The 60311-nt window shown below is 36.8% G+C and overlaps 6 protein-coding genes across 7 annotated transcripts in view; 4 read left to right on the top strand and 2 right to left on the bottom strand.

Moving 5' to 3' along the window:
* Window positions 1–2629: 2629 nt before the first annotated feature.
* Window positions 2630–8838, top strand: LOC107048946. The gene is made up of 5 exons (XM_015272401.1): window positions 2630–2777; window positions 3836–4080; window positions 5673–5867; window positions 6901–7170; window positions 8236–8838. Exons 1-5 carry the CDS (start codon window positions 2630–2632, stop codon window positions 8836–8838), a joined length of 1461 nt encoding a protein of 486 aa, XP_015127887.1.
* A 5860-nt stretch (window positions 8839–14698) lies between these two features.
* On the bottom strand, window positions 14699–17141 carry LOC107048831. Its single transcript, XM_015272260.1, has 3 exons — window positions 17069–17141; window positions 15867–16093; window positions 14699–14845 (listed from the first exon to the last, which is right to left on the bottom strand). Exons 1-3 carry the CDS (start codon window positions 17139–17141, stop codon window positions 14699–14701), a joined length of 447 nt encoding a protein of 148 aa, XP_015127746.1.
* Window positions 17142–24929: 7788 nt separating this feature from the next.
* On the top strand, window positions 24930–31935 carry LOC107048907 (nascent polypeptide-associated complex subunit alpha, muscle-specific form). Of its 2 annotated transcripts, XM_015272354.1 has the most exons (7): window positions 24930–25043; window positions 25633–25716; window positions 26222–26857; window positions 27825–28519; window positions 29755–30204; window positions 31129–31167; window positions 31684–31935. In XM_015272354.1, the coding sequence occupies exons 1-7, from the start codon at window positions 24998–25000 to the stop codon at window positions 31792–31794; spliced, it is 2061 nt and encodes a 686-aa protein (XP_015127840.1). In that variant the 5' UTR covers window positions 24930–24997; the 3' UTR covers window positions 31795–31935. The 2 variants fall into 2 exon arrangements, with proteins under 2 accessions (XP_015127840.1, XP_015127841.1); XM_015272355.1 differs by lacking the exon at window positions 31129–31167.
* A 298-nt stretch (window positions 31936–32233) lies between these two features.
* Window positions 32234–40136, bottom strand: LOC107035532 (GPI ethanolamine phosphate transferase 3). Its single transcript, XM_015253001.1, has 6 exons — window positions 39926–40136; window positions 36796–37939; window positions 34668–36118; window positions 34313–34483; window positions 33484–33898; window positions 32234–32481 (listed from the first exon to the last, which is right to left on the bottom strand). Exons 2-6 carry the CDS (start codon window positions 37902–37904, stop codon window positions 32418–32420), a joined length of 3210 nt encoding a protein of 1069 aa, XP_015108487.1. The 5' UTR covers window positions 37905–37939; window positions 39926–40136; the 3' UTR covers window positions 32234–32417.
* An 801-nt stretch (window positions 40137–40937) lies between these two features.
* On the top strand, window positions 40938–44538 carry LOC107048830 (collagen and calcium-binding EGF domain-containing protein 1). The gene is made up of 6 exons (XM_029126849.1): window positions 40938–40969; window positions 41418–41759; window positions 42140–42398; window positions 42709–42936; window positions 43361–43527; window positions 44489–44538. The coding sequence occupies exons 1-6, from the start codon at window positions 40938–40940 to the stop codon at window positions 44493–44495; spliced, it is 1035 nt and encodes a 344-aa protein (XP_028982682.1). The 3' UTR covers window positions 44496–44538.
* A 6224-nt stretch (window positions 44539–50762) lies between these two features.
* The window catches only part of LOC107048948 (doublesex- and mab-3-related transcription factor A2), a 22373-nt gene continuing 12824 nt past the window's right edge, over window positions 50763–60311 (top strand). Inside the window, exons 1-2 of the mRNA XM_015272404.1 lie at window positions 50763–51032; window positions 53495–53795. Of these exons, the coding sequence (XP_015127890.1) occupies window positions 50763–51032; window positions 53495–53795 (571 nt within the window). The remainder of the gene's footprint in view (window positions 51033–53494; window positions 53796–60311) is intronic.

The raw sequence follows: 60311 nt of genomic DNA, 5'->3' as shown, positions 1-60311 counted from the left end.
GGGGGGGGGGGAACTTGCGAGAGATATAAGACACTCTCTTTCAAAAACTTTTCCTTTGAACTTAAAGTCCAGTGATCACTCGCCAGTCACTTCGCCTCGTAGTCTGGTGGTCATGATGGGAAACTACCAATATCATTACTATTTGGAGGTCGTCCTGCCCCCATAGCCACCCACCCCTCGATTTGTACGTGATTCGAGTGTCCAATTTTAGCAACTATGCGCCCCACGAGTAATTCCACACTTCCCAAAGATCGATTTCCGTTGCATCCAGCCACCAAACCTTAATCTTGGAATCCTTCAATTTTTTTTCCCTGTGCGGAAGCGTCTGGCATTCTTAATGCACGAGGGGCTCTTCGAGTCTGATGGTGGCACCCTTGACCTCATCGTCAGACTGTCGAATTGTTGAGGATCTGTTTCTTCGAGGGTTGGAATTATTTTCGGGAATCCTGACACCCCACGGAGAGAAAAGTACGAGACAAATTACCGTGCTCGCAGAGTTAAGTGGGTTCGGATGGTCTTTCCAGGCGAAATGTACCGCAAAGAGCAAGAAAAATTACTGTTGCACTACACGGATAGAAATATTCAGTAAAAATTACGGAACAGCTCACGTAACCCGCAATGGGGAATCGTCTTCCGGCAATTTTTATCGGAATGGAAGAGAAGAAATCGAAAACGTTCAATGATTTCTCAGGTTTATCATCGAACAAAGTACGAAATTCTCACGTAATTTTTCCCGAAGAGGTAAAATCTAACAGAAACTTCCCGAGTTATTATGACTTCAAAATCAAAAATTCTTGAACGTTCAACAATTTTTATGAAGCTGGTGAGTTATTTCTACGTTCCGTTCCGTAAAATTCCTCAATCGATAGGGAAAAATTACGGAACGACCTGTTGTCCCCAAAGCAGTGAGTCATCAGACGGGTGGTTAATTTTTACGGAATTAATCGTAGAACTTACGCGGCAATTTGTACCATTTCGCTCGCGGATTACGTTTTGAAACGTAATTTTTACGTTTTTTTTTCTGGTAATTTTTATCGATTTTTTCTCTCCGTGTAGTAATTTTTTTTTTATAAATGCGGGGAAAAACTCTTGTGCAGCACGGTGAAATGGAAGAGACAGTGAATTTTTACGAGAAATACAAGAAGAATTATCACACTAGTATCTAACATGACATTCATACATATCAGCAATATATTCGAGAACCCCAATAAAACACCCACACGCCATCCCAAATGATCTCATTAATACGATTCAAATGAATCATCCCCCAAGTGCGCCCCTCATAAAATCGTCTGAACATCAATTGACGGAGGCTTGATGAAAGATTAATTACACTCGCTGCAAAAATCAACATCAATCACGGGAATCAGTGCAGACATTAATGAATTCTCAATAAACCTTTGATGACTCGTTTTCACTGATTACTAAATCATCAGATGAACGTAGAATTCAATAGTAATTAGCATTCAATGTCCCGCGGTTCCGATTGCATTTAAAATCCCTGTTGATGCGTTCTTGGCGACGAAAAGCCGTAACCCGAGGGTTACTGACCATCAGATGGTACAAGAACCCACAGGTATCAACTGTCAGTAATCCATCAACATTCGGTACGTTATTCACCACCAATAAAAATCGTTAATGACCTTGAGATCTCGACAGGTGAAAGCTCCACCCTTCATTACCCCCCGAAAGCTCCAGGCGCGCCGCAGAGCGGGAAATTCAAGGAACTATCATCCCCTGTTGTGCGTAAACTCACCATTGGCTGACACGTTAGACTACCCTCGCATCAGCCCGACTTTCCCCTTTAATTCCATCGATCCACCAATGAAGTTTCGCTCCATGAGCCTGCGGATAACCCAATTGGCCCTCGCGATGCCACCGTCAACCCCTAAAAACATCCCTCCACCGATGCACATCTCTCGAAACTTTTACATTCTCACGGGACAATGTGAAAAAAGGGGGTTTACGAGTTGATTGAAGAGCGGTAATGGCGACAGTCCAGAGGTTCATAGGCTCACGAGGACAATATATTTAAACGAAAAAAGATGTGATAAACGATACTTCAATGTTCACAATTTATCTGGGTAATTAAACGACTCCAAATAAATATTCGTAGCCATTACTCTCTCGTTATTGTTGACGTATTTAATATGATTCGGGCAAGTATGTCAAAGTGGGAATAACTTGACTGACAATTGATGATTTAAGGACAATTGTCGTATTGCATGTTTTTTTAAACAATGCCGAGGAACATTTTGTATTTGTTATTCCTGCACGAGACAATGTTCCTCATTCGAGAAGCAAATGCACTAATTTTAATCTCTCATTGTGAAATACTTTTTTCATCACCACTTGTTTGTTTATGTAATGGTAAATTGTGCTGATGACAGACGAGAAATGGTTTTTCAAATATTTTGCAGAGGGTGTTGCCAGGATAAAATGAATTATCGGACAATTGGATTTGATGATATTTGAAATGGGCTTCAATGTCAAGTGGAAAGGGATGAATTTGTGACAGGTCCAGTCCCGAGGATTTTCAATCGTAAAATCATTGGGTGGACCCGTTATCAGTGTTTGGGGGGGTGGGGGGGAGGGGGAATATTAATTTCACACATTTAACCCCCGAGTGATGAGCGAGTCTCGGCATCATCTTCGCTCCGTCTCGGATTTGTACGCTGCAGACGAAATTGAAGTATTGTTGTTGGAAGAAATAAGAGATCTGGAGCCACCGCCAACGGCGTATTCAAGGCCCGAGGACATACAGGACTTCGAAATTGGTATTATTTACATTTTCAATTGTCGATTTAATTACTCCATTCAACACGTTTATGACAATGTTAATAACACGCAGGAAAAAAATTTACTAGGGATGCCTCAGGAGGACGAAACTAAAAAATTGAATAGAAAATCCTAGCGGTTATTCTGAGAAATTCTATTGATATTAAAATTGGATATTGTATATTTTTATTTGTTCGAGATCATCCGGGAAAAAGCTCCGCATATTTATCCTGTTTCTCATGACAAGATTAAGGGGAGACTACTAGGATTTTTAAAAGTCGTGCACAGAGAAATATTCAATAAAAATTATTATTATTATTATATTATTAAATTATTTATTAATTGTCTTGCTGCTTATTTATAAGAGAATGATGTTCTTTTGTCTTGTCTTGTTTCTCTTGCTCCCTTGCGGCATCACCAAATTTTATTCGAAAAATCTAGGGAAATTGCACAGACATTCGAGTAGATTTCTATTCGATTTTTAATTTATCCCCTTGAGATTTTTCGTACAGAAGTTTTTGGGAAAATCTCCTCATATTTATTCTGTTTCTCTTGACAAGATTAATCAGGAAAAAAAATCAGAATTCAGGTCCCAAAATTGCAACAGAATAATTTGTATTGTTAAATGATAAAAAAATAACAATAATTTCTCGTCAAAGAAACCGAGAATTGTAAATTGTAAATTCAAGTGGATTTCTAATTTATTTCCTTGAGTTTTTTCTTACAGAAATTCTTAGGAAAAAATCACTCGTTTTTTTATTTCTGATGCCACAATAAATCAACAAGAGAAAAATCAGAGTTCATGCAAAACAAAATTGAAAAAAAAGTTGCAGCAAAATATTTCCTGCGCATTAAATCCGATAAAAAATAATTTCTAGTAAAAAAAACTGAGAATTGTGAACAAAATTTATTAATACGATCAATTTTTCGTAGATTTTTTGTTAAATTTTATACGATGGTTGACGATCTAGGGAATTCCAACCTTTAGTGAAATGATAATTCACTAATTCACTTCATTCATAATGAAATTGAATTAATGTTTGTATTTTGATAATAGCAGGGAGTCGAACTGGGGGAGCTATAAGCTCCCACTCGTCGGAGCTGGATTCACCAGGGGTACACTCAACCGTCCACTCGTGGGACTCACATGAGAATTACCATGGTCCTTATGGCCACGGTAATCATCGGCATGGCTCTTCCGGAAATGCACTGCCATGGCCACGTGCCAGCCACTTGGTACTTGTCTGTGACATACAGGGTCATCTTAAAACCACCACGGGTGTCGTCAGAATTCTCTTGCTCGTGAGTTCCTCCGGATAAATACAATACTCCATGTTTCAGTGCATGAAGTCACGATAAATCACATGTACGAAAAGATTTCTCTACGGAATTCTGTTGAAAATTCTATTAGTCTAGTTTTTCGCCGATTCCATCGAAAAATTCCGCAGCTGTTCTATGTGGTTTCTCATAGAAATGTTCAATTGAAAATATTGTATAGAGAAAATGAATGGAAACTCTTTCTATGGAAATTCGTCGACTTAAATTTTCAAGGTTTGTTTTGAAATTCTATTGAATTTTTACTAGAACTCCATAAAAATTCTGAATTCTGTAAAAAAATTCTGTCATTTCAAAACTAGTGCAGGTATTGTCAGAATTCTTTTTCTCCCGAGTTTCTCCAGAAAAATATAATATTCCATATTTAAATGCATGAATTTACGGAAGTGATACACGATAAATCATACGTACGAAACGATTTCTCTACGGAATTCCATTAAAAATTCTATGAGTTCCACTAGTTTTTCACCGATTCCATTGAAAAGTTACACAGCTTTTTCATGTGTTTTTTTATAGAAATGTTCAATAGAAAATATTGTATAGAAAATCTTTCTATGGAAATTCGTCGACTTAAATTTTCAAAGTTTGTTTTGAAATTCTATTGAATTTCTACTAGAACTCCAAAAAATTCTGTTGGAGTTCTGAAATTGGAAATTCTGTAAAAAAATTCTGTCACGGAAGTGATAGACGATAAATCACACGTACGAAGAGATTTTTTCTATAGAATTCTATTAAAAATTTTGTTACTTTCATTAGCTTTTCGCCGATTCCATCGAAAACTTCCGCAGCTGTTTCATATGTTTTCTCATAGAAAAAGTTCAATAACAAATATTGTATGGAAAAAATCAACGTAAAATCTTTCTATAGAAATTCGTCGACTTAAATTGTCAAAGTTTATTCTGAAATTCTATTGAATTTCTACTGGAACTCCAAAAAATTCTATTGGAGTTCTATTGAAATTCTGAAAAAAATTCTATCATTTCAAAACTTTTGCAGGTGTCGTCAGAATTCTTTTTCTCCTGAGTTTCGCCAGAAAAATACAATATTTCATATTTCAATGCATGAATTCACGGAAATGATACACGATAAATCACACGTACGAGAAGATTTCTCTACGGAATTCCATTGAAAATTCTATTAGTTCCATTGATTTTTCGCCGATTCCTTTGAAAAATTCTGCAGTTTTTTCATGTGTTTTCTTATAGAAATGTTCAATAGAAGATATTGTACAGAAAATCTTCCTATAGAAATTCACCGACTTAAATTTTCAAAGTTCTGTTTTGAAATTCTATCGCATTTCTACTAGAACTCCCTAAGAAGTCTATTATTAGAGTTCTATTAGAGTTCTGTAAAAATATGAACAAATATCTGCTGCAAAATGCACGTGAAAGTTATACAATTTTTCGTAGAATTGGCGCAAAAAATAAATAGAATTTTCCCGTAGAAATCCAATAGATTTTTTTGGATAAAGCGCTAGGATTTTCTTCTAAATTTTTTCATACGTGACATCAAAGAGCGTATGATTAAAATCCATTTATTATTGTTTTTTCATCTTTCAGATAACATCGGCAGCATGTTTGGCCACATTATGCAGTTCTGGCACAGCAAGTGTCAATCTCTTCATGCTGCCACTCGTCGGACGCTTAAGATTCATGATATTTGTCACTGTATTTTGTCTCCTAGTCACAATTCTACTTCTCTTCCTCGATATTACACACGTTGTTTACATGTTCCCCCTCAATTGGGATAAAGTGGTGAATATAATAATTCAAAGTCGAACTTTAGCGATCACTTGATCAATTCATTTGTCCATTGAGCGATTAATTAATTCCTCAAATGATTAATTTGTTGATTAATTAAGTAAATAATTGATCGATTAATTCATTAAAAGACGTATGAAAAAGATTAATAAAAAATCTGGCGTTTTCTCTGAGAAAATCCATTCAATTTCTTAAACGAATTCTATTATATTTTTTCTGATAGAGAAAAGTCAATAGATTTGGATTTTTTGAAATTCTTGCGCATAAATTGTACGTGTTTGTTTCGCCATCGTTTTTTGTTTTACATTCCGAAATCCCAAAAAGAGAAAAATTCATTCCCAAAAATTATTATTGAGAAAATGCAAACAAAATAAGTTACTTGGAAAAATCAGTATCTGTAAACTTTGTTTTGCTATAAAGAAGTATCTCTGAAAAAAACGCACAGCAAAGTTGCGTTATTTTCAATAGAATTGTCGAAAAACAGATTTTTCATAAAATTCTAATTGAAATACAATAAAATTGCCATAGTTTCAATAAAAATATAAATAGAATTTCCTAGCGAATTCGTTAGAAAATCGATCGGATTTCGACTGAACTTCTATTGAAAATTCTACTAGTTTTTCACTGATTCTACTAAAAAATTCTGCAGGATTAGAACAATCGAAATGATTTTGATTTTTCTATATAAAAATAATTTATTGTATTGAGATATTTTTCAACTGTGTTGTTTGATGTTTTTAATCAGACAAAAAAAATTACGTGGAAAAAACTTGAAAAATTTATATTGAGGAATTCCATAGAACGTGTCTCACTACAAACAATTATATAAAAAGATCAACTTTATTAATTTTTCAATTTATCAATAACATCAGCGAAAAACTAATAGAATTTTCAATAAGAGTTCAATAAAATTTTCCAGCAAATTCGCTCCGTTTATGTATTAAATTTTTCATACGTATCGTGAAAACGTGATTTTTAAATGAATAAATAAATTCTCTTGTAAATGAGAAATAAATTTTTTGCACAGAATTTTTGGGTATTCACTGGCATCGGAGTGTCGTACACAGCTGGCAGTGGCTTGCTAGGGCTCTCGATATGGGAGTACCACGGTACTGGATGGGTGCCACGTCGCACCCGTTCACAACTCACTGTGGCGGCTGGCATAGCCGTATCCTGTGCACTTTTCGCATTTTTACTCTCCTGGATACATGGAAGAACTGGGGTGAATTGCAAATCACAGTCCCATGATCATTCGCAGAGTCAGCTTTACAAGCCAGTGGATTCCACGTCGTCCGGGGTAATTTTATTCTATTCAACCCCGAAATCTTCCCATAATTTATCCAACCGTTTGTGTTTATCAATTTAGAACAACTCCTTTGAGCCATTTTACGGTCATGAACAGACAAGAATAAAAAAAAATCGAAATAAAAAAAATCCTTTCATTTTTTCAATTTTGTCAACGTTACGAGTGCCATGCGCCCTCCTCTTCAGGACAGTTTATTAATCTGTGACAACAAAATATTTGAATATATACGAACTTTAACAAGTGCCCCATTGCACAGGTCTAAATCAAGTATATTTTTTTTTTTGTAAAAATTAGCAATTCGCCATCAAACCTTAATATGATCTCTAAATGTCCCGAATGTCTAACGTGAGCTCCATATGCCCTTGTTAATCATCTAACAGACGTCGACTAAATTAAAATTAAACTGGTTTAAATTTCCACTGAACATTGATTAAACCTTGACGAAACCTTGGTTAAACCCTGATTTAGCTCTGACTAAAATGCCGGCTAAACCCTGACTAAACTCCGACTAAACCCTGACACAACCACGATTAAATCCTGACTAAACTCGGACTAAACCCTGACTAAACCCCGACTAAACCTTGGCTAAACTCCGACTAAATCTCGACTACACCATGATTAAACGCTTTTTAAGGCTATAATTTCAAAGCAAATGATGCGATCGCCACTATCTTTGAATTCGACCGAGATGTTGCATAGAATGAAAATACTATATTTCGATACGAAAGCGTAATGTTATATTTCTGATTTGAGGAGGTGAAATAAAGGAGTTGTGCGCATGTGCCGAATTACCACCAGAGCGAAGGCGATGGTGGTAAGCACGTGGGTAAGGTCCCTCTATTTTACCTCCCGCGGGTGAAAAATCTATTTTCGTCACTAGGTCGAAAAAAACTTTTTGAGGCTGCTGCTATGTTCACCCCGTGCTGAAAAGGGCCTTTTCGCTTACCCGTAAACGAAAAATCTTGTTGTTTCTAGAATTATGGGCTTTTCAAGACGAAATTTCCTATCGAAAGGTATTCTAATCATTTTTCAAAAGCGACATTCATGAAATTCCAGATGACCCTGAAAGACAAGAGTCCGAAGCCGGCGTCAGGCTGGGTGGTGAAAAGCCAAAAAACGAAGAAGAGCGTTGACACTGAGTCAAACACAACGAGTAAAGGGAACGGTAACTGCGAAAAATACAAATCGAGAAAGGACCACTGGGCATCAGCGAGAGACGCCTTCCTCCCGCAGGAGGACGAAGAGGTCCAGACGATGCAGAGGGACGAGAGTGATCTCGAGAAGAAGAGACGAAGAAGAAGACGAGACGGAAGTGGTTCGAGTGGGAATGGTGTTGCTGGGAAGAAAGTGGAGCCACCGACTGGGAGACGAGTGCCACAGAAGTTGCCCCTCAAGCAGATTGAGAGGCCACAGCCACGAAGAGCTAATGCTGGCAAAGGACCGACAGTAAAAACATCGAGGACTAGCACTAACAGCGATTTCCAGAGCTGTTTAGCAGCCACTGTCAAGGAGTGGGAGATGCAGGGAGCCACTGAGGCTGAACGAGTTGACGCTGCCAAGGCCATTGAAGTCGCCATGTGGTCCAGTCAGTGGCGACAACCACCTGACGATGTTCAACCGTGCTCCAGCAAAACTGTTGATCCTTATCCATTCCCATGAACCCTCAATCCTTCCAGCGAATTAAGCATGTTATGAACGATTTGAAAAGAAATTAATCCAAGGACATCTTGTACAAAGTATATCAATGCCTTGTAAATTGTGCTGCCGTCTACGTATTTATCGAGTTTTGTTCAGTCGTAGGTATGTTTTGTTCAATTCACGCACGAAAAAATTTCATCATTTTGAAATTCTATTGAATTTTTACTGGACATTCGAGTAATTTTGCATTTACTTTGAGAGACGTCGGAAGTAAAACAAAGTCACCGAAATGCAGGGAAAATTTGGCGCCATGAATTTTCAACCAAAAGAGGATGAAAAAATCTAGAGGATGGCATGTAAAATTTGTTCCGTTTCGAGGAAGTGGATGAAACCAGTTGAAGATGAGCTGAAAAGGATTAATCATTTTGAGAAGTGTTTAAAAGTGCGAGGTGGTTGAAAGGTATGGGTGCCGCCATCTTGCTTGGGTACCCTCTCCCTCTACCCGAAAGGGCTTTAAAGATGGCGGTGACCTCACCTTCTATTTTTAACTAATCCTCAAAATTATTTATCCTCGCGGATGAAAATATTTGGTAAAAAAATGCTGGCGAAGTCGTTAGAAAATTCTATTGGATTTCTACTGAACTTTCTATTAGTTTTTGGCCGATTCTATTGAAATGTTCTTAAGTCAACAAATTTTTCAAGTTCCCTCCGATAATTGAATAAATAAATAAAAAATTGTATCGAGGAGTTTTGATAGAAAATATTTCAGTAGAATAAATTGCGTGGAAAAATTGCATTCTGATGATTTTCTCTGTAAAATTTTTTCCATATTCTCTATGAAATTTTTTCGTACGTGCTGTGGTACTTATATGGGTGGTTTTATTATTATTGTGTGTGTGGATGTGTTTATCGTGAGTTTGATGGTGGATATAGTATTAATGGGGGCGAGGGTGGATTTGGTCAGTGAATAGGTGATTAATCAGTATTAATTTTGGTGGTGAAGTGGGGGGTAAGGGGAGTTCGATGTTCAGATACAGATTCTTATGGATATCTTGGGAACTTGGAATTGGTGAATTTTTACGGGAGACTTCTTCTGAACGTCCGTAAAAAAATTTCCAAGCGATTATTCTAAGCATATTCAGCGAATAATGAAGTCGGGGGTAATTGAATTGTTGATAAACTACATATGAAAAAATTCATTTTCACAAAGAGATCCTATTGAAAATGTACTACTTTTTCGCAGATTTTTATTGACAAAAACATGATATTTAATTGACAATTTTTTTTCATTTTTATGCTATTTTTTTTATTTTTTATTATATCCCTTTTTTTCGTTTCACATCACTAAATGGCACAAAAAAAAGAAACTCATTTTTTATTGCGAATTTTTATTGGAAAAGTGACAACCGAATGAATTGTCTAGAGAAATCAACATCGTGGAATGAATAATAAATCATTTTACAACGTAAAATTACATGATTTTCAATAAAAACCAGTGAAAAATCCACTACAATTGCTACAAAAATCAAAGGCGAAAGAAGATTTTTAAATTTTTTTCATATGTCATATCTCGAAAGATAGCACTTCACCACCGATTTATTTTCCTAGTCAGTAACATATCGTGTGAACATTCCAAGGCTTAATTCCGCCGAAGGTGAAATCGATTTTTTTTCGTCGATTATTTCGCATAGTCATTTTGTTTCATTAATGTTCAAGTAATTTTCGGTAGGTATGATTTTCATCTCGTCCATATGATGAATTTCTCGTCCTTTTTATACGAATATTTAGGGATTTTTGGATTTTTCAATAATGAGTGAATTTAATTACACCGATTGAATTTTAGAGGTAAGAATTGAGAAAATTGAGATGAAATATCGTGAGTGTTCACTTAGTCTTATTAAACAAGAGAATTTGTTTAAATTCATCATTGCACCGGTGAAAAAAATTGATAGGAAAACCTAGCTTTCCTTGAGAAATTCTGAATTCTGAAATTAAATTTCGATTGAAAATGTATAAGAATTGGAGTTCTATCAGAATTCTATTGAAAAAATTTATTTGTTCTTTGCGTCGCTTCTATTGGAGATTGTGCAAATTTATCGTGGTACTTTATTACCAGATATTTTATGGGAAAAAGTCAATAGATTTTTATTCTTCTATAAAAACTCTTGAGCCTAAATTTTTAGATTCATGATAAAATAAAATAAATACAAAATTCATGCCCACAAATTCTCATAGAAGTCTCAACAGAATGAATTATAGCGAAAAATCAATATCTACAGACGTCTTTCTGCGAACAAATATCTATTTAACGTTCGATCACTCGCGCTCGGCCGCCACCTTTCATCCGTCGCACAGTTGGCGCAGCGCCGCTGGGTTGAACCGAGCGCACTGTTGCCACCTTGGCTCTTACCGCTATGCGCGCATTTCACGGGTGGCAGTGAATGTAGCAATGCTGCCGCTCGAGGCGTCGGCAGAGACTCACTCGCACTAGGCGGCACGGCGCCGCTTTTCTGTCCGTTCGACGGTTCCGTTCTTCTCTTCGCTAAACAAATTTCCCGAAAAAAAAACGGACAACGCCAACTATTAATAAAAAGATTGAACTAGGAACTCTAATTTTTTCAGAATTTTTAAGCGTCGGGAAATACGTTACAATATAAAAAACGCAAACCGGCGGCGCCGTGCTCGTTCAGCAAGTGGTCGAGGGTTAAGAACGCACAAGCCAGTTTCATAATTTTTAATAGAATTGACGCAAAAAAATGAGTTTTCAATAGAATTTTTATAGACATCTAACAGAAATTCAATCGAATTCCTTGGAGTAAACGCTGGGTTTTTCTATTAAATTCTTTCTCACGTGTGTAGATTCGAGGAGTTTCATTTTTTTGTCAAACGATCATTTCAGGGGTGAAATGATGAAATGGAATTAATTAGTCCCTTGCAGATTGGAGTTTTTGTAGATACATTGTTATTAATGGATAACAGTGAATGGAGATTTTATATATGTAATACATGCAGATTTAAGTATATGTGATACATTAGAAAAAATGTTTTTGAATGATGAAATTTCACCGAAAGCTCAATTCAATCGCAAAGTTTTGAGCAGCGGGAAGACGAGAATTCCCCATCTTACTTAAATTTTCCAAGTTCTTTTCCTTGAATTTTATTATGAGAACAAAATTAAAATACAGCGAAAAGGAATTAGGAAATTTCGAAACGGTAAAACGGTTCAAGTCGACTTAGCTCTCAGCTGAGTTTTTGAGGAATATCTCTGAATCTAAGGGAGATAGCGAAATTTTCATTATAATCTTTTTGATAGCTCTCAAATTGCTCTACAAAAAAAGATATAACAAATATTTTACTATCTGCCTTAGATTCCGAGACATTTATTGAAAACTGACCAATAGTCAAAAGCGACTTAAATCGTTCATCTGAGTTTTTGCGCAATATCTCCGAATCTAAGACAAATGTCGAAATTTTCGTTAAACTCTTTTTGGTAGCTCTCCATTCACTCTACAAAAAAGATCATAACAAAAATTGTGCCATCTGCCGTAGATTTCGAGATATGCATTGAAGACTGTCCAAAAGTCAAAATCTACTTAAACCGTTTTGCTGTTTCGCTACTGAATTGAGATTAAATGATTGTAATTTCTCTGGAGCTGTCACTTGATAGAATGTTTCTATAGTGCAGGCATTTTTTTCTCAGTAAAATGACTCGTATGAAAGAAAATAAACATAAAAATTCTGAGATTCTATCAGAAATTCTATTGATTTTTAACTTCAATTATAATTAAAAAATACACAACCTTAACAAATTAAATCTGCAACTGAATCGATTTATCACGTTTCATCATTCCACATCTGATTATCAATAATAATTCATAAAATTCATAAATTCAATCCTCACATTATTTGGTGGCGAGCTTTAACATAAAATATGTTTAAAATAATGATTCACTGCCAAATGAATAAATCATACGAATAAAATGATTTTAAATGAAAAGTGAAAAAATCTCATCGCTACGAAAATCGAATAAAAACTAGTTACCAAAGTTTCCACGAATACTTTGTATTTTTCACAATTAGTTTATTCACATTCTACACTATTCAGTGAGTGATATTTAAACTTCAACAACTTATTTCATCAGCGAGCAGAACTTGTATAAAAATTGAGAGAGAAAATAAAGAGGACGAAATAATGGAAATTGTAAAATTGAAAGAGTTTACGGAATTTTTGCTGTTTGAATGGAGAGTGAATAAATAGCTGGGGGTGACTTCGAAATTAACAAATATAATATATATTTTGTAACTGAAGTCCTCAGATATTGCCGATTGATGATGTAGGATAATAATTGATGCGATTCGTGTTTGAATTTTTTTTAGAGTTGTTGGACTGAAGAAATCATTGGGCATTGAAAAAAATCAGTAGGAATTTCTGGAGCTGGAATTCTCTCTAGATTTTTCGAAGGAATGATTTATTGTTAATTAATTATTTGTTCATTGAAAAAGGGATTTAATCAATTGGAAAATCGAAAAACGAACGGTAAATGTTTGAATAATTTTTATAAACTTTGTCAATGATTTCTTCAATCTTTCAATTCGGAAGGGAAAAAGCAAATGGAGATAAAAACTCGTCATACGTACTTTAGGAATGCAAAACGATCTCTCAACGCACAACAATTAAATTGTATGTGTGATAAAGAAGGGAAAAAAATTGATGAGAATTCAGTCGTCAAGTGATGGAGTAGAAGAAGTCAATTTCTCTTGAATAGTTCAATTTTCTGGAGATAGTGAAATTTTAAAGGGAATTACGCGCGAAGAAATTTAATAGAAAAACCTAGCGAATTCGTTAGATAATTCTATTGTAATAGAATGTAATATATAATATATATTATATATATATTTTTTCCAAAAAAAAATCCAATCCAATTCGTTTTTTGCGACAATTCTACTAAAAATTATACGTCTCCCCGTGTTTTTAAATATACATTCGTCTGATGAAAAATTTCTATAGATGTTTATTTTCCTGAATTAGTTTTTCCCTTAGGATTGCTTTCTGTAAAAATTCTTGGACGGAATTTTTCCTTATTTTCTGAATTTTACTATGAGAAAAACTTATGAAATTTATGCCACCGAAATTCTATAGAAAAATGGAAATCTCTCGGTACAAAACGGCTCAAATAGAAATAGCGCAAAAAATGAATAGAATTTTTCAATAGAATTCTAATAAAACTCCAAGAGAATTCTCATAGAGTGCCGATAAGAATTCAATAGAATTTCTTAGAGAACGCACTAGGTTTCTCTATTGAATGTTTTATGCCTCAGACCTAGTCTGACTTGACGAATTCTGTTTCAAGACTTCACGACTGAATAAACGACCCTTTGTCGTCGCGTAAAAAAACGCCAAAATGAATAATCAGCATCGACTAAATACTCATTTCATTGATTAATTTCCTAGGTAGGAGAATAAACCCAAGAAAATACACGCGCACGTTTTACTCGCCAATTTTACGAAAAAAAGCCAAGAAGGTACTAAGACATTGCGACAATCCGATTATAATCTGTAATAAATCACTGTACATTGAAATAACTAATGAGGATTGACTAAATTGCGAGCAATTGTCGATATGAATTTCATTCGGTAATTCGACTCAGTCTCAATGAATAAAATGTACTCAGTTCAGCAGGATAAAAATATTAAGAAAAATTTACGATGAAATCCATTCGAATTATTAAATTATTAACATTAATTATTTTAATATATTTATGTACACTGAAAAATGGATAAATGCAGGTACCTCTTTTGTGAAATGGGAAGATCAATACAGATGAAATGAAAATGTAATATCGAGGCTTTGGAATTCATTACAGTTCCCTGTTCTTTTTTTTACTTTGGGTTCTGGTGTTGCAGAAGATTACTTTTCAATTCTTGTTGGGCCTTCGAGGACTCGGGATTATTAGTCTGACTCATTCCTTCGTAATCTGGGTGATAATTTGTGTCGTAGTAGCCAACATTAGAGGGTATTCCGTACGCCTGAAAAAATTATTTATTCTGAGTGCGAAAAAATTTAATGGAAAAATTTAGTGAATTCTCTGGACAAATCTATTGGATTTCTACTGAATTTTCTATTAGTGTTTGGCTGATTCTATTGAAATGTTTAATAGAAATTTACTTATTTATTTATGTATTTATTTATTTAATGCACTTTTGTGGACTTGGTCACAGTTCATGTTGGGGGGGGGAGGCTACAAATCCATGAAAATTGATCCATAATTATTCAAGCCATAAAGCCAAGGATATATAGTACAACTTTCTTTAAAAAACTGAAATAAAATAAAGGAAAGAAAAAGGTAAAGGCAGGGCCCTAGGTAGAGTAGCGTTAGAAGTATTCAAAATAAAATATTATAAATCGATGAGAAAATAGTAGAGTAATAGCAAATATTCTGTAGAAAAAGTTAACAGAATTCGATTTTTCTATACAACTTAATCTATTGAGATATTTTTTATAGAATTGTCTAGGCTGGAATTTTCGAAGTTTTTTCATTCCATTTTTATTTTCTTATCATCAAGAATCTGACTATCCAAATAATCATCAATCTTCCTAACTCAATTACTGATTAATGAATAATTCGAAATTTGACTATTTAGGCTCGGTTGCACCAGTTCCGGGTAACGAAAACGTCTGATAAGAAAAAAACAAATTTGGATGTGCGGTGGATTATTTTACCCGGGAGAGTATCATAAATTTATTCCAGGGACAAAAAAAAATTTAATCCCAAGATTAAATTAGTGTTAATTCAAATCGGGCTACAGGATAAATAAAAATTTATTCTTCGGGTCGAATATTCAAAATAAATTGAAGATTACTTCAATAATTAAAATTTAAGAGTGATATTAACTAATTGACTATCTGATTATTTAACAGTAATTATAATTTATGGAGATGGCTATCGCTGAGTCCATCGGAATTTTTTCTGTAGTGAATATTAACAAAGGTTTCAAGTTTTTATTCTTGAATTTTTAACTCAATAATTCAAATATTTTTGCTGTCTACCTCTTGCGAGTGTCTGGATGTTGTGCAATGGGACATCCACTCGGTGGATCGACCGTAGGGATTACGAGGGGCTGAGAACTCGGTTTGTACTAATCTCTGTGCATACTGATGCCCCATGATTAAACGCTGCTGGTGCTGATAGATCCACTGCTGCTGCTGCAGGTATTCATAATAGGAAGAATCGTATGTGCTTGTCGATGGCATTGGGGCCAATGGATTTGTAACAGCTATTGCGGGAGAGACGAATGTTTAATCCATGTTGAGGAGACGCATAATTTTTTAAACATTTCTTTTACAAAAATTGGAAATAATTGAAAAGTGAGAAATTAGAAATAATTGAGAAGTGAATTCTCAGATGTTGAATCTTCGTCGTAAGACATTTCTTATTGGAAATTTTGTCAGCTGCAAAAGAATTCCTTTAACATTTTATCCTAAACCACTTGTTTTTTTAATAAATCCAGAATAAATAAAAATGTAACTCAGAGTCAATTCAACAATTCTTATCAAATATCACGATATCTAGATAATGAGTGGTTTGAGAAGGAAATGTCATAAAACGTTTTTTGTCGGGAATTTTGTCAGCTTTAAAAAATATCTTCTGCTATTTTTTCATAGGACTATTCGTTTTCGAGATAAATGCAGGGAAAATCAGAGATTTCGAATTTAACTCGTTATAATTCACCATTTCGTAACAGAATTCAGTATATTGAGCAATAATTGTATGAAATTCATCATAGTAATTGGTAAAAATTCATAATATGCGTGGAAAAACTCAGGAAGGATTTCCGCGAAAATTTGTATCGGAAATGCCTGAAAATTCGATTAATTTTAGAAACATTCATAACAAAATATTTAATCAATACATTTTTAATTTTTCTCTATCATCTGTTTTGTTGGTATTTTGTCAGCAAAAATCCCCGACTATAAATTTCTCAAGTATTGGTTCTTGAATTTAAATAAAAAATACAGGGAAAAACAAATTGTTTAAATTAAATTTCCAGGAACTTTTGTGGCCAAAAAATATTTAAAAAATAGATCGAAAGGCCCAATCACTTGTATTTTATGTGAATATTCCAACAAAAGAAAAAACTGAATTTTTCAGAAAACTGAGAGAATTTCCAACAGACGTCCGATAGAATTCACCAAAATTCAACAGAAATCTTCAAGTTTTCCGTTTAATTTTCTCATATATGAATAATTACCCTTCGCACGTTGAAAATTGAGAACTGAATCGTAATACTGCCTCTTTTGCACTGCCATGTCGCAGTTTTTCATATAATAATTCTTCCCCCAATCATTAGCATCATTCTGAGAGTAATTAATGCCCCTGGGATGAGAGAATTCTCTCCTCTCGTTAGAACACACTCCAGCTCTTTTCAACGTCGGATTGATCCTCTTAGTGTTCAAATCCACGTTATTTTTAACTCTAGTTAAAAATCGTTCGATGCTAGTTTCAAGTCTCTTGCTGACTGTCAAATTATCGAGCAGGAAAATTTCGTTATTCTCGTCATTGGATTGCGTTTTTGGCCCTTTGGATTCCATATTTACGGATGGGGGATTTTTTTCGGAGGCCGGGGCATTCTGAGAGGATGTGGATGTACTCGATACGTCATTTTTTTCGCATAAGTAACTTGAACGATTAGTTGGGATTAGCTAAGAACAAAAATGAAATCATTTGAATTTTTTTTATTTTCACATTTTTGATATTTGAGTTTTGATTTCCTAAACGAGTGATTTTTGAGGGAAATACTAAGAGACTTTTCTCAGAGGATTCAATTTTCTGGGGAAAAGCTCTCATATTTTATCCTGAAATCGATAATTACCGAGATAATTTTATCATTAATAAAGTAGAATAGATTTTATATAACGAGATTCAAATCAATTTTGTCTGGATGTTGGTTTTTAATGAATATCTCGAAATTGAAGGGTGATAGAAGAAATTCTCTGAGAAGATTTTTTGTAGAACAAAATGAGAGCTACAAAAAAGGTTGAGACAAAAATTTCGCTTAGATTTTGAGAAATAATATAAAACAATAAATGAAGAAAATTATGTGCAAAATGAACATTCGAAGCTAAATTGCTAATTTATGCATTAAAAATATGCATTAAAATACCTAGCCAATTCGCTAGACAATTCTATTGTATTTCTATTGAACATTCTATTAGTTTTTTTACCGATTCGATTGAAATGTGTAATAGAAAATATTCTATAGAAAACGTCAATGAAATTCGATTTTTCAATATAAATTATTCGTTTGAGATATTTTTTTATAGAATTTCCTCGGCGTAAATTTTCCAAGCTTTCTTCATCCTATTTCTCTTTTCTGTTCATCAAGAAAATTAAACAACAAAACAACATAACTAGAAAATATCTGAATAGAATAAGTTAGGTAGAACAATCGAGTTTTATTGGATTTTTGTATAGAATATGTTCTATTGAATATTTCAATAGTATCACCCAAAAACTAATAGTATATTCAATAGAAATCCAATGGAATTGTCAGCGAATTCGCCAGATTTTTCTATTAAATTTCTTCGTGCGTGTGCTGAAGACAAAAGCGACTTCCCCCTTGTTCCAGGGATCACCATTAATATTAAATTTCTGTAATATTACAAGGATTTGACCCTCACATTAATAAAGATTTAAAATATGCTGATCAAATTTTATAAATGGTACAATATTAATCATCTATTTCTTTTCGATTAATGATGAATTAAAAATTTGATAATATGGAACTGTAAATTTACCACCAAGTGAATAATTCAAATTTCTTAAAAGGGGGATTTTCAATTACACTAATAATCCTCAATCTTCCTACCTCAATTACTGATTAATAAAATAGTTGAAAATTTGAATATTTAAGGGGAGACACTGTGAGTTTTCAAAGTCGTGGGTTATTGGAGTGAGACTTCATACGTTGAAGATCGATTATATAGATCTGAAAACGCGTAATTAGTGCAAAAAAAATTTTTTTATTGTTCGTTTGCCCGAAAACGCTTAAAATGCTAAAAAACTGTCCAGAGCCTCGAATTTTTAAGGTACAAAAGATTTTTTTTCCAAAATTTTCGGAAAAATGTGTGGAACAACAATTACGAGCCAGTTTTTTGGAATTCGACTTCTACACAGCTGATTTAGGTTTTTTTCATATAAAAAAATTTACTATTGGTGTAAAAAAAATACAAAAAAAGCAAATTTAGCCATGTAAGAGGCGAATTAAAAAAAAATAGCCCGTAATTGTTATTCCACATATTTTTCCGAAAATTTTGAGAAAAAAAAATCATTCGTAGCTCAAACATTGGAGGCCCTGGACTGTTTTTGGCATTTTAAGCATTTTCGGGCAAACGAACAATGAAAAAAATTTGTTTTTGCACTAATTATTTGTTTTCAGATCTATATAATCGATTTTCAACGCATGAAAAGTCTCACTCCAATAACCCACGATTTTTAAAACTCACAGTGGTCTCCCCTTAAATTGATGATACTTAAATAATCAAAAAATTTAAGAGTGATGTTAACTAATTGACGGATAAAATAATTAATTTAATTTTTAATTTTTAACGAAATTTATTATAAGAAAGATACACAAAAAACAACTCTCTTACAATAGGCCATCGCCCGAGGGCCTTCAACCAAACGGCTAAAATATTTAACGGTAATTTTATATTATGGATTTGGGTATCCCTGCTTGTCTCACCCTTTTATTAATAGAATATGCTTCAGTACCTGATATGGATGATAACCCTGCATATTCTGGGAATTGCAAGACATCAAAACCCCAACATTAGCCATTGGAACTCTTAAAAACTTATTATTCTCAGTCTTAACGAGGAAATCTCCAAAGGAATTAGATAAACCGGAATTCCCGTTCTGTACCACGAAGGGAGTGGGCACCCAGTTCATCTTGTACCCCTGGGGTACACTCCCAGGGTCCACGACCACGTGACCACTGTTTGAGGGGTAACAATTCAGCTTTTGGCTGTTCTGATTGATCATGAAATCGGTTTCTGCTGCGGAAAATCCACGTGGAGGGTAAAATTCTTGGGATATCGCCTGCAATGTAAAAAACATCTTCAATTCTGAAATTAAAAAATTTTATGAAGAAACCAAGAGAAAACGCTGCGAAATTGTACTGAATTTCTGCTAAAGATATTTAATAATTTTTGCCGATTCTATTGAAAAATTATTTGTAACTTATTTGCGCGTTTTTTCTGAATAGAAATGTTCAATGGAAAATATTCTATCGGAAAAAAATCAATAGAAGTTTATTTTTCTATACAGTTTAGTCTATTGAAATATTTTCTATAGAAATTCCTCGGCCCAAATTTTTAAACTTTTAGCAAATTCGCTAGGAAATTCTATTGGTTTTTTTTGAAAATAATTAATGATTTTTAGCCGATTCTATCACAAAATTATTTGTAACTGATTTGCGCGTATTTTCTGAATAGAAATGTTCAATGGAAAATATTCTATAGGAGAAAAATCAACAGAAGTTTATTTTTCTATACAGTTTATTCTATTAAAATATTTTCTATAGAAATTTCTCGGCTCAAATTTTTAAACTTTTTGTTTGATTTTTCAAATAGAAAAAAAAGATAAATAGAATGGAAAAAATGTCAGAAATTTATTCTTTTCGACCGAAGAGTGCAATTACAAGAAAATTGAGGAATTAAATTCTTTCACAAAACTCATTCTGCCAAGATTTTCTCTGTGAAAATTCCTAGAGATAACTATTCGTAGCGTTTTCTCTCTATTTTTTCATGACGAACCAAGATATACTGAGTAAAACCATGCGAAATTTTGGCAGAAAAAAATTTAAAGTAAAAGACCTATTGATTTTTTTCTGTTGAGATGTACTACGCAACAATTTCAATCATAAATTATTGAAAATAATTGTTGATATTTCAGTGGAAAATAGCTGAGGACAATTAGTCACCGTTTTATCCCCAGGAATATTTATCGATGCTGTTGTACTCATGTGCTCTCTCCCCTCGTCTTTTCCTACGTCATCAGTTGGATTTACCACACCTGGGATTAGAGACTGGCTGGAATAATGAAAATAGGAGCAGAAATAAAGACCCCTCGCAAAAACATCCTCGCAAAAAACCTCTGAGTACCAATTAACCAAGGCCTGGTTTCAAAAAAATTAAAATTTAGTAGAGAAAAGCGAGTGTTCCCGAGTGATCCCTAAGAACTTTTAGTGAATTTTTATTGAAAGTCTACACAAAAAAATTACTCTTGATCAGTAGAAACGGGTACTTGTACCCAGTGCCAATAGGTTTCTGGGGAAAAGGCACATTTTTGTACTTTCTCGAAGTCACAAAACAACTTGTTGCAAGTATCCACGGACGAAAAAATTTAATAGAAAAACCTATCGAATTCGTTAGAAAATTCTACTGAATTTCTATTGAACTGTTCTATTAGTTTTTGGCCGATTCTGTTGAAATGTTCAATAGAAAATATTCAGTAGAAAAAGTCAATAGAATTCTATTTTTCTATATAACTTATTCTATTGAGATATTTTCTATAGAATTTCCTCGGCCCAAATTTTCAAAGTTTTTTTTTTGATTTTTTTTATGAAAAGAAAAGAAAAATAGAATGAAAAAAACTTGGAAAATTTGAGTCGAGCAAATTCTATAGAAAATATATGAAAAGAATAAATTGTATAGAAGAATCGAATTCTGTTAACTTTTTTATTGATTTTTTTCTGTTGAACATGTCAATAGAATCAGTCAAAGCGAATAGAAAGTTTAATAAAAATTGAATAGAATTTTCTAACGAATTCGATAGGTTTTTCTATTAAATTTTTATTACTTGTACTGAGTACCTGGCTGGTTCTCTTGAAAAGTACCAAATAAACTCAATATAAGTTGAGTATAAGAACTCAAAAATAAAAAATGTTTTTCTACCTCTTCTAAAAACTAAATTTCGTCAAAAATTCAAAAATCCAAATAATTCCCTTTTTGTGAGTAATAAAATTGGAAAGAAATTAAAAACGGTTTTACGAATCCTTTTAAATGTCGATAACAACACAAAACTTGAAAAAAGCNGTATAGAAGAATCGAATTCTGTTAACTTTTTTATTGATTTTTTTCTGTTGAACATGTCAATAGAATCAGTCAAAGCGAATAGAAAGTTTAATAAAAATTGAATAGAATTTTCTAACGAATTCGATAGGTTTTTCTATTAAATTTTTATTACTTGTACTGAGTACCTGGCTGGTTCTCTTGAAAAGTACCAAATAAACTCAATATAAGTTGAGTATAAGAACTCAAAAATAAAAAATGTTTTTCTACCTCTTCTAAAAACTAAATTTCGTCAAAAATTCAAAAATCCAAATAATTCCCTTTTTGTGAGTAATAAAATTGGAAAGAAATTAAAAACGGTTTTACGAATCCTTTTAAATGTCGATAACAACACAAAACTTGAAAAAAGCTACTTTAAATCCCATGCTTTCTCGAGTTTCAACACGCGGCGCAGAGCATTTTCCGTATGGATTAATGCATTTTCCTCTATTAGTGAAGGAGTAAAACTTTTTTTTCATCAAATGCCATTGGCACCTTTAAAAGTTTCCTTCACGTCCTTGAGAAATGACATTTTTCAATGTTCACTAAAAGAGTTAGTTTTTTTAGTGAACAAGCAGAAAATTAAAAAAGTTTTGTTTTTATAAAACCCGCGTGACACCCTTGAACAAACGAAATGAAAAATATTTTTTTTACTTTTGATGGAACATCGGGGCTTCAAGTCTAGCGAATCCAGTGGCCTTGAAGAATATGTCTTTGACAATCTCTGCAGACACATCTTTGGGGGGAGGTACCATGGACACCAGGAGCCTCAGGCCATTCACATCGAAATCCTCCAGCAACACGAAAACGGTTTTCAGGAGTCTTTCATACGCGTGAATGCCGTCCTCTGGTTGGTACATGTGGAGAAGTCTCGCGATTGTTTTCGTGATGTTTGTCCCCTCATATCTAGCTCGCATGGATGACCACAGGGAGGCAAAGGCATGTAGGTCCTCCTGAATCTCATTGGTTTTATTATCCACTGCTGATAAAAAATTAATTTAATTTTTTTCAGATATTATAAATTAAATCGAGTCATTTAAATGGCATCTGGTTATTTATGGAATAAATTTAATGACATTTCCTTCATTATTTTTTTTACTATCTTTTTGGTCGAAAAATTTATTCTGAGATGAACAAAAACAAAATTAAAGGGGAGAGTTGCATTTCAATAGAAGACAATTGAATCATTTTGCTTATTTATTAAGTAAATTTAATACGATGTCTTTCATTATTTATTTTTATTAGCATTTTTTTGTTCGAAGAATTTTTTCCTGAATGGAAAAAAAATAGATCGGAAGAATCGTAATTTAATTGAACGTAATTGAATTCAGTAGCGAAGGGGTAAAACGGTTTCAGTCGACTTCTCTCCCAGTTGAGTTTTTCAGAAATATATCCCAATCTAAGGGAGGTGGCGAAATTTTTGTGATTACATTTATTGCAGCTCTCAATCAGCTCCACAAGAAAGGTTATAACAAAAATTTTGCGATCTCCTTTAGATTCCGCGATATTCATTGAAAACTGGTCAATAGTCAAAATTGACTTGTACGGTTTTACCACTTCGCTACTAAATTAATTAGGTACCTTTGTAATTTATTCATATCTCGTTACCAAATCATGGAATTCGAATAAATTAGGTCTCATTTTTAAACTTCAAAAAACATCTTCAAAATGAAAAAAAAAATTCTTGAGTTTCACTCTGCAGATCTTGAATTATTGATGATTTCAATGGGTCATTTTACCCCTTTCCCCCTACCGCTAATCTAAAGTAATATCGCGAGACATTTTTCACTAAAAATTCAATTGCCTAGAGAAAAATTCTTCGACTTTTACCCAAAATTCAAGCCCTTCCGAGGTGATTTGATTACCCAATCCAATGAACCGTTTTTAGTCATCAATAACTCAATATCGGTAGAGTGAAATTCAATACCTTTTTTTTCATTTTGAAGATATTTTTTCAGGCGTGAAAATGAGACCTGATTTACTCTAATAGTCGTTTATTAGCCCCAATCCCTCAATTGACTACTAAATTATTTTTTATCGATTCAAGTAATTGTTCTATTGAGATTTTTCAGGAAAAAATTGTTTACTCACGATTAGTTGTGCTTGCCATGGCTTGACAGTGACGACTAACTCGATTGTCTTCTTTTATCCCCGAAATAAAGGACTTAACAATGAAAACATCTGAGGGTAGAATATCAAACGCGAAAAAAAAACACGAGAGCATTTTTGTTTTTGTTCCGAGAATTTGAATTTTTGAAAAGTCGATTCGGAATATCCATGCGGATACGATTTATTTCTATTTCCCCATTTAGTAATGAAAATGAAAATACATGAATGAAAAAGGTAAATGGCAGTGTATTCACTCGCTACCTCGGTAATTTTTACCGTGGATACACGGGACGTTTTCCCGTCGATTCAAGGTAATTTCTACCGTGGATATAAGGGACTTTTACTTCTCAAATTGAATCGAGACAATAAACTAGACATATCGAATCAATTGATAAGTGATATGCAGATAGTAGACTAGTAAATAATTTTCTCAAAATATTAATTCGTTGAATACGAGTATCAGTCAGTTAGATTAACGCAAATAAAAAATTAAATAAATAGTTTCTTACATTTTATGTGAACGTTTTCTCAAAACAAAAAAATATATTTTTATGCATAAAACAATTATTAAAGTTCATGAATTATTTGAAAAATCATTAATGACAAAAAACGAATGGATGATGATTTCCAAAAAATTCCAATCACGATATGAGAGACCCAATACGTAATTTCTCCTCTCGTAATAAGAAACTTAATCCCCAAGTGTTTGTGCCCAGCGGTATAGAAATGTATTGGATTATTTTAATGAGCTGAAATTGTTTCGATGAGAGAGTACGTCACGTAAAATAATCCCCGACGAGTCGTTTGGGGGTGGGGGCCAGGTGAAGAGAAAAGAATGGAGTATAAAAGGTGAGGGGTTTGATGATGGCAGATCAGTGAAGAGTGATAAGATGATTCGCCAACGATTTTGCCTAGCGCTCCTCGCTATCGTGGCGGTAGCGGCCGCTAAACCCCCGCCGATGAAGGGGGGTCCACCCCCGTGGGCTGGCTTTACTGGGGCAGGAGGTAATTTATTTATTTTTTAAATTATCGAGACGATTCTTCACCTCCAACTAAAGATTAACAAATACCTTTGCCGTTTTTGGAATTTTAATAAATTTGATTTTCCATCTTAACCCCTCACCCATAAACTTGTCATATCGGCCGGGGTCAATGCATGGTATCGACCTATTCCGTCAACAGTAAAAAATCATTTTCTCGAATTCCAAGAGACATATTGACATTTAGAAAACATATTTGGAAAGTCAATGGAATTGTCTCTGCAGTGAACTATTTTATTCTATTGGTTTTTTTAAAGTTAACAAACCTCGTTAACAATAAATAAATTCATCTATCAGTGTGAGGGTCAAACAGAAGTGACGGGCGAAACAATCCTGAGAGTCAAACTGTCATAGTGGCTCAAACGGAAGAGACCCTTATGCCCCTTTGACCCCCCGACTGTTTTGCTCGTCTCTCCCCTTCGACCCTTGTCATCGTTAGACTCCAGTCAAAATCTACAATTGATCTTTAGAATTGAACGTTCACTCCTGACACCAATAATTTCAGAAGAGATCCAGGAATACATCAAAGATGATAAATATTCTTTCCCTTCCAGCATCACCCTGGGCTGCTTACGGCCCACCATTACCCTGGGCTGCAAACGCACCACCATACGCCCCATTTGGAGTTGGAAAATCAGGTAGACCCATTGCATCAAATTATCGAAACGAAACTGAGGAGCTCCAAATGCAATAATAACACTAATAATAGATTATATTTCATCACGCTGTGTGTAAAGTGCCATTTTACGCACGCACCGTATGCGCCAAACCGCACTTCACGCGCATTGTGATGAAAAAAATGGGGGACACTCGGGGAAAAAGTGTCCGTAAAACGAGGTTTTACGGCAGTGTAGTGAAAAATAGAATGTGTTGCACGTGCGTGCGAAAAAGTGGATCTTTACGCACTAGTAACACAATAGACTATTCTGCACGGAGTGCGTAAAGTTTAAGGTCATGCAAAAAAGTGAACTGAAAGTGGGTGAAGCAAAGCTCTACGCACGACAATTTACTTTATGCACGACCTCTGAGTTTTACGCACGCCGTGCGCGACACCGGCGTTTGAGGCACATTAAGCCATTCCAAAAAATGAACTTTACTGACAAACATGTCAAAAAAAAAAAATTCGTAATTTTTTGCTCTCAGCATACGCCAGATCATTGGGACCAGCAGTGGCCCCAGGAATGAGCACGATCACGGTCCCCTACGTTCCCAAAGCCTCTCCCTTCTTCCCGAAATTTGTGGACCCTCAAGCGATGATCGCCAAAAAAACCGACATGCTGGCGAACTTATTCGGAGGTCTTGGACCAGTGAAGTATCCGATTGGAGAAGTCCCCCTCGCCCCGGTAGGGCCATCCCCCGCAGTGGCCTTCGGTCCCGCCAAGCCCTTCCTCTACGCCACTAACGACGCCGCGTCCTCGAAGGACCCCTCTGACCCTCAGGAGATCCTCGGAGAGGACAAGACCACCAACGAAGTGAAGCGCGGCGTCTTCGGACCCAAATTCGGCCCCCCGGGGGCTGCCTTCAGCCCGTTCGCCTCGAAATTTGGCCCAGTGCCCCCCAAGTTCGGCCCCTTCGGCCCATTCTCCGGATTCAATGCCGTGGGCAGCTCCGATGCTGACTTCACTGAAGACTCTTCGTCTCGGAGAAAACGCGCGATTGTTGGAGTTGCTCCAGAGACACCGAAGAATCTTGGCCCACCACCTCCATACCCCGGACTCAGCTCCATCCCCGAAGAACCCGAGACAGATGCTTCAGGAGTCCCGAAACAGTACCTTCCAGGTATTTATTATTCTAATAATTCCGGTCGGTGTCTCGTATTAAAAAAAAATGTTGTTAAGTATTAAAAATTTTTTCATCTCGTATTAAAAACAAATTTCCTTCTTCGAAAAATTCTCGTAAACTTCTATTACACGTCTGTAAAAATTCTATCGGAATTCTATTAGAATTCTCATGGAATCCTATTAAGAATTTATTTATGGATAAAAATACTCTCTTGACATTTATTTCTTTTTTTTAATGGAAAGAAAAAAATAAAAGGGAAAAAGTTGGATAGTTTATACTCTAAATTTTTTTTTACGTGGATACGTCTATGGTTTCAATATGGCGGGTCAGTTTTGGGAAACGGTCCTTATGCGCCGCGCCATCTATCGGAATTCTAGAAAATTCTAGACATTTCGAGGTACTTCGAGAAATTTCGAAAAACATTCAAGGAGTTTCTAGAAATTTCGAGGAAATTCAGGGAGTTTTTGGAAAGGTCGAGGGAACTTAAGGAGTTTCTAGAAAATTCGAGAGAATTCAAGGAGTTTCCAGAAAATTCGAAGGAATGCAAGGAGTTCCTAGGAAATTCGAGAAAGAAGGAAAGACCATGGACGTATCCACATAAAATTACAGCTGTATACAGCCACCTGGAATTTTTATAGAACAAATCTCAATCCAAATCTATTGAATAACTTTTTTTTCTATGGTATATGAAGGCCGGCGGGGATTCATAGTTCTGAATAGAAATTTCGTAGAAAAACCTAGCGAATCCGCTAGAAAATTCTATTAGTTCTCGGCTGATTGTATTGAAAAATGAGAAATGTTCAATGGAAAATATTCTACAGAAAAAATCAATAGAACTCGATTTTCTGGATCTTTGTTCTTGAGATATTTTCTATAGAAATTTGTCGCGTCAAATTGTCAGAATTTTGTCGCTGCAGAATGCCAGGAACATATGAACCAATTACTGAATACCATTCCATTCCAGGAATATTCGGTCCATTCGGCCCGTTCGGTCCAGGTCCCTTGGTCGATCCCAGCATCTACATGACCAAGAAAACCGCCTTCCTGAGCACCCTCTTTAGCAACCTGGCGACCAGTACCCCAGCCCCCCCGGGAACTGTGCCAGATCCCACAGCCCCCAAGAGCACAATCGTTCCCCCCAGCTTCTGGCTGCCCTTCGCCGTCCCAACGGAGTCCGCCCCAGCCCCCGAGGTCACCGACATGCCCGTCCCCAAGAGCACCATCGTCCCAGCGGACTTCTGGCTCCCCAGCTCCGTCATCCCAGGACCGACCGAGTACACAGACAAGGTGTCTCAATTCTTGGACAAACTCTTCGAGAGTCTCAAGCTGAACAAGACCCTGTCCTCTTCATCAGGGACAACTGACGACTCCACGATGCCGAAGACTGTGGTCGCCAGGTCTGTGGACGAACTCCAGACAGCTAAAGACGCCATTGTTGACTCCATAATGGGAGAGCTTGGCTCCATCAAGACTGACATGTTGAGCACTTTGGATGACATGATTGTGGCGCAGAAGGCGGCAGCTGCTGCTGCCCCATTCGCCAAGGCCACCAAGCCTGGTAAGGCTGGCAAGCCCTTGTCTCCATGGGCCGCTTTGTTCGCTCCGCCAACCGTCGACCCGATGCTCCCCTTCAAGCAGAAGATGATGATGCTCAGCCAGGTCTTTATTTATTCGCTAATTTATTGATCTTTTTTGACGTGAATACGTCTGTGGCTTCAATATGGGGGTCATTTTGGGAAACGGTCCTTGTGCGCAGCGCCATCTATCGGAATTCCACAAAATTCTAGACATTTCGAGGTAATTCGAGAATTTTCTTGAAATTTTGGAAGAATTTAAGGAGTTTTCAGAAATTTCGAGGAAATTCAAGGAGTTTCCAGAAAATTTGAGGGAATACAAGGAATTCCTAGGAAATTCGAGAAAGAAGGAAAGATCATAGACGTATCCACGTACAATTACGGGTGTATCTTTGATACGCCTGCATTTTATTCTCGAGTAATTTGTGTATGAAGACCCGAGGACTCGGGGCTGCACACATGAAAAAATTCAACAGAAAACCTAACGAATTCGCCAGAAAATTCTATTGGAATTCTATAGGCATTCTATGAGATTTCTATAGGATTTCTATTGGAATTCTATTGAAAAATTCTATTTGTTTTTTGCGCTGATTATACTGGATATTCAATAAGAAACAGTCAATAGATTTCGAATTTCTGTTTAAATTTTTCTCTTAGATTTTTCATATTAGAATTATTGAGCATAAATTTTCCAAGTTTTTTCCGCTGGATTTTGTTTTGTTTTGCATTGCAGAATCCGAGTGGAAAAAACTTGGAAAATTGATGCCCAAGCATTCCTATAGAAGAAATCTCAAGAGAACAATTCAAACAGAAATTCGAAATCTATTGACTTTTTCGTATGGAATATCCAATCAGCGCCAAAAACGAATAGAATTTTTCAATCAAATTCCAATAGAAATCCTGTAGAAACCGCATAGAATTCCTATAGAATTCCAATAGAATTTTCTAGTGAATTCGCTAGATTTTCAAGGAATGGCCAGCCCCTCGCCCGAGAATGAAAATACATATGAAAAAATTTTGTAGAAAAACGTAGCGAATTCGATAGACAATTCTATTGGATTTCTCAAATTAACTTCTGGTGATAAAAAATTGGTACTCGAAATTGAGGGTCACAACGATCATGAGGGGCAGAATGAGAGATAAGGGTCATTAGGGTGAGATTAAGGGTCACAAGAGTCATGAGGGTCAGAATAAGAGTTATAAATGCGAAATAAGGGCCATTAGGGTCAGATTAAGGGTCCAAATAAGGGCCCTTTATTTTTTCTGTTTTACCCACGAGAGAAACCTGAGAAATTTACGATGCAACTGTTCAATCTTCAGCTCTTCGATATGTTAACGGGAATGCAGAAGAACATAACTCAAGCGATCGAGGAGACCGTCAAATCTGCTTCAGTTACTGAAGCACCAGCTGCAGCCCCCGCTCCATTTTCTTCAGGCGCTGTCATGACTTTCAACACAACTCTTCTGGACGCCATCAAGGCCAAGTTGGACAGCTTGGACAAGGCACCCGTCGCACCGGTTGTTTATCCTTACCCGGGGCTCTGGGGTGCCTACCCTGGGGGCTACTCTCCCTCCAGTGCTGCCAAGAGGAACGTCGAGGATGAGGATTACTATGATAAGGATCGCGAGGATGGGAGCAAGCACGAGAAGAGGGGAGTCAAGATGGCGATGCACCAGGGGTACCAGAGCATGCCTCCTGGAGCTATTGAGACTGTTCAGGCTGGTGGGGGGTCTGTTCCCGGACACCAGGGGGGCGGTATCAAACTTTTCGTAAGTTTTTTTCTCATGATTGTCGGGGTTAAGGGGAATATTATGACGGGAATAGTGATTTTGCTTCTGAATGGGAGCATTGTATTCGTCAAATCCGAAATTTCTAATTTTTCGTGTGAGGATAACTTATTTTGGCCTCAGGAGGAAATAAATAGGATGTAATTTAAAGTCGATATTCTTCCCAATGTCATTTTGATCGAGTTCGATCATGAGATCGATTGAATCATCTGTTGTTTAAAACTTATTTTGAAACCAATATTTAGGGAAAGTCCAAAAATTTTAACCTTGGGGCAATGTTGGCTGCCAACGGTGGGGCATTGCGGCAAACAAGGTCGGTACAGTGTTGGCTACCAATATTGGGGTATTGCTGCCAACGTTGAGGCAATGTTGGCAGCCAACGTCGGGACAATGTTGGCTACCGACATTGGGGTAATGCCAATGTTGGAGTAATGTTGGCTGCCAACGTTGGGACAATGTCGGATATCAACAGTGGGGTAATACCAACGTCGGGGCAATGTTGGCAACCAACGTTGGGACAATGTTGGCTACCGACATTGAGGCAATGTTGGCAACCGACATCGGGACGATGTTGGCTACCGACATTGGGGTAATGCCAATGTTGGAGTAATGTCGGCTATCAACATTGGAGTAATACCAACGTCGGGACAATGTTGGCTAGCGACATTGTGGTAATGCCAATGTTGAAGTAATGTCGGCTGCCAACGTTGGGGTAATGTTGGCCGCCAACATTGAAGCAATGTTGAATTCAATGAATCGTTGAATTCAATTTAAAATTCATCACCATAGAAATTCCATCCGGAAGCAAATGCCCAACTTATTAGCAAAAATATATTGACTATATCCTGATGAGAGAAATTTCCCATTTGTTTTAATTGTGACTTGAAACTGGGAATATGATTTCAGATACAAATGCCTCCAGCAGATTCATCGGGATATGAAAATGTTAGTCTCTTGGTTATTCTCGAAAATTCTGATGATTCAATTTGGATTGAAGTGGTATAGTTCTGGTGATCTCAGTACTGATTGATTTTGGAGGATAGCATGAAGATTTCACTTTCCTCACAGAATTTCCGATTAATTCTTTCATGACTGTTACTCAAGTGTGCGATTTTTATGAATATCTTCGTAAAAAGTTCAACTTTCTCGCGCATTCCGACATTTTTCATGGAATGTTGTACCACTTCAGTACAGAAATCAGTCTTCCTAATTAACAAAATCCCTCCCTCCACGTAAAAAAAATCATAGAAAATCCTAGCGCTTTCTGTATTAAATCCTATTAGAAAATTCGATTTTTTGTGCGCATTCTATCGAACACATGTAATTTTCACGTGTATGAATATTGATCTTTCCATAGAACTCATTCTATCGGGATTATTTCTTATCATATTACCTATCTTTTTTTTACACCCCATTGTCCCCATTATTTTCCTGATGACGATCCTCTTTATTTTACTCCAGGAATCTCAGCAGAATGACTACGAGGACTGGGGCAAGCAGTGGGCAACCGAGTGGGCAGAGAGCCTCAAGAGCCAGAACGATGGTCACAGACATCATCACAACCATCATTAGGAGAGATTCCACGTCATAGGTCACACAAATGGATAAACCGTAAACTAGCAAAGTACAGAGTAATTTCGAGTTAGATTAATTGATATCATGTAAAATTCATGAGTTATTATCGATAATAAAAGTCGTTAGCATTTGAAGTCATTCTTTTTGTTTTAATCAGCTGATTTTTCTTTTTCCATTATTAATTCAACAACTGGGATCTTCGGGTCAACAATAGCATACTGACGCAATCCTGCATCAAGTGCGTTGCGAGTGTCAATACAAGCTGCAATGCATTGCACGCAGGGTAGCGTTCGTGTGTTCACACGCAACGATTTGGGGATTAAAATTAATACAAAAACTTTGCGAATTCGATAGCAAATTCTATTAGACAAATTATTAGATTCTGGAACTATTATTATTATTTTATTATTATTATTTATTTCGAGAAAGACAGCATAGCTGGTACAAATCTCATGCAAAGTAGAGTGACGTGGAAAACGGCGTGGCGACTTATATAAACTTTGAATGTAAATAACAACTTATGTATATATATGCGTATGTACACAATGCCCTCGCAAAACTATCTTTAGCTGGAAATCCCCCAAACATCAATCAAACAACCCCCTCCGGCTCTATACGAGTCAGTGAGGCCTTGAGTGGCTAGTAGCCCCTAGCCCGTGGAAACCCCATCGGTCACCTGCAACACTGACAAAAAAAAAATAAAATAAAATAGAATAGAAGAGGAGAAACAGCAAATGAAAAGAAAGAAATATCAGCGCCCCTTGACTCAGGGCCTTATCACGCCAGTGCCCCGTATCTGCAAAGCCGCCCTCAACTTCAACAAATTAGGAAAATTTCATTTTTTTTTCTTATTGAACATGTCCGATAGAAACTATTCCATAGAATAATCAGTAGAGTTTCGTCTTTCTAGATAATTTACGCTATTGAAATGTTTTTCAGAGAAATTTTTCGCATCAAATTTTCTAAGTTTTTTGTTTGATTCTGTTCAATGAGAGAAAAACTAAAATTGAGTGAGCAAAACTCAGAATATTTGTGTCAAGGAATTCATGTGGAAAATTTCTCAATGGAAAAAGTTGTGAAGAAACTTTCGTCACAAGATTTGTTTTTATTTAAAAACAGAAACATTTTGTATATTATTGAATATTCTATTTCACCGATGCTTCCGGTTTAATAGGAAATATTTTACAGAAAAAATCAACAGACTTTGATTTTTCTATAAAACGTATTCTATTCAAACATTTTTCTCAGAAATTTCTCAGATTAAATTTTTCAAGTTTTTTCGTTCGATTTTTTTATAAAAGGGTAAAAATGAAAAAAAAAATTCTGAATATTTATGTTAAGGAATTTCTATGCAAAATGTCTCGCTCGAAAAAGTTGTGAAGAAATATTTTCAAAATTTTCTAAAATGCGTAAGGAAAAAGGTCGAAACGTGATTTTTTTCCATTCGTCACAAGACTCTTTATTTAAAAACAGAAAAATTGAGTATACGTGTGAAAAAATTCACGTTGAAATACTATACAATATGAATCAGCCTATCATTAATTAAAATACAACTGTTGGGATTATTACAGAGTCCCGTAAAAATTGAGTCTGGTAAATCGCCTGAGGAATCACAAATTTCACTTGTTTCACCTAAAGTTACTGATTCTTGTCTTCACGTTTGAATTTTTTTATTAAACTTATCACCTGGCTTTCGTCACTCTAGTTATGAGTTTCTCCACTTGATTATCAATCCTTATAACTAGGAAAAATGAGGCGAGAATGCTCCCGAGGGTGACGAGAAAGCTCAACCCTTCGAAAATCAACTTTGGAGCGAAGATCTTCCAGACCATGAGGTGACGACAGTGAATCGTCGCTGCAAACATGCAAGCGAACACTCGGAATCCGTGGAAGAGAAGGTATCTTGATGATGTGTTGAACACAGCAGTCTGAAATGCACTATCTTTGTCGAAGAGAATCAATTCCCCTCTCTTCATGTCCTCGTCAACTCGGAATTTCACTTTCGCTAATTTTGGAATCATCACGAAAATTGTGAATGGCGAGATGATCAAGAGGGGAAGAGTCAGACCCATTAGTAAATGTGAGCCAAATGTATTTATTCCTAAAACAGAAATTTAAAGAATGGAGATTAAGATAAAAATGAGAATAGGTTTAAAAACAGTCATTTACAGAGAACACATCATCAACCTGTTCTTATGTTCATGACAACTATAATTGATTTCATAAGTTAGACATAAAACAATCATTTTTAGAATTCCTTTTTTTCTGAAAACACTCAATGACTAAAAATCATTTGTTTGTATTCGTAACAAATTTAATCCTTCGGTTCACGTTTTCTATTTTTTTTCATTCTATTTTTCCTTTCTTCTACAGAGAAATAAAGATTTGATTTTTAGGAACACTGATTTCAGCGATTTTCAGTCATTTTTATCACTGAAAAGTCTCGGAAAATCAGTGACATGTTTCTGAAATTCGAAACTTTTTTTTCTCTATGATTGACATCAAACGAAATTACCTATCAAAACAGCTGGAATAATATTTCCATAGTAATGCCCTCCAGTTCCAACGAACGCAGCATCCCAATAAATGGTCGGAAACGTCGGTTGATGCCCAGTTCCATAAAAGAAATACTCGGCAATGAGGAACCAGCAGAAAATTGCTGTGTCCGGCACGTGCATGAGTTCACCTGGAAAGGAAAATCACACAACTCCGAAATAATTTATGGACCTCATATTTTTGTTCCTGTGAATAGCGAAATACAATTGACGAATTCTTCTTCTTAATTCTGGCGGCAATCGGGAGTAGAAAGAAAACTTTCGTAGCATCAATGAAGTGACTGAAATACTGAAGCCCTCAAATTAAATACTCACTAATATCATTAGCATTCCTGAACCTCTCCACCGCAACAATCCCCAGCACGACAGTCCCCGTGACCACCAGCAGCAAGACACTTGGAGCTAGAACGTTTCCAAGCAGCAATGCATAAATCAAACTCCCAAAAACCCCAAGTGATACAAAAGCAGCACTGTAAACAGTCCCAAGCCCGTAAACCACAGGAATATCATCCTCCCCGTCTCGTTTTCTGTTATAAAAAAGTTCCTTAACTTTATCAAACAACTTGGGAACAATGTTCTCCCCCTGATAAACATTGAGACTGTCTCGATTCCTGGGCAGCAGAAACACTTGCAGTGGTTTAACAAATATCACAACAACAGCCAGAATGACACAGCAGTAGACGACGAGAGCAAAGCCGTTCATCTGCCAGGCAAAGACAAACTTGATTCTAGGATCTTTGGGTAATCTCTGAATAACCCAGTAGCTCCCCATGCAGACCACCATCAGGGGATGGCAGTACCTCGCCAAAGTCGTGCTGGGGGAGAATCCAGACAAGTTACCACAGTTGGACAGCCACATCCTGACGATTGTGATGTACAACGCCAATCCAACGAGTGTAAAAATCAGAAGAACTCTCTCGAAGTTGTTGGACGTCATGGACCCCACCTTTCCCAGGATGACAGTGGTGCAGGAGTCGCCCAGTTGCTCCTCCCTGCACCGCCAGAAGTAGCTGGAGGCCCTGATCGACACTGAGATGATGAAGCCCAAGGTGATCAAGAAGATCCTCTGCTGATAAGGCTTCGACCTCTTGTGCTTCTTCTCAAGGTTCTCAGGCTCGTCATTGATCGTGTAAACCAGCACCCAGATGAGGGTGATCAGGAGGAACGAGAGGACCTTGTCCTCGTGCACTACATAGCTGTTGGAGAATAATCCGCAGATAGTCAGCCCCAGGATCACCCTCAGGAAGTAGTTGTATTTCTTGTGTTTGGAGTTGGTGTACCACGTGTCTGATATGACGTCCCAATTCTGGATCACGAGGATCGCAAGGAGAGACACGGAGATCACTCCGGAGACGAAGAAGTTCGTGTTCTTGAAGTCTTCTAGGATTTTCAGGGAGTAGAGGGTGTAGACTATGAAGGCTCCTGCGAGGTTTCCAGCGAGGGAGATCCGGAGGAATGATGATTCTAGGATCTTCAGCATTCTGGCTTGGGGGATTCCAGTCAGGATCAGGTACATGAAGAAGAGGATGCAGAAGGAGAGGACGAGACCCTGGGACATCAGGTTCGCGTCGAACTGCACCCAGATTTCGAGGCACGAGTCTCGAAGGTACTTGAAGTAGGTGGTGGAGGTTTCTAGGAAGGTGTGGAGACTCTTGTTGTCTGTCATGTTCTTCAGGTGCTCCTGGAGGTCTTTGTAGAGTTTGTCAAGCGTTTCTAGCTTCTCTTCGGTGAATAGATAGGTGTCCGATGAGTAAGCTTCGATGTACCTGTTGCGAGGCAAACAGTCTTCTCAATTTTCGTATCAAATTGAACTATTAATTATTATGAGTTATTATATCATTCGTCGATAGAATATAAACTTGAAGGTACATTTTGTTTCTACGTAAATCTGGGATTTTATGCCGTAAACGGTCTCAAGACTGAAACGAAAATTTAGCTCGAAACGATTCAGAATTTATTTTTTTTTAGTAAAAAACTCGACCCGTGGGCCCTCGTGGTGACTGCGAAGTTTCTCTTCTCCTACGTTTTTACTCCATTTTCTTTCCTCGCTCTTTGATATACATTTTTCTATAACTAGTGGCAGTCAGTGAGCAAGCAACTGCGAAGTGGAACATTTCACATTTCACATTTCAGCTTCAGAATAAAATAAATAACGCTTTTCTAAGAAAAATAATTATTGGATAAGGTATTAATGTACTATAGACATGAATTAATGCTTTTCTGCAAAAAAAATGAACTAACAATGTAACAAAGTGATGAAAAAATTTTCTGTAAAAACTCGACTTGAATGTTCAAAGTTCTTTCAAGATATAATGATAGAAAAACTTGTATAGAAAGATGAAAATCTACTGATATTTCTATAAAAATTTTCGTTTTTTAAATATTAACATTTTTTAAATATCAAACTCGCTATAATTAAAAAAAAATTGAAGATAAACAGTACCTTTTCGTCTGGACAACGTTCCTCCACACAGCGTTCACCGTATACCAAGGATGCTCCGAAACCGTTCCATTCCTGAATTTCGGCAAAGCATCAAGTATAACAGCTCCAATATTAGAAAACGGAATAGGCGTCCCCAAAATAGCCGAAAACGTCGGGACAATGTCCACCTGATTGACAGTTCTAAAGTTCTCCATCTGAGTTTGATCCTGCAGAGGTCGCTTCGAGTAAACAAACATGGCAGCTTCCACCTCGCTGGGGGAATCCCCGCCGTGGTCCCCGGATTCCGTCATTCCGTGGTCCCCAACGACGAACAGAACCGTGTGATTATCGAGAACCTGAACAATCTCATTGATCAGTTCGTTCGTCTCATTCAGCTTTCTGATCATCTCAGGATGATTCTGTCCGTGTTTGTGACCGCAATGATCCACCCCCAGGGTATGTGCCACCAACAAAGACCAGTCTTTTCTCTGGAGTTCGAAGAATATTCGATTTCTGACGTCACGATCCACTGTATCTAGATCAAAAACGTTGAATGAGGGGGAAGGAAATTGTCTCAGAAATTTATCTGGGAATAATCCTGTCCAGGTGTCGTCGCCCATGAAGACGACGCCATTTTTGTTGTTCTGTTCGATCAGATTGTCCTCGTCGATCTCTCCCGTTGAGAAGCTTGAACTGATGTCGATAAAGGTGGGGAGGGTTCCAGTGGTCAAGGCCTTTATCCTCTGCATCGTCGTCGTCGGGGGATCCGCGATGCTCTTGAATAGTCTGGCATTGGTGGGCTCCTCTGTCAGGAGTCTGTGGACGATTGGAACTTTGTTCCGGTGGAAGTTAACGTCTGGAGGGCTGTCTGTCCACTTCAGGAAGTCATATTTCAGTGCGTCGATCACCAGGAGAACAACTCGCGCTCTGGGCGGCAAGCAGATGTCTGGGAAGGAAGTGAGGTTCTCTAGGAGGGACTCTGGGGAACAGGAGAGACAGGGGGTGCAGTTGGTTTTCTCGGGGCGGGAGATGCGGGTCAAGAAGAATCCGTCGATGAAGAGGAAGAGGCCTCCGGCCATCAGGTAGGATACCCAGAGGAGGAATACGAAGTATGACCAGAGTTTCGGCATTTTTGGCGGGAGGACACACGTGCTCTTGGTTTATTCTGAAATAACAGGGTTGCAGACTGTTAAGAATATTCAAGTACAGTAGACTCGCTAGTTGCTCGTTTTCCTCTAATCCCCTTCTCGAACGCTCGAGAGTTGGCCCCCGCTCTCGGTCGCATTAACGCATTCCTTTGGCCTTCGTACGTAAACACAGAGGTCCAAATAATTGGATTCGAAAATAAAACTATTCTTTCCCTTCATCTTTCTGAGAACTTGGATCGGCATTGGTTGAGGAGTGGAACCGGCTGAACCTTGCTCATTTCTTGGAAATGGTACCCCTACAGCCCTTTTGATGTGCAACTAGCGAGAGTCTACTGTACCACACTATAGATTCAACCATTTTCAATCATCAAATTTGTCGATTAAATTAACTGAGAGAATTTTGAAAAAAATGATTATTCAGCGTCAGTCAAATTATATTTAACACCGAATTATTATTTTTTTAACATTCGTCATTTATAAATAAATAATTGAAATTGTTAGAACTTTCAGAAACCTTATTTTTTGAGGCATGAAATCGATTCCTAGTAAAATTCTGAATGTGAATAAATTTGCTATGATTACGAACGAATGATTTTTATGGTGAAAAATTGATTGTTCATAAATTATTTGTATAAAATGCTCGTGATTTTGAAAAATTGCAATTTTTTACTTATTTTATCCATCTTCCTCCAAAAGTAACCTCTTCCATTTTTTTCAGATTTAATATATTAATTCAATACCGGCGACGGTAGCCAAAGTGGTTAAATCGCTTAGCCGGACGGCGGGAGCCGGGAGGCATGGGTTCGAATCCGGCTTGGGGCAATTGGGATTTTTAATCTTTCGGAAACCGTCGAACGGAAGTCTAGACACCGAGAATCATCGGAGAAATGGTAGAAAAACATTTTCCCTGGTTTCCCTTGGTCACCAGGAGAGTATACGTGGGGTTAGCGCTCCTGGGGTACAATGCGATACGATTGGAGAGGAAGTCAGCCCATCAAATCGCAAATATGTAAAAACTCGAATAGGGTATAGGGGAGGTAGGGGCAAAGCGGACCCCCGGGGCAAAGCGGACCCCTTCGAAAAAAAAAAGTGTGGGGTAAAGTGGGCCCTCACATAAATTATTGAATCGAGTCGCCAGAATTATTCTAATACGTTTTATAAAGTGAAATTTACTACCTTGACTAAAAAAATATGCAATGAGGGCAAGTATAAATTTGTGTGAGCTCCTGCGGATCTAATTGTGAACAAAAAATGTGAGTTTTTGATCGACAGCGATTACATTCTATCCAATCGGTAGAACAACATGACAATGACTCCTGACAAACGGAAAATTAAAATAATTTTTAAAAAACAGAGGGTCCACTTTGCCCCAACATTAATTTTTTTTTAAATTTAATGACAGATCTTAATTGCAATTCTAATGAGATTATGATCTCCACGTGAAGTGCATTGACTCATTAGAATTTAAAAAACTAAACGATTCGCTTAGAGGGTCCGCTTTGCCCCTACCTCCCCTATATCATAAGGGAACTACATTGATTCAATTCATTATCTTCAATTTTGCTATTTCCAACAGATTTATCTAATCCCAATCAACAAGAATTGAACATTTGTTATCTCAAAAAATTCCAAATATGGATTTTCTAGACAATAAATTTCATTTATCCCACTACTTGGATGAAAGTGTGTAATTTATCGTTAGAAAAACGTCTACAGTCAGAATTGTCAGTATCTCACATTCAACAATATCAATAATTGATAATTAATTTTTTTTTCTAATTGCAATAATTAATATTAATTCAATCCATTATTTTCTATTTCATCCCAATCAACCGATCTTGATTGAGCCCAATCATCAAAACGGTAACATTTGGACTATCAAAAAACCCAAAAAAAATATTTTTCTGACAATTCAATCCTGAATTTCACAACTGGGACTCTCCCACCACTTGGCTATCTCTAATATTCACCACTTGGCTATCTCCAATATTCTATTTACTCACTGGTTGTCGAGTTCTCATAGTCAGAATTAGAGTATCACTGCATTTTTGCTTCAGAGTTTTGGTTTTAGGTTGTCTCAACAATCACACCCGTACCTGCCCGGTCTTACTGTTCCGTTTATTATCATTGTTACGTAATTTCGGAGAGTTGTGAGTCACTTATATTTCGACGATTTCGACGCTTTTTGGGCACCCCAGTTGGAGAGTTTTTCGGCCAATTCACGAACTAATAGCGCCAGGTGGCCATCCACATTTCAATGGATCAGACAAGGATAGCATGCATCTGACTGGAGATGCAAAATGACCGTCATTTTTCAGACCGCGTCAAATGACCGAAAATGACGGTCATGTGACGGACCAATTTTCTAACTACAAATGATGGTCACGAATAATTTATAAGCGAATTGTTGTCAAAACATCTGTATATCGATCAGATGCACAATGACGGACATAATGACCATTCATGACGGACATAATGACCATTCATGACGGTCACATGACCGTCATATGACCGGTCATGTGACGCTTTTTCATCTCCGCATCTGACTATCTTTATTCAATGGCAGATGGAATGTGTGACCCCCTGATGCCATCTGTATCAGTTCTGCAAAAATTACCTAATTTCCCTTCTCGACAGGTGGTAAATGGAATGGAATCCGAGACACACGAGAGATGGCGCTGGGAAGGGGTTTGAGGGACTCGCCAAGAGTACTTGGGGTCATTCAAAAATAGAAAGAAACATGCATCGCATTCAATTAGGCTCATAACGTTTTTTCTCGTTTTTCATGTTTTTTTGCTGTTTAGGAGTTGTGAAGAGGGGCTGACTGAGCGCACCAGAATCATGGAGAATGGCTCGGAATTGAACGCAACCAGCGAGTCACTGCGTTATACGAGTATAAATGCATTGAGATTGTGTTATAATACAGCATTTTTTTTAGAATCGTTTTCAAAAAGTTTATACTATTTTTTGATTGTTATAATTGACTGTAAAAAGGATATTGCAACTGTTTTCGTTATGGAAAATATTGTGTTTGTTGTTCTGTTCATGTGAGTACATATCTTTCGTAACTTTAATTTAATTGCTTTTTTTAGAATCAATTTCCAATAATTTAATTGAATTTTTTTATAATCCTTATCGATTGTAATCAAAACATTTCAACAATTTTGATTGAAAAATTGAAGATAATTTTTCTATTGATTTTTTAAATTATTTTGTAATTAACAATTATTTAATGAATGATTTTTAACAATTATATACAATTTTTTCATTATTGTAATCAACCAAAGCAAGGATATTCCAACTATTATTACCATAAAAAATACTGAAATTATTTTTCTGTTCATATGAATAAATATCTCCATTAAAATAAATTCCAGATAATTTTTCTATTCATTTTCAATTGAATAAAATAAGAGAATCTATATTTATAATTTTTGCAAAATTGAAGAATTACATTTGTGATTGATTCGTCTGTTTTCTTTTATTTATTTTCAGACTGTCGTTGATACTCGGGGGTTTCGGAAGTGAAGAAATAAAAAAAGAAATATCCGACGAAGGATACGTGATTTCTTCGACCGCGGAAAGTCTTCCAGGCTTGACAGCCTCCTCCGAGACCCTCGAGTGTCCATCGAAAAATGCTTTCCGCGTTAAATACAAGTGTTCGAATGCGGAGGGCAAGTGGGTTGATTGCACGAGGGCGCACTGCTGTCCAGGATTCAATTTAATCGGCGGCAAGTGTATTGCCAAGGACATTGATCCCTGCACTCTTAATCTGTGCGAACAGCGCTGTGACGTCATTCTCCGAAGGGTCGTGTGCACTTGTTGGAATGGATATCGGTATTTGGAATTTATTGTTGAGGCTGTCATTTTTGATAATATTCACTCAGAAACCAAATTAGCTCTGCCGAAAAAGTATATGTTGCACGTGAGAATATTTCATGGAGTGGAATTTTCATTGAAGATGAAGTACGGTTGCGACATTTCTCTACGTTTTTCTCTGGAGCGTTTAGACATCTTTCGTATGAGAACAAAAATTTATGTAAAAATTTATGTATAGAAATAATTCGTATAGAAAATTTCTATCCGATTTTTTCATACGTGCATGTAAAACTGAATAGCAATTGGAGATCATTTCAGATTATCAAAATAAAAAAAAATAAGATCACGTTCGAAAGATAATCCACTCGGGCCTTGAAAAAACACTTTTCTGAGTATAGATTCAATCCAGAGCGTCAGAAGAAAGGGGAAAAGCCAACGTGTGTTGACATCGATGAATGCGCGGAAGGGACTCACGACTGCGAACAAATTTGTGTGAACACACCAGGCGATTTTATCTGTAAATGTAGAGAGGGCTTTTCTCTTCACGAAGACAACAGGACTTGTGGAAAATTTGGGACTACAAGTAATAAAGGACAAGCAGAACAACTTGACAATTGTTTACCCAGTTGTGGAACTGTTTCTCTACTGCAACAACAGGTACAATTGAAAAATAGCGAAAGCGAACAAGTTCTCAAACAAAACTTGTTTGGGCCAACAAAATCGTTTGTGCTAGAATAGTATATTGTGTTATTGTGTAATAGTATCTGGTGTTACTACACGGAGAGAAATTTTTGATGAAAAATTTTAAAAATTTCCCACTTCGCTACTGAATTATCTAGCGAATTCGCTAGGTTTTTCTATAAATTTTTTTTGTGCCCAATACTAAAGAGAAATTGACTTGATTTGTTGGACAATTTTTCTAGTATCGAATTGAATTTGAACTGAGCTGTGACATGATTTTTGATAGGTGAAGAAACTTCAGGAGAAAATATCGGCCCTAGAGACTGCTGTGAAACTTTCGATGTACTCATCACCCGGGACAGAGGCACGTGCAAGTGCCTCCAGTACCACCAGCGACGAGATCCACACGGCCTCAGCTGCTTTTGCAGATAATGTGGGGGATAAAACTTACTCGGTTCTGGATAGTTTTGTGCAGAGTGGCGGGGCCTTCTGCAAATGTCAGCGTGGACCTATTGTAAATGCTACCATAGCAGCTCTGAAACTTTACACATGCCTTTTCCATCATTTAAAGAATACGTAAAAAAAGAAAAAAATGGCTGTTTTTTTATCCTTAAATAGTTACTTGAAAAATTGAAAATTTCGTGCTCAGCGATTGTATCAGAGCTCGAGAACAATAAGACTCTCCTTCCGTTTCACTCCCCGGTGATCTACACACGGAACACCTTAACTACTAGCAAATATTCATTTTGTTATAGTACTCCACCGTTCGTTAGTAGTTAACAAAACTCATTAACAATCAATCGGTTTGCTCGGCTCTCCCGTTTGACCCTTTCCATCATTTCGCTTTTACCAAAATCTATAATTTGTTTCCACATTTTAATTACTCAATTTATTTAATGTAATAATTAGCTTTGAAAATCCGACGATTGGTTTTCTAGGGACCTTCAGGACCTGTCGGAGTCACCGGACAGAAGGGTGAACCCGGTGATAAGGGTCAGAGGGGCCAGAAAGGGAGTGCAGGAAATTTCGACTTCTTCCTTCTACTATTAGCCGATGTTCGGCATGATATCGTTCTTCTCCAAGAACGAGTTTTTCCAGGTGAAACGTAAGTTTCTCTCTTCGACAATCGACATCTCGTGAAGATAAACTTTGAGTTCAACAATCCAATGCACGGAGAGAAATATTCAATAAAAATTACGTATCTTTTCCGTGATTCCGGAGCGAAATGTGGTTGTAGGAAATTCTACGGAATTGTTACGGATTTTTTCCAGAGCGTTGCGTAATTTTTATTTGAACGAGATCGGCCGCGCGTGCTGCGCACGCGCCCTCTCATCTCCTCACGTAGTGGCGCTTCGGTTTTAGTCTTACGATTACGCTTATTCGAGATTGTCGAGATATTTCGAGATCGATTTCCTTTCTCCTTTTTACGATAGGAGATTTCCTGTGAAAAATTACGACACCATCACTTAAATTTTCTGAGTCTATTCCGTAATCGGTGAGCGAATTGTGAGTTCTGTAATTTTTACCGAACATTTCTATCCGTGTGATTTTTTTGGTACTGCTTTTCACGATTTTTTGCTCGTGTGATTGGCCAATCCTCGTCTTCGGCGCGGATACCAATTTCACGCATTGTTAAAAATTTTCCACTGAAATTTCTGGTATTTCTCACAAGTAACATGTCCACTGAAATTTTAACGAATTTTGTCATTGAAAATTCGTCATTTCATATAAAAAAAACGTGGCAACTGTCAATTTCAGTTTCATCATTCCCCGAAGAAATCTCTCCTTCAATTCCAGGGAATTTGACAGTAAATATTCATTTTCAGTTGAAAATTTATGTAAATTGTGGAATTTGTGGAATTGTGTATATATATATGACGTGAAAAAAATATTAAATTTACCACTGAAGAATTTGAAATTATGTCACTGAAGAATTTGAAAATGCCGCGTGTTTTTTTTGTGAATAACTTCGTGTCACATATTGACCAAACAGAATTAAGGATTAGCGGTCCGGCAGTTTCGAGATATTTCGACATAAAACAACTTCACGTTTCTTTCATCTTTAGTAAATAGGACTCTCCCGGGTAACCTGTTACCCTGAGCTGGTGCAACTGGGCCTTATTCTGGAAAATTCAGTCAAATTTTTTTAACAATGCACGACTGTAAACCCCATGGCACTGGCCCTGAAATATACCCATTTCAGTCTCCCTACATTCGATATTGAAACGATTCTGAAGAAACATCGGTCCGTCGAGGCTTCCAGTCCACCAGAAACCGGTGGAATTCAGAACTTCGAGGGGACGAGAACTGTTCGCTTCTCCGATTACGCGACAGGAGATGCTCCCGAGGCTTCTGGAGATGAATGGGAGCAGTACTGAGCATGGAGACAAACCATCTCTGTTAGGATGGCCATGTGAACCTGGGAATCCTGAGGAATAACAGAAATTGGAGGATCGTCATTGAACGTGGTGCAACGGGTTGGAAGCTCCTGTTCTGCGCGTGCGTTGATCGCAACAGTTGCCAGTTGCAATTCTGTATCGCATTGGCTCCAGAGGCCTCACTCAGCCGGCAGGAGATTCGAGGCACTACCTCAGTCACCACGCCCCGATCCTCCCATGATTTTACTTCTGTATACATTAGTTTTTATTATATCACAAAAAAAAATACTGGAATTGCCTATAAAATATACTCAATTCAAGTATTTTTTTTCCGTGATTGAGACAATTATTGGAAATACCGCTGACATTTTTTTGTCAACATTTATTAGATATTTTCTGTAATGATGATTCAATAAATGATTCGATTATTGGAAATTATGGGATCAGGGAAAAGGAAATAATAACTTTGACACCAATCACAGAGATTGAGTTGGAGTTGAGCATTTATTTTAGTGGTCCTCTCTTCACGCTTTTCGGGAGTAGACTAACCTTCGACAATAGAGACCTTCGTAGAGACCTCAAGTACCATGTGTTTCTTCTCTATGGTATTCGGTGACGTCGACTGTAGCATAAACAACTGCATACAGACCACACGCACCCACCACTCTTATACTAAGAAATATGTACAGTTTAGAGAGGCTACATTCCTTAAAAATTAAATTATTATTTTGCTCATTTCAATATCGATTAATTAATTATTTAATTTAATCATGGAACAATTGCCGACATACCGACGTCGGTGGCCGAGTGGATTAGACGCAAGTCTAGTGTGCGAAAGGTTGTGAGTTCGATTCCCCGTGGAACCGAATTTTTCAACGGAAGGCTCCGGCGAGCGGGAGGTTGCTAATAGAGGAACCGCCTGTACCGGCATGGGTTTTCTGTGGTTTCCCCAGGCTACTTCTATGTTCTATAGAAGTGCGAATGCGGTACAGTGTAGAATCCACAGCCGCATGCATAGGGTTGGATAGAGTGCCGAATGGGACCCGAAAAAGGGACTCCGAGCCTGTAAAAAAAAAAAAAAAAAAAACAATTGCCGACAAATTCATCTTTCACTATTTACCGTAGAGCGTGCGAATATACACTTCCAAAAGTGTAACCTATCTCCGTGACGATCAGGACCAGATTAAATGTCTACCCATCGTAAATTCATATTTTCAGTATTTTATTTTGCGAATTTCCGAGAATTCAAAAACAATGACTTCTCCAGGAAAAACGGGAGCATTCATTTAAAGACTTTCGTAGGTAATGGAGTGGGGGGAGCGCTCGCGGGCCGAAAATTTCCCTAAAAATATTTAAACAAGTGTTACCCGCCTGGAATTCCTCCCAAATTCATTTTTTTTAATTCCTAAAAACCCAAAAATACAATTTCTTCGCACCCTATTCACACTTCAAAACCCACAAATATCACATCACGTGACACCACTGAGTCAAACCCTCCGCATGGCATCAAAATATGTCGGCATTAGATTTCGAAAGGGAGAAACGAATCGCCACGAATTTTTGTGGGCAGTCTGCCCCCCTCCCCAGAAACCGAAGATGTATATATGAGTTTTCAAATGCTGTGTTTGAAGGGTTGCTGATAATATATAGCGTTTGAGCGTTTTAGCTTTGACCATTTTCCCGCTCTGTCCGAATCCATCACCCCAGTTTTATTCCATTTTCAATGTTTTTTTTTATTATTAAAACTCTCAGGACGCCAACAGTTGGGGTAAAATACATATATTTTCCGGAGGGAAGTGGCACATAATTTTCCTCTCCTCGTGAGAATTCACAGTGCTGACCACAGTCGATGGAAAAATAATATACTCCCTTCGGAATTTTTCGACGAATCCGCAGTGCACACCGTCTAGTCGTTTCGGTACCGTTTCGCAATGTGCCGGATCAGCGGACGTGAAAATGAATATGTGGAGAGAGACAGAATGGGGTGAAAAAAAAACGTTTGAACGAATATATCTGTGTGTATATATATCGGCGCTGCTTCTCCCAACGGGTCCGAACAGTCATTTTTTTTTAGACAGATATGCCCTTCTGTCGTGTCGATGCCAGGGGGCCATTTTCAATTCAATCTGTTAAAAGCCAAACGTCAAAAATCGGAGGTATATTTCATTTTCGGGGTATACCGTGGAGCTTCTTCAATTTATATTCACTTTTACGGATATTTTTTTTTCGTAATGAAAATGGAGAATTTTTTGCTTTGTTGAATGGTTGAATAAATTGTGAAATGATTGTCTTGGTTGTAAAAATGAAAAGAGGAATTTCGTAGAGAAGTTAGAGTCGCTGGTAAGTTCTCTTCACTCTGTAATTTTCACTTCTTCACTCAATAATTTTTTTAAGGAACAATTCAGTAGCGAAGTGGTGAAACGGTATAAGTCGATTTTGACTATTGCCCAGTTTTTAATAAATATCTCGGAATCTAAGGAAGATGGCAGAATTTTTGTTATAACTTTTTTTGTAGAGCCGATTAAGAGCTATAACAAATGTCTTTACGAAAATTTCGCTATCTCCGTTAAATTCGGAAATATTCCTCAAAAACTCAACTGGGAGATAAGTCCACTTAAACCGTTTTACCACTTCGCTACTGAATTATACAGCGTGAAGGGCGAGGTGAAGGGTATAAGACTTATTCTGAGGGAATTTACTTAACACTACACTGGGCAATTTCATTCAACTAATTTTATTCTATCCGAGACATTGCCCATGGCTTTTTTTAGAAAAGACTAAAAATGTAAGAATGGTTGAAAATAATTTTGAAAATAAAAACAAAATTTTTGATTCTACTGCGTTCGATTCTGTTGACATTTCGCTTATGAATAGAAGACTTTCCTACCACTAAATTCCCACCCACTCCATGTCCTCCACCAAAAGTGCACTTCTAAAAAACGATTGAGGGTAGATCTCGGAGATTAAAACTCTGTTACAATTCCACCCTCACGACATTGTTTGGCTTTTGACAGTCTCTCTATATTCTTCCGAACAATTCTCCCGGGTACTACATCCATAGGAGCATACCCTCAAAATCTGATGGGGTATCTCCATCCGATCTAATCTTCTTCTGCAGGATTGCGCGATTCCTCGTTTGTTGGCAAACATCGTAATTCGAGATTATGTATCCCTCGAGTGTGTTCTCAAACAATGTATCTCGATCACGATAGTCGGATACTTTTTCTTTTCTCGCTCGATATAATACAGGACCGACGTTTAGGTCACATGGGTGATGGGAAATTCGGAATTTTTCGGGAGCAGGTACCTGTTGCCTCGAGGCAACTCCCTAATGCCTCGAGGGATTCTCAAAAGAAAATATAAATTTTCAACTTTGTTGGGGGACATTTACAGGCATGTCTATCCGGAGGTGCATCCAGACTCAGAACAATCATCCCAAACCATTCCTTTTTTCAAATAAAACCCTGGGTTAATTTTTTTTATTTTTTGCTTGAAAAAACAGAAACATTGAATTGAGAAAAAATTACGATTCTGAATCTAATGGAATACCCCTGCCCAGAGCCATTTCCTTACAGTTTTTATAATAATTTAAAAATCCAGCTGTTTTTACACTACTTCAAGAATTTTTTTTCGAACGTAATTATTATTGAGCACCATCGATCGCAATTGGTTAAAATTTAATTCATCAATTTTTCTTGATTTTTGAATTTTTTCGAATTTTATGGAAGGGCTGACGGGAGAGATAGAACTGTAAAAAGACAATCGCTTATATAGAAAAAAGGAATGATAAGAATAACGATGATGATAACAGTCATTGAATAAGAAATCTTATTCAATTTGATAAAATTAAATAAACAATGAATTCAGTAGTGAAGTGGTAAAACGGTACAAATCAATTTTGACTATTGACCAGTTTTCAATTAATATCTCGGAATCTAAGGGGGATAGCAAAATTTTGGTTATAACCTTTTTTGTAGAGCCGATTGAGAGCTATAACAAACGTAATTACGAAAATTTCGCTATCTCCCTTAGAGTTCGAAATATTCTTCAAAAACTCAATTAAGAGATAAGCCCATTTAAACCATTCTACTACTTCTCTACTGAATTATACATGATAGACGGAAACGCTGTGCAAAATAACCATTCGGAAGTATATTGTTAATTTATCAATAAAAATAACTATATGAAATACAAGAGCAATTTCTCACTTTTTTAAATGAAAAGAGAAGAAAAAACTTGGGAAATTCACATCGGGAGATTCCTATAAAAAATGTCTCAATAAAAAAAGCTGCTAAGAAAGATGAAAATCTACTGATTTTCCACAAAATAGAAAAAAACGCGGAGTAAATTCGCGGAATTCTTCAACAGAACCGGCCAAAAATACTAGAATTTCCAATAGAAGTTCAATAAAAATACAATGGAATTCTCCATCGAATTCGCTCGGTCCCTCTTATAAAATTGTTTCGTGCCCGTTGGCATGAGACCTCCTCTCACAACTCATGAGAAACGAGTCTGAGATCTCTAAAATGAGTACCTTCCCTCCCCCAAAATTCATAAGAAACCCTTTTCCTCTATCTCCTTCACATTTTCCCATCATGCCTGATATTCCACATGTGGAACGGTGTATAAACCTCTCTCCACAAAACAATTAACCCTCTCCCTCCCACTCGATCCTAAACAAAAACGCAGTTTCCGAAAATAAAAAACTCCAGCCTCCCCCCCCCNCCAAGCCTTTTGTCTAAAAGCTCACAGTATAAAACCCCGAAACCCATCCCCAACCCCTCACACATACACCCCCTCCCCTCCCCAAAATGAAAAAAAAAACAGCCGAAACTGAATTATTTGTCTAAACATCATTCAGCATAAACTCCCATCAAATGTAAATGCACGTAGCAGCAGTGGCAAGTGAGACAGCCTGAAAAATACAATAATACCCAGGAAGGTTGGGTCCCATAGAAATACAGAATAGTAGGATATAAACTCTTAAACATCAACTGCTGTGGTAACCGTCTGGGTTGGTAATATAATTCCACCAATAGTAGAGTCGAGCAGGCGTGGCCCGTACAACCCAGCGGAGGGTTGCGTATGGTTGAAACCCCGGGGTGGGTACACTGTGGCACTGTATTTTTTATTTCACGCTTTTCACCCGTGGTGGGGCAATACGGAATAGTTAGTTTCAGGCATCAATCCCCTCCTCACCGTCCGCGCTCACCTCTTCCCACCACAACGAAAATTTCATCTCTCCCCCTCCCGCCGCCTTTTGTTGGATACCATCCCCCTTTCCCATCCGCCTCTGAACCACCCTCACCACTGTCAACTACCCCCACCACATGGCCATTGAGAATGCTGCAATTGTTGACAACGCCTTGAATACTCGACACTTGGCCCCCAGACCGTAACGCAACTCCCGATCATCGGGATGGTGCAAGTTTTTCCGGCCGCAGCTTCGTCCGTCACATGATTTTTCGGTAACTTCAGATGTTGGGTTTCGGGTAATTTTCGAGTGATGCTTGTGGTGGATACGCGGGGGAGAATGTGAATGTCCGATGAGATATTTAGCGATGGTGATGCGCAAACACTGACGGAGATAGTTACTATCGCGGCACTCCGTGATCGTTGGTTGGCTGGAGGGCAGGACGAATGAGACATTGCGACATTGCGCGGGTTAAGCTTTGCGCATATGCCTCCCCGCTTTTGAGTTGAGAGTGCAAGGGTTTACCGATTCCGACGGACAAATCCCAATGACAATTTGAATAGTCAGGGAACGTGATACCATCGCGGATTGGATTGAAACATTTCGGGCGGAACGCACAACATCGTCCGGCCGGACAGTCAATTTGTTGCGTTTTTTCAATGTGAAACAGTGACTTCGTGCCGATGATATTGGGAGTATGGTATTCTGTGTTATGCTTTGAGAGTTTTTGGGCTCTTTCCGGTTTCCGTAATTTGTCTGTGATACGTCATGTCGTTACCGCGGGGTGTTGGTCTCGGCGTTGACGTTGGACAGTTGATGCAGCATCAGCAGCAACAGCAGCAGCATCATGTGCTGCCTGCTGCATTCTTTCTACGTGCTAGTGCTGAACGGTATCAGAGGACACCCAAGTGTGCGAGATGTCGGAATCATGGGGTTGTGTCGGCTTTGAAGGGACATAAACGGTACTGTCGGTGGAGGGACTGCGTTTGTGCCAAATGCACGTTGATTGCGGAGAGACAGAGGGTTATGGCTGCACAGGTTTGTTTGCAAAATCATATTTGAATTGGGGTTTACAACTATTGACTTTTTAAAAATAAAACAGCCTCATTTTACTCAATGCACTTTAATTAAAACACATTGTTTACGTTATTTATAATCCAATAATGATTCGTTTACACACGCGGTTCGGGAATGAGCTCGGGAATAATTACGTGACAAAACGTCAAATTCAGGGGAATGCTCTTTCGGGGCTTTTTACGTAAAAAATCGGAAAGGGAACGTCATTTTTAAGGGTTGAAGGGTCTTTTTTAAGTCAAAATCAACAAAGTGTCATCCTCCACCGTTGGAGAGCTCTAATTGACAGATCGCATAATTTTTTGGCGTTAATCTATCATAAGGGTCAGACACAGTTGTGAATTATCATCAAAAAATTTGAAAATTGGCAATTACATTTCTTCTCAGAGGCATTATTTATCAAAATTGTTCAAATAAGATCGGGATAAATTAACGTCATGAAGATAACATTTTGTGTCTGAAATCCTTATTTTTTAAACATTGCTTTTTGATAAATAAATAATGGAAATTGTTTCATCATTTCTCTGGCATGAAATCGATTATTTTATCATAAGTAAGAAAGGTAATCGTAAAAAATAGAATTTTTTTGGGGGAGAATTTCCTAGCGAATTCGGTAGGTTTTTCTGTGAAATTCCTTCGTACAATTCTTACTCCTTACATTTTAGAGTACATCAAACAGCTTATCTTCAGGAGTTTCTTTATTCATTTACTTATTAATACATTTATTTTATTAAAACACGAAGCCAATAATAGCATTCAGAATCTGCAGAGAAAGATATCCATGGCAAGATAAATCAATTAATAAATCAATTAAAAATAGTATTCACACATGAGGTCACACATGAGAAAAAATACCCCAAAAGCGTCAGAAAAATGCCTCCAAAAAATATCCGAAATTAATACACCCGTTTTAGTAATGAAAACAAAAAAAAAACGATCCGTTGGATAGCGTTTCACTCCCCATAATTCATCAAAATAATTTGGAGTATATGTTGCAAGCTCTTGAGCATCAGTGACAAAAGAAAGAGCCGATGGAGCTCCACCTCCCGGCGCAGGGGAATTCCCTCTCGAGTGCCTTACATTCTGTAATTCAAGTCTCCTCTCACTCGGGTACACTGTTGCCGAATAACGCATTTATAAGGGTGGGCAGGTAAAGGTTGAAATATAACTAGCCTATCGTGTCACATTACTGAGCCTCGGCATTTATTTTCTGTATACTTTTCAACCCCTCGTTGTAACCCACCTCTTCAAGTTTTTTTACTCTCCTCTCTTTTCTGCTTCTTTCATCCCCTCGTGCTACATTATGCATCTGTATGTATTCGTCTTACAATTCGTGTTTCCTATTACGAAAAATGACACCAGGTTAGTGATACATGAAGGGCAATGAGGGGTGATGAAATGTTTTCTGAGTTAAATTGAATTATTTTTCGTTTATTAAGCGCTCTCCGCAGTACTTCTGGGTAAAATATGACAATGTGCTTGCGAATTAAATATATCATATAGCACTCAAAAATGTTAAAAAGGTATTTGTAAAAGCAATAACTACTTTTGTGGTTTCGTTCGTGTTTAATTAATTATTCAGATTGCGCCTTATACACAACCTTTACACGGAGAGAAATATTCAATAAAAATTACCAGAAAAAAGACGTAAAAATTACGTTTCGAAACGTAATCTGGGCGCGAAGTAAAATTCAATAAAAAGTGTCAATCGTCACGTAAATTCTACGGTCTGTTTCGTAAAAATTACTCATCCGTCCGACGCCTCACGGCTAGCCATGAGTCACCGTGAGGGGGAGATTTTAACAAATCGTTCCGTAATTTTTCCGGAACTTTTCGTAAAAATTCTTAAACATCCGCGAATTTTCATGTTCTGAGGCATGATAAGTCTTGAAGTTTCTGTTAGATTTTCCAACTTCCAGAAAAATTACGTGACTTTTTCGTATTTTTTCGGTGACAGACCCGCAAATTTACTGAACGTTTCAGATTTATTCTCTTATATTCCTATAGAAATTCACTGAAAACGATTCTCGCTTGCGGATTACGTGAAATGTTCCGTAATTTTTCTTGAATATTTCTCTCCGTATGTGGACGCTACTTTGTCCCATACCCCATACTAACATTTTTTACTTTTTTCTATGAAACATCCATTAACGAAATAACAACGTAAAATTTGACAATCTCCAATAGAATTAGCGCAAAAAAATATATAATTTTTAAATTGAATTAAAATAGAACTCCAATATTGTAGATTTCTTATAGACTTCTAATAGAAATTCAACAAAATCTCTTTAAAAAAGCGCTGGATAATTCTATCAAGTTTTTCCATACGCGTCATTTCGGAGAATAATTTCGAATATAATTCTGAATATTTGAGGAACCTTTTCAGTTGATAAAATTGTCTCCAGTATAAATGTTGCTCGATTCAGGTAGCCCTGAGGAGACAACAGGCACAGGAAGAGAGTGAAGCCAGGGAGCTTGGTCTCCAGCTGCAGTACAATAATGGTGCATGTCCGAGTGGTTCCGTAATGCCGACGTCTTCGTCAGCTGCACCCACTCGGGACAGTCCACCGCCACATCCACATGTATCCAGTCCTGCTGGTCTAGCCATCGCTGCTGCAGCGGCCCAGATTCAGACTCAGTTGCATCAGCAGAATGATTGCGGCTTGCTGAGGATGAGAGTTCCGGATGGGTATTCGTCGCCGGATAAGAACGACGGATCCACCACTGGTGAGTGCACGCACGACAAAATTCCATACAAAACCTTGTGAATTCGATAGAAAACTCCATTGGATTTCTAGGGAAATTTTATTGAAGTTTTTCGCACACTTTTTTTTTTAATAGAAAATGCCGAACAGAAACCATTTTATAAAAAAAAATCACTAGAATTTCGGCTTTCTCTACCACTTTTTCGATTGAGCCATTTTCTATAGGAATTTCTCGACATGAATTATTTAAATTTTCTCTGAACTATTTTTTCGCTTTTCAAAAATTTTTTCTCTTTTTATAAAGAAAATTGAAAATAACAATAATTGCATTAATAATAATTTTTTTATAGAAAATGTCAAACAGAAGCTATTTCATAAAAAGAATCACTAGAATTTCACCTTTCTATAGAACTTTTTTTATTGAGATATTTTCTATAGGAATTTCTCGACATGAATTTTTCAAGTTTTTTCTACTCTATTTTTGTCTCTTTTCATTAAAAAAAAATTGGGATATTTGAGCCGAGGAGTGTCTATAGAAAATATCTCAGTAGAATAAATTGTATTGAAAAATCAAATTCTATTGATTTTTTCTATAGAATATTTTCTATTGAAAAATAACGCGAAGATCAGTTGCGGAGTTCTTCAATAGAATCGAACTAATGCAAAGTTCAATAGAAATCTAATAAAATTATCGCTAGAAAATTCTACTCGATTTCTATTGAATTTTTATTGAAAATTCTATTGAATTTCTATAGGTTTGATCCTATACGACCCACTGCCACATGTATAAGAACATTTCGTAGCGTTTGGTTGGCGTTTGGACATCTTTCGTATGAAAACAAAAATTTATGTAGAAATTTATGTATAGAAATAATTCGTATAGAAATATTCGAATATCATACACGGAAATCCTATAGAATTTCTATACGCAATCCGTGTAGAAAATTTCTATACAATTTTTTCATACGTGAAGATCGAAGACGGAGAATCCATCAATTTTCGATTCTCCTTTTGATTTCAATCATTTGGCATTGCGATATTTATTTATTTGGAGTAGATTACATCTTGCCTGACTCCTCCAGGTGTTGATTAAAGTATTATAAACTCGAATGAGAGCGCTTTGGGGGTCGACACGCGCTCGCCCAAGGCCATTAGTTGCCCAAGAAAAATACTAAGTAGTGCTATAGAATTCGAGGGTGAGCGCGTGTGCTCCTAACAGACCTTTTACCCACATTTAAGTGCATTGAAAGGAGAAAAAAATGATTGTGAAATAAATGCGTATTTCAATGTGTACTAACGATCAACGGTTTTCATTCGAGAAAGTTTTGTTCAAGTGGTGGCACAATGGCGCGCACAGTGACTTACATGACTCCTTGTGACGGGTAGTTTTGTGCTGGACTCTTTTTTACGATTGTTGAGGATTTATGATACTTGGACGTGTGGCCGAAAATCTCCACTCGATTCGCGTGCCGGTTAATTGTTCATTTTATCAATGTTTTTTGCTCTTTTCGGCGGAGAGAACACTGTTAAAAATTTTCCACTGAAATTCCAAGGAATTTTGACATTGAAAATTCAAAATTTCATGAAAAATCCGTGGGAACTGAAAATTTTAGTTTCATTATTCTGAAAAAATTGATGAAAAATGGGGAAAATTCAGACGAATTTCTCTTTAAATTTCAGATTCCTCTCAATTTTCAGAGAATCCTTTAAAAATTCCTGGAATTCCAAGGATTTTAAAGGAATTCCCGGAAAATTCAAGGCAATTGGGCAGTGAAAATACATTTTCACTTGAAAATTCATGTAAATTGTTGAATTTCTAGCTTCCAGCCACTAAAAATTGGGACTTGACCTGAATTTTCAGAGAAATTTGTAATTCCATTGACTTTTTCGTCTTAAATCGAATTCAAGGCCGTTTTTCGGAAAATTCAGCCATATTTTTTCAACAGTGAATGTCGATTTTTGGAGCAGTTGAAAATTACGAGGAAAGAAGCGGCTGTGAGAGATACTTAATTACTTATTCAGGAAATTGTGGATTATGAGTTGAGTGGGGTCATAGAATTTTCTCAGCTGAAATTTTCCACGTTTTTTTCTCTGATTTACTTTAACAAAAGTACTTAGTTTTTGCTGAAGTAATTTATTTACTTTAGCAAAAATGAATGTCTGAACTTCACACGTCTTTTTATAGGCATTTTTCAGACGCTAAAAAACATGTGAGTAAAATGAAAATTTTAATTTCAAATCGTGCAAGCGCTCGGAATTTTTTAACCTGCAAAACTTGACACCTTCATTTGTTTGCAACGAAGCTATTGGGAAATACCCGATAATTTTGAAGCTCTTGGGGTATTACTGCTGAATATTTATTTAGTGATATTCAACTCTACCATTCTTTAATAGTTAACGAATCTCGTTTGGAATAAGTGAATCATTCTACCAGTGCAGAATGTGTGTGAAATTCAGACATTGGTTTTTGCTGCAAAGTTATCACTGTAAGATCGCCTCGATAATTTTCACGTTATACCGAGCCTTATTTAGCTACCGATATCAATTTCCCTCTATTTACAATTAAATTCCCCTCATCCCTCCCCTCAACTTGAAATCTTCCACGACACTATTGTATAGACCCATTCAAAAGCAGTTATAGAAACTTAACTCAAGAAGTTCCACCAGCAGTAATTGAATTTCTCGGGCCAGTGCCTCCGACCCAGGAAAATCTTGGAGAGGAAATGGTACTTGGATGGTTAGTACTTAACTGAATATCAACCACCCACCCTCCCGCTCCCACTCCTTCCTAAATACAGATATATTCGTTTATATTCCGGATGAAATTGTGAGGGTGATGTGGCCACAAGCAAGTGTACAAGTGCTGGCTCGAGTGTGAGTGGGGGCTGGACGTATCCAACTCGAGGAAACTTGGATGATCGCGATCCCCATTATATGTGGACACTCGAGGGCCAAGAAATTTTACTCGCATTCAGATGCCCGGGGAAAATTGTCATGCATACAACCTTGTACGTCACGTGTTGTAGACACGCAGAGAGGAAAACCACTTCAAGGGGAACTCGAGGTCGTCTAACTCTGGACTTTGCTCTTTTAACTCACGATCCCTCGTCCCCAGACCGTTTCTTCTGCAATGTTTGGACGTAACTCTGTGCTAGCATGAATTCATCATATTCTTTGAATGTGCGTTTTATGGATTTTTTAAAATTCAATATTCGACTATTTTTCTTGTTTCAAGAATATCCAAGTACTTTGGGTATTTTTTCTTCAGTGAAATGCTTTTTTACTTTTGTCAAAGCATTTCATTTTTCATTTGACCCCACACGGAGAGAAATATTCAAGAAAAATTACGGAACATTTCACGTAATCCGCAAGCGAGAATCGTTTTCAGTGAATTTCTATAGGAATATAAGAGAATAAATCTGAAACGTTCAGTAAATTTTCGGGTCTGTCACCGAAAAAATACGAAAAAGTCACGTAATTTTTCTGGAAGTTGTCAAATCTAACAGAAACTTGGGTGAGGCGTCGGACGGATGAGTAATTTTTACGGAACAGATCGAAGAATTTACGTGACGATTGACACTTTTTATTGAATTTTACTTCGCTCCCAGATTACGTTTCGAAACGTAATTTTTACGTCTTTTTTCTGGTAATTTTTATTGAATATTTCTCTCCGTGTAAGTTTCCGGATATTTTACAGTGATTTTAGAATTTAAACTTTGCAGATCTGAATTTCAATCTCGATATTGAAGCGTTAAGAAACTGTTAAGGATTAATGATAATTTGCCAGGGTTGGGTGGATCGGGAGCAGGAAGTGAGTGCATGATTGAGTCGGGATGTGAAATAAACGCGAGATTTAAACCGCAAGGCAAATCTATATAATGTCACCAATTAAAGATATTTACACTATTTACACCATAAATGTTACTTAATAATTGTCCACAAATGACACTGATAACTCATTATTTGATTCGATAATTGAAGATGAAATAACCGTGATGATAACGATTGATGAATGATACAATTTTATAGTGATGACCGTGAATACCGAGATGTATACCCTATACGTGATGAATTGATACCGATCCGTGTCTTCCAAAAAACGATGTGAACTCTATGGCTGATGAATCCGTACTCCCGCGAGGGCCGGTCGACCAGAATGGCCTCTCGAACTCTAAACCCGACCTCACCCGATTATTCCTGACTGGCCCATACCGCGAACCAGTCTCAATTGTAAACAGAAACATTTTAGAAATTTGAAAAAAATAGAAAGTTTACTTTTGGAGAATGATTGATGAAATACTTTAAAAAGTGTAATTTTTGAAAATGAGCATTTTCTGTAGATAATGTACAAACAATCAATTCTCCACCATTTCAAGTAAAAAATGTTGACATTTTTAACACTTACTCATTTTTGTGTATTTCTTTATTGAAAAATTAGTTGTATTCTGGAGTATTCAGTGGAATTTCAATTTTTTGGTCCACATGATGATGAAAATTATTAAATAATTTGAAAATTCAAGCAACAATTTCCCTGAATTTTCCCTGAATCAATCCACTGAAAATTCAGTTGGATGTGATGGTCAATTTCTGGAGTAAATTTGAAAATTCTAGAATCATTCCAGATTCCACGAGTCATTAGATCTTAAATTGAATTCCAATTCACAATATTCAGAATTCAAGCGCAACTATTGCTTAATATTCAAAAAATTTCCAACAGTGTAAAAATCATTTGTTCGAAACGTAAAGATTTATTCATATTCAGAATTTTACTAGAAATCGATTTCATGCCTAAAAAAAAGTTTCCGAAAGATTAAACAATTTCAATTATTTATTTATAAATAAGGAATGTTTAAAAAATAATAATTGTGAGCAAAATTTAATTTAAATGACGCTGAATATTCATGATTTTTTTTCAAATTTTTCTCAGAACAATTTAATTGACAAATTTGATGATTGAAAATTGTGAGCCTCAATGGATAGAATTTGCCCCGAAACTCAATTTCCCGTATAAATTTTTCAAATAAGTTCCTTATGAAACCTAGAAAAATTCTGGAACTTATACGTACTTTCAAGCAATTTAATTCATCACTCACTAGTTTTTTTCCAATAGTTAATTATTTTTTTTGGGAGATGGGAAAATTTTCCTGATTGAGAGTGAGGTAACCTCGGCTTCGTTTTTTATAGCTGAAGGGGCTACAAAAACGTTTAAATTTCATTATTTTTTCTCTTGAGGTCGAGATCTAGAAAAAAAAATGACAAAATTCCCAATGATGCAATTTTTTTTCATTTTTTAAGTTTTCACTCGAAACACTTTAAATATCTTGGAATTTCCAAAGGAAACATGGAGACAAATTGATATGCTCATGAGATGTTTCATTATATTTTTTCAAGTTCCTCAGGCCCTTTGATTCAAATAATTTTCGTGGAATAACAAATGAAGGAACGATAAGTTAGTACCGAGTATTTTCTTACGCCGAGATAGATCAAACTTACGGAGACAAGAGTAAAGAGACAAAAAGTTTTGTACGCGACGCCAAGAAACTTTGTCCCAGGCGGCATTTCACCTTCCGCTTCTGGCGTCGACACCAGGAAATTATTTTCACTGTACCGCCACTTTACAATGGATTTTTTTTCTTTAAACCGTTCGAACTGAATTGTCGATTCTTTCTGATTGTATTTAAACAATTTCTGTTCATCATCTGGACTTGAGTGAATAAGATGTGAAACTCAAGTGAATTCAAGTAATTCAAGGATCATTTATACATTTCAAATATTTCAATTATTTTATTAATTTCTTCTTTCTGAAGATTTTTTTATAATTTTTAGAAAAAAAAAATGTATAAAAATAATCAAAAATATTTTCATACACTCAAGGTATTTTTTTTTTAATTTGAAAATATATTCAGCAAATAGTTCGAACTGTTTTAATCACAAGGTATTTTATTGTACTTTATTTTTTCTGAATTCAAATTTTTAGAACACTATAAGAAAGAACGAAATTTATTATAGAAGATTTTTTTTTCAATTAAACTCAAAAATTGATGAAAATAAGGGCAATAACACGTTTTTAAAGTTTTTCCTAAAGAAAAGAATGAAAAAATTCGACTAAATAAATCTATCCACTTATTTAAAAAATTTTAAAAACTGAAAATTCTACAAACAATTTTACCCGAATGGTTTAACCTCCTCGTCACGTACCCACACACTCGGAAACATTATTTGCAAAAGCGAGTCAGAGAAGAAGTGACGACCCCGAGAGATGTGCGAGGGTGCGGAATGAGAGGAATATCCGAGGGATAGAGGCGAACCCGAGGAGGGACCGCCCTGGGTATGTTTACCTAGATGTACTCGGGCGTGCAAACGCCACGAAGGACATGTTTCTTACCGAGTGTTTGTACAAAACTTTTACCGTCGACTCTTTTCAATTTTCTCTCCTATCCTCTGTCCGGTGCATGATAACGATGAGGATGAGGATGATCTCGGGGAAACCCAAGTAATTCGAATGAGAAATACAACTCCCCTCTCACCGCCCCCCCCC

The sequence above is a fragment of the Diachasma alloeum genome, unplaced genomic scaffold (assembly GCF_001412515.2).
Source record: "Diachasma alloeum isolate Michigan unplaced genomic scaffold, Dall2.0 Dall_scaffold_00198, whole genome shotgun sequence".
Lineage (NCBI taxonomy): Eukaryota > Metazoa > Arthropoda > Insecta > Hymenoptera > Braconidae > Diachasma > Diachasma alloeum.
The sequence above is the reverse complement of the archived record's forward strand: the minus strand, read 5'-3'. Positions and strand labels throughout refer to the sequence as shown.

What these genes read in the sequence shown, in the direction of transcription:
- LOC107048831 (XM_015272260.1), bottom strand. Translation starts at nt 17,141, where the DNA reads ATGAAAAACTGCGACATGGCAGTGCAAAAGAGGCAGTATTACGATTCA. An exon ending in CAATTTTCAACGTGCGAAGG is followed by an intron (nt 16,094 to 17,068) that starts GTAATTATTCAT and finishes CTCCCGCAATAG; the next exon opens with CTGTTACAAATCCATTGGCC. An exon ending in CATCCAGACACTCGCAAGAG is followed by an intron (nt 14,846 to 15,866) that starts GTAGACAGCAAA and finishes TAATTTTTTCAG; the next exon opens with GCGTACGGAATACCCTCTAA.
- LOC107048946 (XM_015272401.1), top strand. Translation starts at nt 2,630, where the DNA reads ATGAGCGAGTCTCGGCATCATCTTCGCTCCGTCTCGGATTTGTACGCT. An exon ending in TCGTCAGAATTCTCTTGCTC is followed by an intron (nt 4,081 to 5,672) that starts GTGAGTTCCTCC and finishes TTCATCTTTCAG; the next exon opens with ATAACATCGGCAGCATGTTT. An exon ending in TGGATTCCACGTCGTCCGGG is followed by an intron (nt 7,171 to 8,235) that starts GTAATTTTATTC and finishes ATGAAATTCCAG; the next exon opens with ATGACCCTGAAAGACAAGAG.
- LOC107048830 (XM_029126849.1), top strand. Translation starts at nt 40,938, where the DNA reads ATGGAAAATATTGTGTTTGTTGTTCTGTTCAT. An exon ending in GTGTTTGTTGTTCTGTTCAT is followed by an intron (nt 40,970 to 41,417) that starts GTGAGTACATAT and finishes ATTTATTTTCAG; the next exon opens with ACTGTCGTTGATACTCGGGG. An exon ending in ACTTGTTGGAATGGATATCG is followed by an intron (nt 41,760 to 42,139) that starts GTATTTGGAATT and finishes TTCTGAGTATAG; the next exon opens with ATTCAATCCAGAGCGTCAGA.
- LOC107035532 (XM_015253001.1), bottom strand. Translation starts at nt 37,904, where the DNA reads ATGCCGAAACTCTGGTCATACTTCGTATTCCTCCTCTGGGTATCCTAC. An exon ending in AACGTTGTCCAGACGAAAAG is followed by an intron (nt 36,119 to 36,795) that starts GTACTGTTTATC and finishes GCCTCGCAACAG; the next exon opens with GTACATCGAAGCTTACTCAT. An exon ending in TATTCCAGCTGTTTTGATAG is followed by an intron (nt 33,899 to 34,312) that starts GTAATTTCGTTT and finishes TTTCTGTTTTAG; the next exon opens with GAATAAATACATTTGGCTCA.
- LOC107048907 (XM_015272354.1), top strand. Translation starts at nt 24,998, where the DNA reads ATGAAGGGGGGTCCACCCCCGTGGGCTGGCTTTACTGGGGCAGGAG. An exon ending in TGGCTTTACTGGGGCAGGAG is followed by an intron (nt 25,044 to 25,632) that starts GTAATTTATTTA and finishes TTTCCCTTCCAG; the next exon opens with CATCACCCTGGGCTGCTTAC. An exon ending in ATTCATCGGGATATGAAAAT is followed by an intron (nt 31,168 to 31,683) that starts GTTAGTCTCTTG and finishes ATTTTACTCCAG; the next exon opens with GAATCTCAGCAGAATGACTA.